General features: G+C 41.0%; 3 long non-coding RNA genes across 5 annotated transcripts; 1 reads left to right on the top strand and 2 right to left on the bottom strand.

Annotated features, from left to right (window-relative positions):
- Positions 1-25,087: 25,087 nt before the first annotated feature.
- On the bottom strand, positions 25,088-34,734 carry LOC139999751 (uncharacterized). 2 transcript variants are annotated; one of them, XR_011805261.1, is made up of 4 exons: positions 30,437-31,778; positions 29,467-29,536; positions 26,041-26,160; positions 25,088-25,332 (listed from the first exon to the last, which is right to left on the bottom strand). It is a non-coding gene; the product is annotated as an uncharacterized lncRNA (long non-coding RNA). The 2 variants fall into 2 exon arrangements; XR_011805260.1 differs by lacking the exons at positions 25,088-25,332; positions 26,041-26,160 and adding an exon at positions 31,786-34,734 and having other exon boundaries at positions 28,786-29,536; positions 30,437-30,652.
- LOC139999750 (uncharacterized) lies at positions 26,976-70,633 on the top strand. Of its 2 annotated transcripts, XR_011805259.1 has the most exons (6): positions 26,976-27,794; positions 28,705-28,792; positions 63,446-63,605; positions 64,150-64,231; positions 66,395-66,467; positions 68,004-70,633. It is a non-coding gene; the product is annotated as an uncharacterized lncRNA (long non-coding RNA). The 2 variants fall into 2 exon arrangements; XR_011805258.1 differs by having other exon boundaries at positions 27,789-28,792.
- LOC139999778 (uncharacterized) lies at positions 57,258-58,242 on the bottom strand. The gene is made up of 2 exons (XR_011805300.1): positions 58,131-58,242; positions 57,258-57,543 (listed from the first exon to the last, which is right to left on the bottom strand). It is a non-coding gene; the product is annotated as an uncharacterized lncRNA (long non-coding RNA).
- Positions 70,634-72,089: the final 1,456 nt, after the last annotated feature.

Raw genomic sequence — 72,089 nt, 5'->3', positions numbered from 1 at the left:
CGATTTGAAGTTACCCGAAAGAAAGAAGAGAGGAGAGAAGAAGACAAGAGGGGAGGGAAGGGGAGGGAATAAAAGGAAGGGAGGGGAGGGGAGGGGAGGGCAGGGGGAGGTTAGGATAGGATAGGATAGGATAGGATAGGATAGGATAGGATAGGATAGGGTAGGGTAGGGTAGGGTAGGGTAGGGTAGGGTAGGGTAGGGTAGGGTAGGGTAGGGTAGGGTAGGGTAGGGTAGGGTAGGGTAGGGTAGGGTAGGGTAGGGTAGGGTAGGGAAGGGTAGGGTAGGGAAGGGTAGGGTAGGGTAGGGTAGCATAGCGTAGTGTAGCGTGTTAGAGGGGAGGGGAGCATAGGAGAGTATAGGGTAGTGTAGGGGATCGGAGTTTAGGGGAGTGTAGGGTAGGATACGGGAGGGGAGTGTAGGAGAGTGTAGGGGAGGGGGGCATAGGGTAATGTAGGGTAGTGTAGCGAACAGGAGTTTAGGGTAGGATAGGGGAGGGGAGTGTAGGAGTGTGTAGGGTAGTATAGGGGAGGGGAGTGTAGCAGAGTATAGGGACAGGGAGCATAGGGGAGGGGGTGTAGGGGAGGGGAGGAGACGGGAGGGGAGGGGAGAGGATGGGGGGGAGGGGAGGGGAGGCAAAAGTGGGGAGAGGAGGCAAAAGAGGGGAGGGGAGGGGAGGGGAGGGGAGGGGAGGGGAGGGGAGGGGAGGGGAGGGGAGGGGAGGGGAGGGGAGGGGAGGAGAGGGGAGGGGAGGGGAGGGGAGGGGAGGGGAGGGGAGGGGAGGGGAGGGGAGGGGAGGGGAGGGGAGGGGAGGGGAGGGGAGGGGAGGGGAGGGGAGGGGAGGGGAGGGGAGGGGAGGGGAGGGGAAGGGAGGGGAGGGGAGGGGAGGGGAGTGCTACCATAAATAAAATTGCCAAATACATGACACCTCCGAGTTGACAAGGGCTGAACTACTGAAAAAGAAAAGAAAATCTATATTGTGTGCTTTACAACACAATTGTGTGCTTTACAACACAATATGTGTTATATATATATATTATATATGTTTTTTATATGTTTTATATATGTTTTAATAAAATAAGGAAATGATATTTTTTTTCTACGTTTGTGGTTTCCAAACTGTAGTTAATAAACATTAAACAAGATGCAATAGGATCTCGTTAACTCTTTTGTTTGAAAAAACAGTGGCCCTGATCGAGAGGTGCAAGTGAGAGGAGACAATATTCAGTATTTCTCTATGTTGTCATTTATTGGTGAAGATGAAAGTCTGCAGTTCATGTTCATTACACTAGCATGACAACATGACCACAAGGGGGACTGTCTGGTAGTGAAAAGGAACTTCAGCATGGATTAAAAATCTTTGCCTTTCTTTATTCTGAACTGTTTTTCTTATGGCTGCTAGAGAGAGATTCTCTGCCTTAGAAATAAAACTGCCCAGGCTGTTCTGATAAACCTGTAGGGTTAAGGCACTTCTACCAAAACAGATTTCAAAAGGCAAGAAGTCAAAAAGCAACAATTCAGTAATCTGTGTACGCTTCTATATTAAGTTTTAAGATAACCTGGTTTATATTTAGTTCACACAAATTAACCAAACATAGCAGCATACAACCTAAGAAAAGCTTAAGAAATTTATTAGATGCACAGATAAAGTGCTGTAACAGAGAAACTTGTGTAAATCTATTCTAAAATAAATAAGGTACAGTTAAACCACCTTTGACTCGTTTTAACTCGGAAAGAAATAACCTAAGTTTTAATCATTTGAATTTTAAGGTCAAGGTGAAATATACCATAACTATAACAGTGGTTGTGATCTGTATCAACTATTTGAGGCTCCTGTTCCTCTTGAGGTCTCCCAGAAACAGGAAGGCTATTGCAAAATGTATCCATTAGACATAGTTCCTTTTACAGAAACATTTTTGTAATAAAGTCTGGTTGCTCAAATACATGTTAAAATATTTAACAAGGAAACAATTTTCTCCTGATCCAGTCAATCTTTTAAACAAGACAATGTATTTTTCCTATGACGCAGCCCACAGGAGGGAACAGAAGTAAACATCCTCCTGAACTGAAGACTGTTTTGCTTGAAGAACTAAACTATTGCATTATTATATGAGAGCAAGAAATATCCATTTGGGTTATCCCTTTCTCCAAACATGGTGCCCAGTGATACATGTATTTTTGCCTTAATCTCAAAGGCCCGTTTGTCTCCAGGTAAGGTACGTTAAAAAGAGATTCCCTTTAAGCATCTTATCACAAGATCTCTTACTGCCTTTCCATCCGGGGAAGCTTGTGTGTTAAACTGCCCTTGGAGTTTTGGATGCTACTAGATTTCTGTGCTCTGTTATCCATAATTTCAGGCACTTCGGGGCTAACATGGCTGTTTAAGTCAATGCAATAATATTACCAATATATTCAACACTCAGAAGAGTCACCACAGTTTCCTTCACACACTCAGGATTTCAAATTCTTCTTCCAATTCAAATAGCTTGTCAGTAGATTCAATGAGTTCTGTAAAAAAAGATAAAGAAAAAAATGCTTCTAAAGACATGCCTGATTTTGTTCACTTAAAAAAAAACTTTGAAAGACGCATTCCAGAAAAGTACTTTGTAAGAGTGAAAAAAAAAATCTGTGCTAGCAATTGTATGGCTTGTTTGGATACATGCCTGCTATATATTGCTTGACACTCACAAAGGATAGTTATTCTACCTGTGATTATTCTTTTATTTGCTAACGAGGAACATAACATTGCACAATTAGGCTTTTAATCGGTGCCTTACCTGCTCCTGTGGTTGTCACTTCTGGTTTTGTTGGAGGTATGAAAGGAGGCCAGTGTGGCGGGTGCTTCTGGACCAGCTCAAACATCCGTAGACTCTGCTGCTTTAGAATCTCCTGAGGACAGAATGCTTTCATTTTAAAAGCTGGCTCGGGGGACGCTTCAAACACAAAATGTGTCTGCTTAATTGAAAGTGTTTTTTAATTACGCATGTCCATCAGGAAAAAAAAGTCTTTATACAGACATACTGTGAAATCCAAGCACCATGGTCTCTGTAATACATCCCTAGTTAAAACACATCTGGAAGACAGATCTCTTGAACTGTACTACAAATTATCAGTCTTATCATCTTTTGATATCAGCTTTGATATCTGCAAACCTGTAATTTTGTTTACATGTAGCAAGCACACTAGGAATGTACAATATTTTCTGCTTTTTAAAAGGAAGTTGCTTGCATAGAACTCTCCTCAAGTTTTCTGTTGATCAATAGCACAAAAGACAGATCTATCAGCTCCTCCAAAGGGGAAAAAAAAAAAAAAAAATGCATCAGATTTTGAAGGACAGGTTTTGGTCAGGAAAAAAGGTGTTCCTGAAGCCAAACGCTATTCCTCTTCAAAGAGAAGTTACCTTCTGTCCTGTATTTCAGTTATTTACAAACTGTTTTCCTTAGATGATTTTTTTTTTTTTAATAAATGCCCTTAGAGGTTGATGGTACTTTACATTCAGACGTCTGGTGCTTAGCTTAACAGCTGCATGCAGAAACATCCTCAAGTCTGTTTCCTGTGGCAGCCAGCACCTTCTGTTCTCCCTAGATCAGCAGGAGCTAGAGGCCTGCAGCACTTACAGAATCAGATCTTTAAGATAGCAGGGACTAACAGTCATAATTAGAACACGCAATCTATTATGTCAAACAATAAAAAAGGATCAGGAAGCAAATCATTGATACATCACTACAATATGGCAGTTAAACCTTAGTCATTTAGTGAGAATTAGAAGTTAAAAGCAAGTGTCACCCAGTAACACCTTCAAGTGTGGATGTTTACACCCATTTTCCAACTGGCAGGGTTTGTGGCTGGTAAAGTGCTGAACAATTTCCAATTAGCAATTCAGTAGTATTGCCTTACCCTGATGCTTTAATGCATTCTTCTCCATGGCTCATACAATTTGTATACAAAGGAAAATGCAAAGGAAAATTTTACAAAAAACAGACAATAAAAACCAGACTTTATAAAGAACAAATCGAGATGCTAAGTTCCCACTCTTACCTTTTGTACAAGACTACACCGGTTATCAAAATCACATTCTTCTTTGCAAAAGAAGCCCTTAGGGGAAAAAACAAACACACAGAGTTTTACCTTTGCAGATGGTAGGTATGTGGTACCAGCAGGTAAGGCGGTTTGACCTCTGATACAGTAATGCCCTGTACGATCAGTACATATAAGACTCCAAATATGTGGCAGCTCTAGGGAGAGAACCCACGGGGAGAACAAGGCCCTGCAAACCCCTAACGAAATAGTCAAGCAAAAAATAGCAGCAGCTCCTGTGTGCTCCTCCATGGAGCGCCACCCAGGTCCTACAGTTCAGGTATCAGCAGAAGCTGAAAACTTGTAGATGATGGACCACCTAAGGAACATTTCCATTCTGGTATCTATACTGAAAATATTTGCTCTTCATTATGATTTTGTCTGTCTCGTTGCATCATGCCACATTTTGCACAGTTACGTAGTTAAGTATTAAAACAAAACAAAACAAAAAAACTTTCTAAAAAGCAGCAGTATTAAAAAACAGGTATGTGAATGAATGACAGATACCGGTATCTTTACAGATTGTTTAAAGCTTTAGAAACACATCCCACTGGTGACAACTGCCAATCACCCAATCACAGGATACTGGCATGGGATCAGATCCAATTTTTCCAAATACCACAGTACCCCCATGACATTTTGGGTGAATTACAAATAATACATTTGTATTTGTAATTTGGGGTGAAATACAATAATTCCACTTAAACATTTTCAACTTACGATAGAAAGTAAGTTTAAGTAACTTGTCTAGAGGTGACCAAACATAAAGTAGTGATAGAATAAAACACATAAACCTGTTTCAGTTCCTTGCTCTGACCATTATAATGCCTCTTGAAAGAAGTAAAAGCTGCTCAGTAAAGAAAACAAAGCGAGCTCCTACAGTACAGACAGCTCCCCACTTGCCCTAAGATTCTTGATGTAGTTATGTACAAACTACTATGTGTTGATCACAGAAGACAGCTTTGTGATCTTGGTTCTGTTCAAGGAGATGCATTGCTGCCCTTACCAATGTAGAGAGACATTACTTTGAGATAAAGTACATGCATTCAAGATTTCCTGACATTTACTAAAGCTACTGAAGGGTCCAAATTCATGATCTTCATTCTATGTGGGGCTTCCTGGCAGTGGAAACTCTCATCGTCAACCGTGCCATTTTCTTCTGAATCTACAGAGCTTTGAGTGGTGTGAGGGTCCAGATAGATCAGCTCATTGCCTGGATGGGTAAAAGCCGTATGTTAAAAATAAGCAAGTGACATTAATAAGCACTTGGTCCAGAACTGTAAAATAGAAATTAGATTGCCATCGCAGTCAGTATAATCTAGACTTTCCAGCTAGGGATTCTTTAAGAGAATCGGAAGGTTTAGACACAGCGTTTCCCACAGGGTATTTAGTATAACTTCCTATTGTCACCTATTACTGTAATTTTTTGGTTGGTTATGTTCTATCTTTGTCACATACTTTTATTTTTCCATGTGAGATCCAGTACTTTTTTTTTTTTTTTTTTTTTTAAATCTCAAGTGTTGTAAACACTAACATTTGACAGATTAAAAGGTACAGGATGTTCACAGATGCAATCTGTAATCCCATTAGGCATTCATTCAGAAATTGGAACAAAAAAGCCTAACTAAAACAGGTTAGGTTTTACAAAAGGACAAAATAGGGTTGCAAAATTTTGGCCCAAAGTGGGGTGAAATCTGAAGGAATGCATTTTAAATTAATTAGAGCAATACTTAATAACAGAAGGTATGCAAAAGGTGAAAAAGATACTGCTATCAGAAAGTTTTGAAATACAAGAAAATAAAAGTGACATTTGACCAATACACTTGTCAAATGCTATCAGCTATTCTCAGTATGTTGCTCTTGTTGATGTCATCACTTATTTTTACACCTAGCTTTGCTGTTAACTTTCTGCTCCTGTTAAGGATCATCTCATACTGTTTCTAAACTCTTTTAGATATGCTTCTTCATTTATTTTATTCTATTCTCATCTTTCTTTACTTCTAGAGGTTCATGCTTAGACCCCTTACTATTTCCCCTTCAAAAAATGTTCTCTTTTGATCATCTGCATATTTGGAATAAGTTTCTTTTTTCCTTACCTAAAAATCCTATGAAATAATAGGCATTATTTGGTTTCCCTCCTAATGCTCCCAAAGACTGTGGCATCTTAAAGCATTCCTAGGAGTTCAAAAGAAATAAAGGAAATTGTAATTCATTTCTTTACTGACATCACACATACCCAAACTTATTTGACAGTAACGAGCAATGAATTGAAAGAAAACCTTACTTTAAATGCATCAATATATACGGGATTTATGTGATTTATCCCTAGTCGTAGAGGTATAATACGCAAGAGGGCTTTCCAGCCTGTGCAGAGTCCTCCTGCCTTCTTGCTTCGGCCAAGAGCACTTCTGTGCAAATGTGCACTGCTGTGGGACGCGCTGCTGCTCTGAGGAGGGGACCAGCACATTTTTTCTGCGGGAATAAAACTAGAAATCAGTCAACGCACAGAGGAACACAAAGCAGATCTTCTTCTCAGTAGTGAATTAAGCTAGTTTGCCAGGGATCTTTATAGGGCACCCAAGACAAAACGAGCCGGGCATGGCAATTACAGCTATTTAGTAGAAGTAATTCTAGCAGACAGTATGTGCTGGCACGTCCAAGTGAGACGTTAGATCAATGATTGGGGGATGACAATTTAAGACTGCAGTGACATGTCCTATTAATGTTATTAATAGTGTCAAGCTTTGCCTATAAAACGCCAGAGAAATGAAATGGCAGCAATGATGACAGTAGAAATTCTTCAAGGAGCTCTTCACATCCAGTGATGTGAGCACGAAGTTGGCATCAGGGATCAAAAAAACACAACTGAGTTTGTATGTCCTTCTTCCCTCTTCTTACCCTTGCAAGACAAACCCATGGCCCCCCAAGTATTTGTTCATGTTTAGATACATGCTGGCAAATGGAGTCAAATCAGAAACTGTTACCAAAAAACTGATGAGGTGTCACTTACTGATGTCTTCAATGACCACCGTATTGTCCATAGATACATAAACTGCTAATGAATTCCATTCATCAAATAAAGCAAGCTTCCTAGAAAACATTAAGGTACTAATTAATATAAACTAGTTGGATCAAAAGGGTAGCTTTACACTCAGAACCATTTATTTATTTTTTTTTTCTTAAGAAAAAACATCCTTTCTGCATTTTTTAAAGTCTCCACGTAAGAAAAAGAAAACTTTAAACATTAAATGTTTAATATCTTTAGAAAAATAGGTACTGAGTGGTACCAGGAAAAACATATGCGCTGCACCATGTGCAAACTGTTTTGTCTTACTGCTAAGTGCAGTGACAGTAACAGTTCAACTACATCAAGTTTATTACTTTTTATTGCACTCGACAGTCTCTGCAATGGGTTCTTGCCCAATTGTGTCTTTTCTCATCTGGAAAAGAAAAAAATTCCTATGCCAGTTTTGCAGATTACTTTTTGCTTAAGAAATTCCACTGAATTCAGTGGAATTACTTCTGCCTGAGCCTGCGTGCACAGCAGAAATGGGGCGTTAAAAGCTAAATCAGCTAAGGGTTTGGGGCACCAAAACTTCAGTGGGAGACAGCAGCACACAGTTTTATGTCCACTTCTGCAAAATCCAAACCTTTGGGGAAGGGAGCTACACTCTTAAGCTGCACTGGCAGAATTAGCTGTTTCAAATAAGCCAGAAAGAAATGGGGGTGAGCGTTTCACCATGAAAAACTTGGCCATGAAAGATCTGGAGTCCAGGGCATGCTTCAGCTCCCCTCCCTCTTCAGATCATGTGCCTGTTCCAGGGTGTCAAAGACTTGCTGCTGAGCTCGCAGGACCTGTAGCCTAGCCCCTGCCTGAGGTAAGACACCTCCACGTACCCCTGGAGAACTGAGCAGCCTCAGTTCCTTTCAGTGTGGCTCCCAGACTATGAGGAGCTGCCCATCTTTATCCAGTAGCCTTGCTGGCAGAACTGCTGCTCAGAAAGGGAGGAATTGCAGCTCAGTTCCCTCCTCAGCCGAGATGGCTTCTCTCTGATGTTTCACACCACCACTCCGACCTACACGGTGGCACTCTCGACCTGCCAGAGCTGTGCCACTGTGCAGAAAGGAATATACATCTGTGGTGTGACTGGTGAGGGCATGCAGATGGCATAGCAGGAGACTTTCCTGCAGTTTCTTCTCCTCAGGCTCTTCCTTTATTAAAATTTAGAGGTCACCCATTCCCAACTCAGTACCTGCACACAGAGCTGTGGCATGACATTCCATGCTGCACTTGTAAATAGATGGCAAGTACATTCCTGACTGTGGGACAGGGGGAGATGCAGCCTTCAAAACTCTGCCTGGGCCTTGTCTTGGCTGCCCCAGGGGAGTACGTTCTGAATGAGACTGGTATGATCTCACTTACTTTAGTACTTGAGCAACTGTATTTGGTCCAAACCATTCTCCAATTGACTTCCCCTCTCCAACACCCACCTGTGCTGTTTTCACAGTGAAAAAAAGACACACGTACACAAAATCAAAGAAAAATGAGACCATAAAGAATGTGGGAACAATATACAGTAAATACCGTCACTGTCAAACATTCTAGAGTAACTGCAATCTGTATTTAGCAATAACAATTATTTTCTCAATCTATGCTCTTTTCAAAACTTAGGGAGTGCCAGTTTCTTTAATAAACAAAAGGCTTCTAAACTATAACGAGAATTACAAGTTAACAAATGTTAGTGCCCTTTATTACAAATTACAGCAATAAGCTACAAGACTGTCTATTCTAACATTACTGACTCTGGTACCCAAGGCTTACAGAGTTTATCAAGAGCTACATTCTAGTACATGGCTTTATTTAGGTCTCAGGGAATGTTTCTGTACTACTAGTCTTTGCGCCCATCTGCATACCTTTTTATTTTTATATAAGCATACACATTGTCTTCACATCCACTTTTTAAAATTATGAATTAACATACTGCAAATTAGTGATTCAACACAGTAGAAATTTCAGTGGAAAAAACCTGAAAGTTTATGTTTGTTCTTACCCATCTGGTGGATTGAATAACAGCAAGCCTTCCTGTTGAGAAAGCATCGTAGGATTCTGTGATATTCTTCTGGTTGTTTTTTGTGTTTTTCCCATTGCCAATCTGAAAGGAAAAATTGATATAGAATAAAAAATGGTGACGTTTTCATTACACTGATCAAATGTCTAGACAGCAGAAAGCTTTATAATGAGATGTTAAAAGACATTTCAATTCATCTCGAATATTTACATTTTGTGTAGAGCTCCTAGAATTCCAAGCTTGTTATTTATCATCAAGCTGCCCTTTATCATCATAGGCTAGATTGTAAAAACAGGGAAAATAAAACAAAACAAAAACATCAACTGCAAACATATTCTGACGGATCATGCTGCGTGTTGATAGCCATTCCAGTATCTCTGAGCTTCCAAGATTATTTAAAAGTACAGGCTGTGTTTAGACCTTGTTGGATTTCTAAGCACCCATTAAATAACAACATAAGATCCATACAGAAAGTCCAAACACTCCACTGGCAGCATCCTGGGATGTGACATGCATGCTTAAGAGCTTGCACCAGGGGGGTTTGGACCTCGTGCTGCTGACAAGTGAGTAGTGAAGAGAAGGGTAAGAGCACTGTCCCACGGTGGCAGGTTTTCCCTTGGCCTCAACTTGGGTGTTACACTAAAAGGTTTATAAAATAATGGCGACAGGATTCCCCATTTGTTCTCCTTCTATGCCTATTTCTCTGCTTCAGGCTGGGATGATTTCACCCAGCTGAATATGAATTGATTCATTAGGAACTGTTACCAGGGCATCAAAGAAAGTCTCACTAATAAATTCAGGGTTTGTGCTTTTAATGGAGTACTTACGAAGAAGCGTCTACAGACAATACCGAAGTTCCCTCAGGACCAGCACTCACCTCTCCCTAAGTGTCTGCAGATCAGTGCTTGGGCCAGCATCATCTGCCCGCATCGCAGCATACATCCCCAGCCAGCGTCCGACGAAGGACCCGTGCCTCCTGTTAGGAAAGTTCAGCACAATCAGTGCAGGCTTTCAACTGGGTGCAGCACCACAGAGGACATTTCAGAGTGCTAGAAAACAGATAGGGCTGCTGAAGCCTCCATGAACTGTCCTACAGATAAAAGGCACACAGCAAGACTTTGGTTCCATGCTGTTGGTCTAATTCTAATCTCTGCATTGCACAAATAAACAAAATTCATTTATTCCTTGTGGAGCTGACTTACTCTTTTCATTCTTCAAGCAGCATTCACAAACCATTTACTGCATGCTATACAACATGATCACCTGTTTACATACAGACATAAATAAACACTGATTTTAATAATCTTCATGTTTGCATAAACAGTTAAAATGATGCTCAAAATGCGCTGATACTCTAGAAATATTTTCCCAGCCTACGATGCCATCACTTATCTTGCTATTTAATTTAGAACAATGCAGCAAATCTGCAGTATACTCACCACTAGGCAAAAACTTTCTTCTATACGTAAACCACGTTAAACCACAGCAAACCACACGTGAACACACCTTGGCTTATTGTCTGACTTTGGCTTATGGTGCGTCTGTTGCTGTGTCCAGCACAGTGCAGCCCCTAAATTGCTACCAAAACCTTGCCACAAACCTCAATCCCCCTCTTAAAAGAGACCCTCTTGTTTGTTGCCCTTCTTTCGACACTCTCTAACAGGTTTATGTCTTTTTCTTATACTGTGGAGCCCAAAACTGCACTCAGTACTCAGTACATGGAATACCAAGAGAGACTGCCTGGCATTTTCTCTTCTCTGCAGAAGCTCTGTTGCTAACACTGTCCAGAAATCACCACTGTCACAGACAGTAGTAGCATTCCCTCCTCCCACAGTTTGTTCTTCCCCCCCAAGACTTAGACACCATCCAGAAAAAGAAGGATAATAATACTAAAAGAAGGATAATAATAATAATAAAGTAAAATAAAATTAAAATAAAAATTAAAATAAAAAATAAATAAAATAAAATAAAATAAAATTATAATAAAATATTTTCATTATATATATATATAAATTATTCTAAATATTCTATTATTCTATATAAAAAATTCTATATAAAATATATAGAATTGCTGGGTTTCTGCTTTCTCCTACATCCTATCAGACCACAACATGACAGTTGTCTTTCTTTTACGTTCTTTTACACCTGGATCTTTCTCACTTTTATGAGTGTGGGGTTTTCCTTCTTTCTCCCTTTACCTTCCTCCCTCCCTTGTTGCCGACGGAAGGAAGACACAGACGCTCAATATGAGTGAACAGTGTACTTCAACTTTAATGGATAGCTCAGTCGCCTTTTATCTAGTTTGAACATAATCAACTCATACATATTGCAGAAACTAAGCTCAGGATTGGTTAACACTTCCCCGGGCTTTTCAGTCTGGTCCTCCTTCTTTTGGCTACCTGTCCCGCCTTAGGGACTTTCCCTGATCGCCCAAGGGCATCGTGTCCTTGAGCCTGATTGGCTCTCAGCCAGCTGCATACCTGCCAAGGCTCATGTGAGTTGAGTTCGGTGCTTCACTAGCCCATTGTCTCCAAACTGCTCAACATCCACATGTCCTACCTCACTTAACGATTCCTCCACACTCCCTCCCTTCCTTCCTTCCTTCCTTCCTTCCTTCCTTCCTTCCTTCCTTCCTTCCTTCCTTCCTTCCTTCCTTCCTTCCTTCCTTCCTTCCTTCCTTCCTTCCTTCCTTCCTTCCTTCCTTCCTTCCTTCCTTCCTTCCTTCCTTCCTTCCTTCCTTCCTTCCTTCCTTCCTTCCTTCCTTCCCTCCCTCCTTTCGTTCTGTCTGTCTCTCTTTCTCTCTTTCTGTCCAGCACTGATTTTATGGCTACGTGTGCATATCCACAGTGTACAGTTTTCTCCGTTCCGTTTCTTCCCTGAGTCTTGCCCCTCTTCCCTGCAACTGAACAGCATTGCCTTGATCAAGGAAGTGGCAACATGCGGCTTACACAGTAAACTGCTGAAATTACAGCTATAACCATGGAGCACAGCTGCCGATCAACACAAGACCACCAATCGCTCACATTTCTAAACTGCTCGTCACAATTCTTCCATATGTAGGCTGTGACGCTGCTCATTTCTTAAGCACCCATCCATTTCTTCTCTTCCCAGACCCTCAAGGTGTCCTGGTCAAACCACCTCCCTTCCTCTTGCCCCATCTGGCTCTCCCACCTTCCTTTTCCCTCAAGGCTCAACTTTTTTTTTTTTTTTTCCAGCATAGGTGCTCCATAGAAGCTGCTGCTGCCCACCTCCGAGTTGACTAGGGCCGAACTACTGAAAAAGAAAAGAAAATCTATAAATAAGAGTGAGAGATGGTGAATACCTAACCATCTCTTAAAAGCAGGATTTTAAGAGAGTAAGTAATTGATAAATGGAGTTAAGATCGGAGGGAAAATATCCACTGTTGCAATCAATAGAGTTAAGAAGTTTTTCAAGTACATTAGGAACAAAAATTAGAGTAATGACACAGATCTGATACGGGATGGGTATTGCTTCAGTGAGAAATGATGGAAAAAAACACAACACAACACGTGTATGTGTTGTTGGGTATTTGTAAAAAAACAAACAAACAAAAAAAAAACAAACAGGTTAATGAAAACTGCATGCTCAATTAGATGATTTTTTTGTTGTCATTGGTAGGGAATTGTGTGCTTTACAACACAATATGTGTTATATATAATTTTATATATAAAATTTAACAATATTTATATGTTATTATATTATAAATTATAAATATTGTTATTTATTATAATAATATTCAGGAATATTCAGCTGTCAGGAATATTCAGCTCTTCTGCCATGGATCCTGCACAGGTTTCAAAGAATATCTGCTCCACCATGGAGCATCTACTTCTCCTCCTCCTATCACCTTGATGTTCCCTCTATTGTTCCTCATTCTTTTTGTTCTCCCTAGCTCTCTCCATCCAATATTTTCTGTGCATTCTTAGAGGCAGCACACCTTGGCTTATTGTCTGACTTTGGCTTATGGTGCGTCTGTTGCTGTGTCCAGCACAGTGCAGCCCCTATATTGCTACCAAAACCTTGCCACAAACCTCAATCCCCCTGTTAAAAGAGACCCTCTTGTTTGTTGCCCTTCTTTCGACACTCTCTAACAGGTTTATGTCTTTTTCTTATACTGTGGAGCCCAAAACTGCACTCAGTACTCAGTACATGGAATACCAACAGAGACTGCCTGGCATTTTCTCTTCTCTGCAGAAGCTCTGTTGCTAACACTGTCCAGAAATCACCACTGTCACAGACAGTAGTAGCATTCCCTCCTCCCACAGTTTGTTCTTCCCCCCCAAGACTTAGACACCACCCAGAAAAAGAAGAATAATAATACTAATAAAATAATAAAATAAAATAAAATAAAATAAAATAAAATAAAATAAAATAAAATAAAATAAAATAAATAAAATAAAATAAAATAAAATAAAATAAAATAAAATAAAATAAAATAAAATAAAATAAAATAAAATAGTCAAAAGCCATCAGGAAGGCAGTGGTGCAGACTGTGGAGAGCCTGGGTTCAAATCCTTCTTCTGTGAGGCTCTGAACCTATATCCCACCACAATCTCTCTGCTAATGTATGGCAGGGAAAGGAGGAAGAAAGAACATACCTCCTGCACTTTCCATTTATTGTTGACTGACAATTCTGTAGAGTTATAAAGCCTCAATCAGTGAGATACAGGGTTCTTCTCACATTGTCTCACTGTGCCCTAAGCGGAACAGCTCTAATCTAATAGATGCTTCACCACAAAATCATGAGTCATCTGCAGTTTTGAACTTTTCTGGGATCAAGTCCCTTCAGATGGTTGAGGAATCTGCTCCAGCACCTATGTAAACTGGTGCTCTACTAAGCTAGTGAGTGAACAAGAGAGAAATCCTCTGCTAGATGACTTGACAAATTGGGTCTGAAAATAGTGTTGAGGCAGAATAGTCCACGATTTTTGCCTTGGGTGCACAGAGGGATTGGGTGTTGTAGACTTCTTTTATTCTTCATTAAGATAAACATTTTCAAAAATGTGCTTGTTCAACCTTGCTCCCACTGTGTGCATGGGAGGGAGATAACTGAAAGTGGGGAGCGTTGCTTGGATCCTGCAAGTGGCTGAGGTCCAGTGGGGTTGGAGGCTTTCTTCCTCCTTTTGGAAATGCAAAGCAACCCTGCACCTCCCCTGCACTTGCAGAAGGATCGTGACAGCCCAAAGCACAGCGGCTTTGTAATTGCTGCATACACTTCGATCGGATTTACGTGGCAAGGGTTTGGTAGCAGGGGCCTGCAGGGATGGCGTCTGTGAGAACAGTCCAGACAACAGCCAGCTCCAGATAGCTCCAAAAGGGCCCCGGCGCTTGCCAGAGCTGAGCCAATAAGCGATGTTGTTTGCACCTCTGGGAGAGCAGATGTAAGCAGGGGGAAATACTGCTGCACAACAGAAGCTGGAAGAGCAAGGAGTGAGAAGCAGCCCTGCAGCCCCCAAGGTGAGTGCAGCAGGAGGCAGGAGGTGCTCCAGGCTCACAGCAGCAGTTCCCCTGCGGGCTGTGCAGGGAGAGGCCCCTGGTGGAGCAGGCTGTCCCCCTGCACCCATGGGTCCCACATGGAGCAGATCTCCACGCTGCTGCCCCCCTGTGGGTGGAGGAGCCCCCGGTGGAGCAGGTGGCTGTGGCCTGGAGGAGGCTGCGGCCTGTGGAGAGCCCCCGCAGGAGCAGGCCCCGGGCCGCAGCTGCAGCCATGGAGAGGAGCCCCCGCAGGAGCAGGGGGGCTGGGGGGAGCTGCCGCCCAGCCGTGGGGGACCCGTGCTGGAGCAGTTTGCTCCTGGGGGATGGATGGATGGATGGAGCCCGTGGGACGGAGCCGTGTGGGAGCAGTGCTTGAGGAGCTGCTGCCTGTGGGCAGCCCGTGTGGGATCAGCTGGGGAAGGGCGGCATCCCATGGGAGGGACCCCACGGGGAGCAGAGGCAGGGAGGGACCCTGAGGGTCACTCTGCTGAGTCTGCTTTGCCCATCACGATACTTGTTGAGCCATCGCCCTGTCCTTATCTCAGCCCTAGAGCCCTTTGCATCGTATTTTCTCCCCCTTTCCCTTTGAGGAGGGGGAGTGAGAGAGCGGCCGTGGTGGAACTCGGCTGCCCACCCGCTTCGAACCACCGCAGTTGCAAAGTCCTGGGAAAGATTTCTTTCAAGAAATTAAACAAGGTGTTTAACAAAGAAATGCAGAGTTTCCTTTTGAAGGCTTCCTGGAGAATTGGGCTTCTTTCCTATTCCCAGCTCAGAGGAAGGGAATTGTTGATTTCACCTTCTTTTTTCTGACATGGAAATCAAAGGTGAACTGCTCTACAAGGACGGGCAACGTCTCAGAATCAAGCTCTTTTGCTCTGTAGTCCTTTCTCAAGGAAAAGATTGATCACCCACCTTCCACAGATGTAGGGGAGCAGAGAATAATTTGGGAACTACTCTAATTCAAGTCAGTTTGGGCATAGTGGTACTTCCCTAGCTGTTTCTGAGACAGACGCATTAGCAACAGAGAGTGTTGTGCCGTCACTGGGAGGTGCCTGCGGTGATGACTTCAGAAACAGAACTGAATTGTGTCACCACAGCACTTTGGCAACAGCTGCCTCTGTGCACGTTTAGCTGGGAGGCACAGAGAAGGGTGCTGGATGCGATGAAACCACGTGAGGATTTGTGGATCTCCCCTTGAGGTGCACAGAGAGGGACCATGCCCTTCTGTAAGTGTTCTGATGCTTGGCTGAGGAAAAAAATGTGGTTTTGTTGTGAATGCTTCATTGTAGTATTCTGTAGTTTGTGTCAAGTCCTTACAGAAGCCTCAAGGTTGGTACTTTGCTCAATGATGGAGCTGCACAGAGTGAGAACAGACCCAATGTACGGGTGAGGGCCTCTGCACGTTCTCTTCTTCCTACAGACGATCAACAAATAAGGGGAGACAGAGAAGAGTGTGCTGTGGTCCTCCCATAGACCGCAAGTACTAAAGCATAAACAAGAGGCTTAAGAGTCCCCCTGTCATGTTAAAATTCAGGCAGCAATGGACTTCCTCACACGGGCTGGCCTGTCGACTAGTGTCTCAGGCTGTGGCGTATGAAGATGCACTCCATCTGCTTTCAGGGTAGCAATGGCAGTGGGCAAGCTTCCTGACCTTAACATTTGTCATTTCATTTCTCACCTGAGTTTTGGTGGTTCTCCACGATTCATTCTTGGTCTAGAAAAAAAAAAAAAAAAAAAAAAAAAGTGAATTTGGATCAAAATAAAAGGATAAAAGGATTTCCTTTCCATTAATTACATGTTCTTACCTTTGTAACAGATTTGGTTATTGACTTAGAAGGCAAATATCTGGCCAGACTGCAAGACTTGTGCTCGCAGCGTGGGACAGCTCTCGTAAAGGTGATTCAGGGCAGTTTCTGGAAAACAAGACATCAGATGTCCAAAACACTTTCTTTGTGCTAATGTAGGAAGGGTGAGTAAGTGTAAAGGTAAGAGCCCAGATACCGTAAGAAGCAGAAAGTGTGAAGGAAACTTCCTTCTGGCTGATACAGCTCCATATCTAGTTGTCAAGTATGAAGAGAGCAGTGCTAAGTTTCTTGGGGAGAGGTAAAAAAGAAGAGACTGGGAGATTGTAAAAGGAAAAAGTGGGATTCCCTATTTCAGGAAATCCTAGGAACTGGAAATAGAGATTGGAAGAGTGCTTTAAGCCAAGACAGACATGTTTTAAAACTAAAACCTAGGAGTTGAATGAACCAAGAAATGAATCCCTTTTGATTATGCAGTTGTGTCCAGTGTTATCTTGGGAAATATGGTTTCCACATAAAACGTATCTGGGGCTTGAAGTTCTCCTAAGGCCCTTCTCTGTGTATTCCCTACTGTTTGGTAAGCGCTGAGGTCACACTGCAGACAGCAGCACGTCCTCTCCCCACTACTTAGCTGTCTGTTCTCACAACACGTCTAGGAACAGAATGGCTTGGACACAACTGCACCTAGGACCGAGCTCATTCAAGCTGCTGGACGAGGTAAAAGCTCTGGACAAGCGAAGGGGAGGGAGGGATGGGTGGACATACAATATGATCACTTTAATCTCATTTCTCTAAGAATCCTGGCTGAGAAAACAAAACAAAACAGAATCAAAAAGAACAGAACAGAACAAAACAGAACAAATGAAGCAAGCAGCTAGCTTGCTGGAGACATTGTCTGGGAAGCAGTGAAAACACTTGCAAACAAAAACACGTCAAAGGACTAACTCTTTGAGCTTAATTCTAATCCAACAGCATAACCTCAAAGTCCTGTTTCTGTTCGTAACAGGCTGGTCCAGTAACATGTCCCATTGGATGACTTTGCAGCATAGATGTCAGGAATGCAGCTTGGGATCCCCTCCTTCTACTCAGAGTTCACTTTGAAGGGATGAGCAAGTAATTCTTCCTGGGTTGACGGAAATCTAAAGTCTGTTTTCTAACACTCTTGCAGACGCTTCTCTGTCCATCGGCCTGTCCTGCCAACTCTGGTGTGAGTGTGAAGTTGTGGCAAGAGGGATTTCCCATTCCTATTTGACATGATGGACACCAGCTTTCCTCGGAAATGGCTGATGTTGCTGAGGAGGCAGCAGTATCAAAGCCCTTGCTGATGAAGGTACAACCAGCTGGGGAGGCTTTGGCATTTCTGCACAACGCTGCTCCCTGACTGTCACTCCAGACTCAGATTCGGAAAGAAGCAAAGCAAGCTAGAGGAAAACTGGATGTCCTGGTAATTTTCTTTTTCTTTTATTTCTTCATTCTTCACTTGTAAGAAAATCTAAATCTTAACCCTTTGTTTGAAAACACGGCTTTACGGAAATGCTTATGGGTGTGCTCCTTCACCTTGTGTGGAACCTGCTTCACCTCGCTTCAGCTATAGGACACCTATGCTCCAATTTATGCTTCCCATGATAAAGCGGTGTTCTTTCGGTGTTCTTTTCTGTGATGCTTGCAGGCGAGGTTGAAAAGAGTTGTCAGTAGGATTCTTCGTTTCCTTTGCAGTATCCAAAGCTCCGTATTACTGTGGATCTTCTCCTCTGATCTGGAAAGCTTCACAGGCCAAAAGAGAATTGAGATGATGAAGGAAATAGAGAATGCTAACCAATATTGCCAAGTACCACCCGTAAGTTTTGTGAAAGAATCCGGTGCATTTCTGTAGTGGTAGAAAGTTCATAAAATCATCGTCGTGCACTTGAAGGCAAGCAATGCTGTAAAAATGAAGAATGCAAGGCCCTGCTTAAGGACAATCTTCAGGCTGCTTCTAGATCAACAGCTTATTTGCTTCTTCCACAACCTCATCTCCGCTTGCTTAGAAGTTGTGAAGGTCGGAAGCACACTCCGTCTTTTTCATCCCCTCTGTGTATCTTTTCCCTGACAGCAACTTCTGTCTTGGCTCTTCACATCCAGCCAGAGCAGTTGCTTTGCCTCCGCAACCTGCAGGCTGACCTCTGAAGCGATTTGAAGTTACCTGAAAGAAAGAAGAGAGGAGAGAAGAAGACAAGAGGGGAGGGAAGGGGAGGGAATAAAAGGAAGGGAGGGGAGGGGAGGGGAGGGCAGGGGGAGGGTAGGATAGGATAGGATAGGATAGGATAGGATAGGATAGGATAGGATAGGATAGGATAGGATAGGATAGGATAGGATAGGGTAGGGTAGGGTAGGGTAGCATAGCGTAGTGTAGCGTGTTAGAGGGGAGGGGAGCATAGGAGAGTATAGGGTAGTGTAGGGGATCGGAGTTTAGGGGAGTGTAGGGTAGGATACGGGAGGGGAATGTAGGAGAGTGTAGGGTAGGGGGGCATAGGGTAATGTAGGGTAGTGTAGCCAACGGGAGTTTAGGGTAGGATAGGGGAGGGGAGTGTAGGAGTGTGTAGGGTAGGATAGGGGAGGGGAGTGTAGCAGAGTATAGGGACAGGGAGCATAGGGGAGGGGGTGTAGGGGAGGGGAGGAGACAGGAGGGGAGGGGAGGGGATGGGGGGGAGGGGAGGGGAGGGGAGGGGAGGGGAGGGGAGGGGAGGGGAGGGGAGGGGAGGGGAGGGGAGGGGAGGGGAGGGGAGGGGAGGGGAGGGGAGTGCTACCATAAATAAAATTGCCAAATACATGACATTTTGGATCTGGAGCCAAATCTTTGTGTACATGTCCTCTCCGTAGCCCCACGTGCTGACCACCCACCCGAATCTATCATACTGTTGGTCAGAAAGAACAGGGAGCATAGGGGAGGGCAGGGGAGTGGAGGGAAGGGAAAAGAGGGGATGGGAGGGGTGGGGAGCGCTCCCATCAATAAAATTGCCAAATACGATGAAGGAGCAGCAGAGCCTGCAACCTCCAGTCCCCAGCATCCTCCAACCACCCCCCACTGCTCCGTGGGAAATAGATAGAAGAATCAAGACTGAGGTTTAACCTGGGATGGAGGTAGTGTGGCGAGGTGGTTTTCTGTTTGGTTGGTTGGTTGGTTGGTTGGTTGGTTTTAAAGTTTTTAAATTCTCACTGTCCTACTTTGTGATCAGTTGGCAATAAATTCAATTACTCTTCCCCAAGCCAAGTCTGTTTTGTCCATGAAGCCATCTTCCAGTCCTGAAATAAGAAAGGAAACAGACCTGGAAGCAACTGTTACACACGTGCAGGAAGAGTGACAAAGGAGGGTTTTGAGGCATGAAGTTACTGCAAGGATGCTCTGCTCTTTCCTCACTTCAGTATGAAAAGCACGGCACTAGTGGGTGGTCTGTGGTGGTAGTTGTTTTTTTGTTGTTTGTTTGTTGTTTTGTCAGCTCCACCCCACAGTATTTTGCTTGTTCTACTTGTTTTGGTGTGCCCCCATTCCCTCCCTCAAGGTAAAACATCCCTAGGGGCCATAACTTGCTGTTAGCAAACAAGATCTTGCAAAAGAGTGAAGTTAACATGGCACCACCTGCACTGGTGTATAAATAGTTCAAATATTTTCCCTCACTTTCCTGTAACTTTCCTGTAAATTGCTGGTCAGGAGATAACAAGTGGAGAAATTTAGGATAAGAGAGAGAAAGTTGTGTTTCCTATTGCCCTGGAGTTTCTGTTGGTCTGGCCACGGAAATGGAGTACTCAAAATCCTCAGGACACTCAGTTTATACCAGATTTATCCTAAAACTGCAGTATTTCTAGGCCCTTGGGATTCTTATCAATTAAAACATACTTTTTCACGCACAGAAGATGCAAAAAAGTGCGTCTACTGCAGTATGCAGACAGAGCCAGTCCTGTCTCTTGATTCCTTCTGCCTTCTGCCTGAAGAGCAGCAGACAATCGAGTTCTTGTCTTCAGTAGCTACGGCCTTAACCAACTGTGCAGTCTGTCCATTCATACACAGAGGAGGAAAAATAGCGTGGAATAACTCCTCTCCTTTGTGCTAACAGAGGAGGGTACAGCTTCCTCACTCCAACCCCACCGAGGCAAACCAGTCAGCAGTGCACGCCAGAGCCTCTGTCTCTTCCCCGTCTCATGATGTGCAGCTGGATCACTCTCCCTTCTATCCCCAGGATCGCTTTCAGCACAGTCACAGAAGGGTCAGACTCACAGCTTTAGGAGCCATCAGAAGAGGCTTTCACTCTTCTGCCACCACACCCCCTATACACATGCAATTTCACACATGCAAAGAGACACCATGGATTGGGGAGTTGCACAGAGAGGAGACCACACCCGTTTGCCTGCCTGCAGTTTGACACCAGTAGGGAGGTAATTCCCGTCAGGAGTTTCCATAGAGATGACAGAATATGGCCCTAGGGTCCTGCTGCTTCTTTCAGCCCTAATTCTTCAAATCCATAGGAACGGAAGAAACCTTCCCAGCCAAGTGCTGCATATCTTGAAGGTTGGAGAACCCACAGCCTTCTGCTTCATTTCATTTTAAAGATCAATCCCAATGTCACTCCCATAGAAGTAGTGGAAGCCATCTGGCTGGCTTGGCTTTCTCTCCAAAGAAGACCAAGTGAGAGTTGGTCACGGGTGAGGATGAGCCCTGACAGTTCCTGCATTTTGGTTCTCCTGCAGCCCACAAAGCTCTCACTGCCTTGCCTGAATTTGAACCCCTTTGGAACCAAATCTACAGATTATCTCTGTAAATCCAAAACAGCACTTATTCACCATGTGAACAACAAATGCCTGGGATGGTTAACAGCACTTAGGTGCAAAAAAGAGCCCCCGCAGGAGCAGGCCCCGGGCCGCAGCTGCAGCCATGGAGAGGAGCCCACGGGGAGCAGGGGCAGAGAGGGACCTTGGAGGAGGGAACTGTATCCTCTTTTTTCATCGGTGCTGAGATTGAGGATCAGGATTTCGTGGTAGGAATTTGTTTAGATGAACCAATTTACCTCCATATGGGTTTTGTATGTTTGTTTCACCTTGTCTTGCAGGACCATCTTGGCTGGGTCTGCAGTGTTGTGCAAAAGTGAAGTTTTTCACAATAAAGAGCAGCTTTTTTTTCGGGGAAAAGGCTGAGGTGGCCTTCATCAGAGTCTTGTGACCTGAAAATGCAGAAAATGGGTGCATGGCTGGCTGGATGGGTGGGTGGGAGTTGGGAATTCAGCCTTGGGATCAGAACTGGGACGTTGTTGGGATAGGAAATGATCAGTGGGATGGGAAGTGATGATGGGGATAGGAACTCATTGGGATGGGAAAAATGGGTTTTATTTTTATTGCATTCAATCCACTTTCTTGACTGTGTTGTACAGTATGGCGTTGTTTTATTACTATAAAATTATGATGATTATTATTTAATCTTATTAATTAAACAATTTTTATACGTTATTATATTATAAATTATAAATATTAATATTTATTATATTGTTTTTATTCCTTTTCTACCCTATTAAACTCTCTTTATCCCAGTGCACTGCTTTGGACTTTAGTTTTCCTTCCGAGTCGTTGTGGATTCACTCCGGATGGGGGGACATTAGTGAACGCCTGTGTGCTTCAGATCCAAGGTCACCTTTGCCCTCAACTCAAGATACATGTTTGCATCTATTGTCGTGAAACAATGTTAACAACATCAACAAAAAAGTTCCCTACTTGCTAGCAGCATCCCTACGTTTGCTGGGGTCTGCTCTGTGCATTTTGAAGACCGTTCCATGCTATTCAGCCCCTTCAGGAGGAAATGGATGGTTCTAGGAAAATGCGTCTTGACCTGATGCAAAGCTGTGACTCAGCACCCTGCAGCCCCCGCAACCCCTGGCATTTTACCTGCAGCCCCTCCAACAACTCTGATGTTCCCTGCATCGACTTCAACCACTGCGCTGGGACCTGAGGCCCCTCAAACCCGTGTCACTCGCCCTGCAGCCCCTCCAGCCCCTGGCATGTTCCCTGCAGCACCTCGAGCCCCTGGCATGTTCCCTGCAGCCACTCCAAGCCTGGCACAGGCCCTACAGCTGGCTGCGGGGACTATCCAGAAATCTGCTCCAGAAATACAGTGATGGCAAGGAGCCCTCCACTTCATTCTTCCTTTTTTTTCTAGCTGGAAGCATTCAGAGTTGTCAACGGAATTGGTTTGGAGGAGTAGGAAAGACAGAATTGCCGGGTTTCTGCTTTCTCCCAGAAACTATCAGACCACAACATGACAGTTGTCTTTCTTTTACGTAATTTTACACCGCCAGGGTCCCTTTTTATATCTTGGTAATTCCGGGATTACGCAGCACATCCTGGTATATTCTGCGACTGCGCGCACTGTTGCTAGGGGGTCGTCTCTGTCCCTCTGGTGGTCGTGAAGATGAAGGCCGTAGTCTTCCTCAGCATTGTGGTTCAACTTCTTTCTTTATTTGGTCATGTTGGCCCAGCGTGAGACAGGAAGGCAAGATGTTGATACACTAGTTTAACAACTTATCAGGAGATGGTTACATGAACTTTGCAGCTGTGTTTTCTGAACAGAAGAGGCTACTGAGATGCAGAAGGAGGGAAGGGGAGAGGATTCTCTTTTTTGTTACATTAAGCAATGGAATTTTCATAGTGTCTAGCCAAGCATTATACAGCTCCTTACTTCAGCAGGGAGTTTTCACAACTCCCGTTCCTCAAACAGAACTCCTTGTTTTTACAAAAGACAATGAACAAACATTTATTGTGTATTACACACACTCCACTCTCTGCTTCCTCAAAATGGATGTTTGGACCCTAAAATTCAGGCCTCGGCTCCTAGAATGAGGATTTGGGGATTTGAAAGCAGGGCTTTCTCACTTACGACTTTGCCATCTAAGAAGGACGCATTGCATCTTATAATAAAATTGTGGACCCTAAAAATAGGGAATTGCCCCTTGGAAATGGCAACCTACTCTGTAGGATTGACGTGTAAGCAAAGGCGGCTTTGGATCCCAACTATAGGCTCTCTTGTCCTGAAAACGTCCTGAAAGCTGGGTGCTTAAGAACAAGGCTGTGGTCTATACAGAGGAGCCTTGGTGCCATGCCTGTATGCTTCTCAGCTGCAAAGGAAGGGTGAGAAAAAGGGTTTGGATCCGCAAAAGATGCTCTTAGCCCTGAAGAGAAGGGGTTATAGGGTGAAAATGAGGCATTTGGCCCTAATGAGGAAGGCCCCAAGAAGGCGGCTCTGAATTCAAGAGGTGGGTCTCTGGGCCCTAATATTAAGGCTTTGGTCACCAAAAAGTAGACTCTTGGCCCTACAAAGGAGTAGGTAGGCAATCAGGAGGGGGCTTAGGATCCCAAAGCAGCGTCTGGGCCCTGAAAATCAGGGTTTGGAGCCTGAGCATGAGACGTCAGCCATGAAGAATGAAGTTTTAGAGCCTAGCATGGGGGTCTCTGGACACTAAAATGGGGCTTTGAACCCAGAAAATGAGCCTTTGTACCCCAACCTGAGGCTTTGAGTCCCAAGGAGAAGGCTCCGGGTGCTAAAAAAGAGGCTTTGGGCTCTCAGGTTGAGCCTTTGGGATGTGACTGTCAGGCCTTGACTCAGCAAATGATGATCCTGGCACGGAAAAGGAGGGTTCGTTCTCTAAAAAGGGCTTTTGAGCCCAAGGAGGATGCTTTTTGCCCTAATATGTGATGCTGGGGCCTAAAAATCATGGACAGCGCAGCCCGCTTCCTCTGTCTGGATCCTGAAGTGATGCTTTGATCCCTCCAGATGGGTGTTTGGACCCAAAGAGGAGGCTTTGGACTCTAACATTCAGGCCTCATCTCCTAGCATGAGGATTTGGGAATTTGAAAGGAGGGCTGTTCCTCTCCAATAAGGCCTCGCCATCTAAGAAGTCCGCATTGCAGGGAACCAGGTCCGTTGTGTCCGTTGGGACAGGACCTGCCACAGAGGCCCTGCTCCCGGTTCCAGAGATGGTCCCTGGGCCCTGATGTGGCAATAATAAGGTTATAATAAAATTGTGACCCTAAAAATAGGGGTTTGTTCCTTGTAAGTGGCAGCCTGGTCTGTAAGATTAATGTGTAAGCAAGAAAAAGCCACTAAAAAGGAGGGGTTACCCTTTCAGACAAGGCTTTCAAGCCCAAGGAAGAGGCTTTCTGCCCTAATATGTGATGCTGTGGCCTAAAAATGGTGGACAGTGCGGCCCGCCCTCCACTCTCTGCTTCCTCGAAATGGATGTTTGGACCCCAAAATTCAGGCCTCGGCTCCTAGCATGAGGATTTGCGAATTTAAAAGGAGGGGTGCCCTTCTGATTGCCTTGGATAAGGCAATCAGAAGAAGAGTTCAGATACCAAGTGGAGGTTGTGGACCCTGAACATAGGGATTTGGGGTGAAATAAGGAAGCATGGGGCCCTAATAATGAGGTTTGAGATGGTTAAAATATCAGGAGGGGAGGAGGCAAGAGGCAGTGAGGAGGAGGAGAGGGCGTGTCTTGTATCTCCAAGTCAGGCTTTGGAGCTGAAAGCTGGGCCTTTGGACTCTGCAGCTCAGGGTCTGGGTTCAAAAGTGTTGTTTTGCACCCTCCATCTAGGTGTTTGGACCCAAAGAGGAGGGTAAAAAACAAGGGGTAAGCATCTTAATATCTTTATTATCTTTTTTATAATATCTTTTTTATAATATCTTTATTATAAATGGAAGGCACAAAGCAAGCCAGCAACAGTCTCTGTCCAAGAGAAATACTTGGTGCTTTATAAACAAACAAGGAAGTACCCTTAGGTGGGTGTGATAATCCTCCTCTAATGCGTTTTTGGAGTGCAAAAATAGATCTGTTCTTTTCTTGCTCTTCTCTCCAGGACAAAGGCAGAATAGGCAACTGCAAAGTTAGACCAGGGAGGTCAGTTTGTTCCATACTGAGAAAGACAAGCCTGTAAAACAAACTAGACAGATTTTCTTGGTACTATTTATCTTCCTTCAGCAAAGGCAAAGCTTATGACACTCGTTGGTGTGTGTATATATATTTATCCAGTGCTCTCACAACAAAATTTTGATTTGAAGAGGACACACAGATCTGATTTTTTTTTCTTTTCCAGTAACTAGTATAATAAGCACTGGTATTTTTGTATAAAAACAGAAAAATACAAAACAAAAGACTGAATATTATGTGGTATGCATGACATTAAAAAAAAATGGTGGTTTCAAAGCAATATGTACCCTGGTGTGTTTGCCATATCCTAGAGTCCAGCTTAAAGTGCACCTGATCTGTATTGCATTTTGATATTAATCTCTATGTACAATGTTTTGCATGTAATTTATATGGTTCTTGGGAGAAAAAAAAAATGAATGAATTGTCAGTTAGCTTCTTCTGAGAAAGCAGAGATATTACTCAAATCAGAAGTGGACGAGCAGTTGAGGGGTGGGAAAAGGGATACATATACTAAATAAATAAATAAATAAATAAATAAATAAATAAATAAAAACATGCTGGGGGTGGGGGAGAAGGGAAATGGTTTTGAATCAATAAAGCTTTGGCTGTTGAGCAGAAACAATGCGCGAGTGCATCCAGAGAATAAAATGTGCCCACATGTAACTGTGACGTCCTCAGTGTGTCCACCAGCTTGTGAAATCAATCCCACATCTTCTCGTGGTGCTGGATGAATGGCTGAGCTTCCCATCTGAGCAAGGCAGAGCGTGCAAGTAGGGCCTGCAGGGTGGAAAGAGGGATGGGGATCAAGAAGCAAGCCCACTGCTATGACAGAGTCCCTATAGGCAGTGTGGGTTTTCTCTCTATGCAAGCCTCATTATTCAGAGGCAGAGTATGGCTTCGTCCATTCAAGGTCCAGAATCAGTTGTCAAATGCTAGCCAAAGCCAGTGGCTCCTGGGCTATGTGACAAACTAACCCTAGAGCAAAAACCCTCCTTGTCCTCTTACCTGGTGCCCTTTCTGCGATGCCTTTAGGGTGAGTCAAGGCTATGATCTCCACCTTCTGGGGCTGGTGTTTGAGCTATGTCCTACCTCAGTGCTGAGACTCTTTTGCCTCTGTAGAGGCCCTTTGCCATGACACGAGTGACGATGAGAACTAAAATCAACTAGCCTCTGAAACGTTCTTGTTCCCAAGCACAGCTTTTTCACTGGATTGCTTGAACTCCTAGTTTTTGGCCGAGAAGCTATTGTTTCTCTGTGCCTTTAATAAGAGGCTTTCTCTGGAGCCAAGTCAGGATGGCAAGATTGAGCTGGGCAAGGCTATCGAGGAGGAAATTCAATCTTCCCAGCTGGGTGTCTGACCCTTGGAGCCCAGGCCAACTGATCTGAAGCGGCTGTAAAAGCTTTATTTCGCAGCATCGCTGTCTTCCCTGCTCGCATTCTAGGCACGGTGTTTCTGCTGACAGCATCTTCCACCTCCTCAGCAGAAGCTGCTTCTTTCTTTAAACGTAGTACAGGCTGGACGCAAAGAAAGAAACTGCTAGCGGTGCTTTTAGCTATTTAAATGGGGAGAAAAACAGCCACTGTTTCTTTCTTTGTCCAGGGCAGCCACGAATGCTTGCGTGACGTGGGCTCCTCTCCCACGTCCTTAATTGCCAAGCCGATAGCGGCTCTGGTGACGTGTCCCATGGGTGTCTGTGCAGTGACGGGGCTGCCTCACCCCTGTGTACCCCAGGACAGACATTTGGGGGGCTCTTTGCTGCTACCACAGGGCGCAACCTGCGGGTCCTGGGGCAGGCAGGATGAGTGCTGCTGGGCCCAGAGGGTAGGCCTGGCCTGAGAGGAGACAGTAAAGGAGGCAGGTTTGGGGCTTAAAGCAGGCTTGTCCTGCCCCAGCCTTCTCCAGAACCTGTGTGCCTGGCTCTGGAAAGCTGTGACAAGACATAAAATGACTCGCAGCTTGCCAAGAGAGCTGCGGTGGTGGAGGAATGGCCGCCTCAAGGGGCTGAGGCCAGGCACCATCACGGGCAGGACTCGAGAGACGAGGCACGATCTTGGCACAGACAGAGAAGGGAAGGGGACGCACTGCTCTGCTGGCCCTGAGCGGTGCAGCCCCAGGAGAAAAGAAAAATCTGTGTTTCCTTCCGCTGATCTCCACGCTGAAGGTGCAGAAGGGTTCCGTGCTGTTGCTTGGGTCAGCCTTGTTGCCAGGTTGGGAATGTTTAGCCTCCCGGTGCTTCGGTGCTGTTGGGCTGCACTCAGAGTGTGAGCTCTGGGCATTATTTCTCAACTACTGCATTATTGGAGCGTACGGAGCCGAGATATTCTGCGGATAGGTGATTTAAGCCACGTCAGAAACACCGCTGTGGCATGTGCCAGCGTCGGACGCCCGTTCGACTGATCGGGCGGAGCAGGTGAATTGAATTTGGTGCTGGATGGCAAGGTGGTGTTGGGAGAAGAGCTAGGCTAAGGAGAGCTTCCTCTTGCTCTACCCCTTCCCATCTCAAATGGCCACTTCCTGGGGAGATGGGTTCGTTGGGAGGTTAACTACAACGTTACAGTGAGGATGAGGAATCCTCTTTAGTCCCGTAGGTATTTGCTGCCAGGCGGCAGCGTTGATTTCAGAAATTGTATTTCAAAAGGGAAAAAGAAAGGAAATCTGTATTCTTTGACATACTCTCTTTTCTCGGAGAGTAGATGTAGGAGCTTCAGCAGTGCCCTTCCTCCAGAAACGATTCCCAGTGTCTGCTCAGACACTGAGGAGGAAAATGGAGGAGAGCCACCCGTTATAAATAAAGGAAAGAAGGGGTCATGGATTAAGGGAGAACCACTACTTCAAAAATTGGTGCTTTCTACAAACCGGTTAAGGGTTTGGGACCTGCAGGTGCTGCCTACACCTGTGTGCGTTGCAGTCGTGCCTGTTGCCACTGAGCAAAACGGGGAGAGCTGCTTTGTCGAACGCGGCGTGTTAAAGCACGTGACACTGCCTGGAAGAAAAGCACGGACTTCTTCCCTCGTGTGGGACTTCTTCCCTAGCGATCTGTGGTTTACCTGATGGTTTCCCATAAGCTGTGAATGTTTAAAAGAAAAAAAAAAAAAAACAAAACCAAAACCCAACCCCAGCGTTGAGAGTGGTGAGGCAGATCCTCACCTGGGGACTCAGAATCAGCGGTGACATCACCATGCGAAGCATTGTGTGCGCTTCGGGTCGGGGCTGCTGCGAGCCTCGCAGCGGGGAGGGAGAGCGGATCCGGGGTGCCTCTGTGTCAGGCCTGTGCCCTGGTGGCTTTGTGAGCACTGAGAGTTTGACTCCTGTGTTCCCAGCTCTCGCTTCCGCACCTGCGGTGTGGCAGAGCCAGCGAGCTGCTTCCTCAGCTGGAGGAGGAAGAGGAGTGACCTCAACATTGCCGAGGTAAAGCACAATTATTGAAAAGATTTGGCAAAGATGTGGGTTGTAGCAGCGCGGCTGCTGCAGCTGCAGCAGATCCTGGAGTATTGGAGAAGATAGAGAGGGGTTTCTTGGTGAAAAGAATGCTGTTAAAAGTGTTTTCATGCCAGAAATTAGGATAAACGCCTCTGTTGTTTGACATCCTCTATTGACCTGGCACATTGGCATTACAGCGTACCTGGCACGCTGTTTGTATGAAAAAAAAAGGTCTTTTAGTCAGGGCAGGCCAGAAACCTGCCTTGGCACTTCCACATCGCAGCAATGCTTACAGACCCTGCATCCTGGCTGCCAGGCCACGATCTAAATCCGATGGTGCTGTTGGTAAACTGAAGCTCAGGAAGCGCTTCTGGGTTTTTCTGTACTTCCATGTGAATTTTTACCCTCTGAAGATGGTGTATTAAGCTATTTTTGTAACAACAACTAGGTTTAAAAGCAGTTTCAGTTTAACATCTACATGCTTGGGTGTTATTAACAGAGCTTTGTATACTGAGCTGGTGCTTGGTAGGAGAAAAACCATAAATCTTCCCTGGGAAAGTTGGACCCCCTCAGCTACATACTGCTATGAGGAAACTCAGATGTAAGAACACACTTAAATAACACATCAGCAGAGCTGTTGTGCTCCTGACCACCAAAGGCACCTTTTTTACAACACCGTCGTACTGGAAGTTGATGCAGCTGGTTCCATCCTTAACGTGGGACTGTACAGTGCTGTAAAAGAAATATTTTTTCACAGCTTTGGAGAAAGTGAAGCAGAGAAAACCCCACCTAACCGCTGATACCTGGACCCCAAACTGCCACAGACTGACAGCGATGCCCACTGGATATCTCCTGCTGCCTTCTGACTGCTCCAGCAGAAGTCCCGTTTGAATTAGCCAGCAGGTCCCTCTGAGTGGCTTTGCTGAAACTCCTGCCGTAGGAAGTATCCTACGGGAGCCAAGTTGCTAAACTGATGTGTGGTTTTCCCTTAACCCCCACAGCCCTGACTTTGCAGCTCCTGACGACACTGCCAACGTGTGCAGTGTCACCGTGTACCAACTAGGTGCCAGCTGCCATGGTTTATAGATTGTAAAATGAGTGATTTGGGACTCGTGAGCACTGAGAACAGGTTAGCAATTGCTTAAGAGCTTTACTTGTGTCGCTCTGGGGCAGGGAGATGGGTGAAACATAGACCAAGAAGAACCAGCAAAAGTCGGGTGAAAAATGGAATGAAAAATGTTAAGGCCAGGCAGCTTGCTCACTGCAAGTGCTAATCTGAAAGCAGATGGAGTGCATCTTCATACACTCCATCCTGAGACACTCCACTCAACAGGCCAGACCAGCTGATGAAGTGCATTGCTGTCCTGAAGTTTCATGTGATGGGCTACTTTTAAGTCTCTTGTTTATGCTGTAGTACTTGAGGTCTATGGCAGGACCACAGCACACTCTTATTTGTCTACCCTTCTTTCTTGATCGTGTGTGGGAAAGAGAGAACGTGCAGAGGCCCTCAGCCACATGTTGCACCTGTCACTCTGTGCAGCTACATCCCTGAGCCAAAGTACCAAACTTCATGCTTGTGAAAGGACTTTACACAAACTACAGAAATCTAAAATGAAGCATCCAAACACTTACAGAAGGGTGGGCCCTCTCGATGCACCTCAACGTGGGATCCACAAGTCCTCACGTGGTTTCATCCAGCACACTTCTCTGTCCCTCCTCGCTAAACTTGCTCAGAGGCAGCTGTTACCAAGGTGTCACAGTGACATCATTCAATTCTGTTTCTGAAGTCATCACCGTAGGCCCCTGGCAGCGGCAACACAACACTCTCTCTTGCTAATGCGAATGTCTCTGAAACAAGTAGAGAAGTCCCACTCTCCCCAAGCTGACTTTAATTGGAGTAGTTCCAAAATTATTCTCTGCCCCCCTACATCTGGGGAAGGTGTGTGAGAAATCTTTGCCTTAAGAAAGGATTACAAGCCAAAAAAAGCTTGCTTCTGATATGTTCCCCTTCCTTTTAGAGCTGTTCACCTTTGATTTCCAAGGAAGAAAAAAGAAGGTGAAATCAACAATTCTCCTCCTCCGAGTTGGGAATATGAAATAAGCCCAATTATTTAGGAAGCGTGAAAAAGGAAACTATACATTTCCTTGTTAAACACCTTGTTGCTTCTGAAAACTTTTCCAGTACTTTGCAGCTGCAGTGCTTTTCGGTGGGTGGGCAGCCGAGCTCCATCACGGCCACTCTCTCCCTCCCCCTCCTCAAAGAGAAAGGGAGAGAAAATACGATGCAAAGGGCTCAAGGGTTGAGACAAGGACAGGGAGATCGCTCAACAAGGATCGTGATGGGCAAAGCAGATGCAGCATAGGGAGACAGTAAGATTTCCTGCCTAACTACTACTACTACCAGGCTAGACAAGTGAGAACCAAAGGAAAGAAACCAAAAACACCTTCCTTCCCCCCATCTGAGCTCTTCCAGCTCCTCCCCCCGTGCAGCGCAGGGGAACAGGGGGACTGGACTGGGGGTTGTGGTCAGTCTGTAGCACTTCATCTCCACCACTCCTTCTCGGTCCCTCTCTGCCCCTGCTCCACGTGGGCTCCTCTCCACGGGCTGCAGCTCCGGCCCGGGGCCTGCTCCTGCGGGGGCTCTCCACAGGCCGCAGCCTCCTCCAGGCCACAGCCACCTGCTCCACCGGGGGCTCCTCCACCCATGGGGGGGCTGCAGCGTGGAGATCTGCTCCATGTGGGACCCATGGGTGCAGGGGGACAGCCTGCTCCACCAGGGGCCTCTCCCTGCACAGCCCGCAGGGGAACTGCTGCTGCCTGCCTGCAGCACCTCCTGCCCTCCTGCGGCGCTCACCTGGGGGGCTGCAGGGCTGCTTCTCTCACGCTTTCACAATCCTCTCTCCCAGCTGCTGTTGCACAGCAGTATTTTCCCCCCTTCCTTAAATCTGCTCCCCTGAAGCCCACCCAGCAGCACTCCCTACCTTGGCTCTGGCCAGCAGCAGGTCCTTTTTGGAGCCATCTTCAGCTGGCTCTGCTGTGACATGGGCCAGCTGCTGGCCTCTGGTCACAGAAACCACCCCTGCAGCCTCTCCATTATCAAATCTTTTTCATGTGAACCCAATTAACCGACTTTCCACAGAACACTGAGAAGAGCTTAATATCAAAAAGTCCTTTACAGCCAAACGTTTACCACAAGCAGTTCAACCATGATCAAATATCTTTCAAGGATATTTCATTGCATGTTAGTTTCCAAGTCTCAAAAGAGTTTCAGAAACTGACAAATCAGTTTGCTATGGATAACAGGGGCAAAGAGAAGTAATGTGTCTTTATTGAACACTGAAAAAATATATATATGTTGGTACCTTTTTATAAGCAGCAGTGCACTTTTCTATTCCGTTACCTAGCATACAAAATGGATGTAGAAAATGAATGCCAGGACACAAATGAGGGTTGCCATGATGAGACTCACGCTAAGTCAGTTTCTCTCCACCTTTAAAGACACATCACAAAGCATTGCATTGCATTACCTCACTCTCTTTCTTTAAAGTGCATAAAAACTATCCCTCCTACTAGATTCAGAATATTCCATGCCATATTTTTTTCTGAACCTTTTTCTCTGAGCTGAGAGAATGACAACTTCAGCCAGTACTGCAGAGTTATAGAGATAGTCATTTACCTCTGCTGGAAATCTTCTACAAGACTTTTTATTGATGACTTTGGGCTCTTGCTACAGTTGGAGCAAGTTTGATCTGGGATTTCTGGACATTTTGTCTGAGCAGCATGGTCCATTACTTACTTACATGGTCTGTTACTTTCTTATGGGTACCAGAGAAGGAATGTTTTGATTTTGTTTTCCTTATATCTAGACTTTTGTTGCCCTCCACTGGACTCTTTCCAGGAGATCCCTGTCTTTTCTGTAGTGGGGAACCCAGACCTGGAGACTACTCCAGGTGAGGCCTGACCAGGGAAGAGTAGAGGGGGAGGATCACCTCCTTTGACCTGATGGCCACAGTCCTTGTAATGCAGACATTAAAAACTTCCTATAGTCAGCAGGTTAAAGATATTCAGAGAGTAAACACAGATCACATTGACGCATGGAAAGATCAATATCATCCAATTTTTGTAGTGGTGAAGAGTCTTAGAAAGATACTGATATTATGCAAAATGCTACCAAAGTGAGAGAAATACATGAGACATGGTTTTGAAAGCTCTAATAAAAAAGTGAAATATTGTTTATTTGTAAATGGCACACTGGCCTAGTTATCAGTGAAGCATCTCAGGCCTAGTTATCAGTGAAGCATCTCAGATCCATGCTTTAAAATGAGATTCTGCATGCTGAGTCATTAATATTTTTATTCTTCATACCTTTAATTTTTCTCATGAAGTACACATTGCATTTTGACTGTACTTTCTTCTGGATCACTAACATCAGAAATGCAGTGTACCGATAACAAAACTAAAGGGAATTTTGGGTAACACTGACAAATTCAAATTAAAAGTAGAAAGAGGAAAAAATAACAGCTTTTTATATACTAATCACCTACATATAATAGTTAAAAATATTGCAAAATCTCACAAACATTTCCCTCTGTTACTCCTTTCAGTGCAATATCAGAGAAACGGGACACTAATAATGAAGTTGACAGAGCATCATAAATTAAACTCTAATATGTTTTTTTTTGTTGTTTTTGTTTTTGTGGTGTAGTAAATTTTCATAATGAAATGGGACACCCATTCATAAGTTGTATTTCCTTCTCAAAAAGTACTTAAAGCAGCTTTTAAATATATGGTTAAAATAACTCAAATTCATAAACAAAGATCAGAAAATGAGTTTTAAAAATGAGGTATTCATACTATAAAAGCCTGGCAGCTTTCTAAGACAAAGAATGTCACCTCCCTGAATGTGGATAATGGCTGAAAGAAAATAATTTTACCTCTAATGGCTTTGATTTTGTTAGCAATATCTCATAACAGGGTGCCTGAAAAACAGCTTCCAGACACAGCCTCCATAGTAAAGCGGGAATGAATGTGATAAAGGGAGCACTCTGTCAATACCACTTTACAATAAAAGGCCAAAGCAAATTACTCTCAACAATGAATGCAGACAAAATGAAGATTCAAACAGGATTTTTTTTAAGTAGGGGACATGGAGTGAATTTCTATATAAGCAACCCATAAATTTTGCACCCTCATTTTAAATTCCAAGAGATGGGGAGAAAAAGAACATGATAGGCCTTCAATCCACAGGACAGAAAAATGCAGGGATTTCTTGTTTTCTTTCTCTTCTTTATATCCCATGTAGACAATCTAAAAGAAGCTTGGTGTTTAAACTCTAAAATAATTTTTGGCTGATTGTTTTGCCATGGCGTATATTGCTTTGTGCTTTCTCTGGGTCATTTTTTCCTTCCTGAATGTTGTGCAAATCTAATTTGCCATTCTGCTCTATTATCACTAAATGAGCTTGATCTAACAGTGTAGACGTACAGAGTTGCAAATCTAACTATAATGTAAATCTAACGAGAAAGGAAAGGAAACAAGAATACAGAATTAAATACAACCTTCACCATGTTACTTTCATGAAATAGAGTGAGATACCAGATGTGTAAGTACCTTTTGCTATGCTTGCTATACTGAGAGCTGCAGTGAGTGCAATTGGTCCTCTCTGGACTTTTTCACATATTGGTCCTCTTACCTTTTGTATGCCTTATGTAGAATAAACTACAGAAGAAGTTATAGAGAATTTCAGAATTTTCAGCCAGGGTACAGAGTAATGTAAACACTAACAACCCCTCTCTCTCTTCCCTTCATGATCCAAATAATTCCCTACATTTGTAAATTTAATTGGAATCAAAGCTGGCTATAAAATTTGAAGAGTGGTAAGGGAGTATGAATGGAAGGAAAGCAAGAGAAAAGATATAAAAAACTGCATGCAGAAAAGCATGATAAAAAGTGAACTTTGTGTCACATGAGTTCTGTGTATCAATTCTCCTCTTGTTTGTAAAAATGTTCACAAAGATCAAGGGATAGTTACACAGAAATGTTTGTGTTATTCAGAGTCCTGTCTTTGCAGATGACATGAGAAAAAAATCTTAATTACTTACTTAATTAAAAGCTGTTAAGAAGAAGCTACTTAGATTTCTATGCCAAGCACAAAAAGTAGGAATAGTTAAACATATGTTTCAGTGAAGCTAATCATACCTTGTTGGTGCATACACATCATAGTACAGATTTTATGAATTAAACAGCTTGCAAGATCATTTAGTTATTTTTGCGAAGGTCTGCTGGGCAGTTTTATAGAGATACGCTCAGCCCATCTGCTGATCTTTGTAAAGTAATTTGTGGGTCTGTGTGGTGATTTATTACTGAAACATTGTGAAGACGTACGAGGAACAGCTGAGGGTGCTGGGCCTGTTCAGCCTGGAGAAGAGGAGGCTGAGGGGAGACCTCATCACAGTCTACAACTTCCTCGTAAGGGGGTGTCGAGAGGCAGGAGACCTTTTCTCCATTAACACCAGTGACAGGACCCGCGGGAACGGGGTTAAGCTGAGGCAGGGGAAGTTTAGGCTTGACATCAGGAGGGGGTTCTTCACAGAGAGGGTGGTTGCACACTGGAACAGGCTCCCCAGGGAAGTGGTCACTGCACCGAGCCTGTCTGAATTTAAGAAGAGATTGGACTGTGCACTTAGTCACATGGTCTGAACTTTTGGGTAGACCTATGCGGTGTCAAGAGTTGGACTTGATGATCCTTAAGGGTCCCTTCCAACTCAGGATATTCTATGATTCTATGATTCTAAATACAAGACAGCATGTAAGACATAGGGGATCTCTTAAAGAAATGTCCTAAACCCTGTTGGATACCAAGAAAAAATTCCTCATGATCCAGAGTCACTAGAATTAGGTATATGAACTAAGACTTCCTAACACAACAGAAAAAATACATAAGATACAGTCACACAAATTTCTTCTCAGATCTCTACAAGTTTCATTGCCTAGACATTATCAGATTAAATAAAAAATTATCAACAAATAACCATTAAAAAAAAACAAACAACACATTAAAAATAAAATATTAAATAACGTGTAGGTACTAATACAGCAAGAATAATTCAAATACTTTAAAATCAACAATTAAATTGTGCAAAACTTCCACCATGTGCATATAAACACATACAAACTATCAGGAATAAGCAGACTGATAGCCTGTTAATTAAGCAATTATTGCAAGCATTATAAAATGCAAAGAAGTACCTAATGTGTCTCAGCAAATGTATTAGATTTCAAATAGATTCAATCTTTTAGCTCAGGAAGTTCTCTTGGAGTTTGCATCTCTTCTATTCTTGATTATAGCCCTCCTGTAGGTAATTTTTTTTTTGTTATCTTGGGTAAAAAATGGTCTTGCATATGAAAACTCACAGGTGTCAGGCTGTATTTATAGCTTACGTACTAGCCCTTACAAAGGCAATGCATATATTTAATGTGACAAATAAATTTTCCAGTTCCTTTCTCAATTTGCTTCTTTTTAATTGAGTAAGCAATCATTTTGTCTGTGTCCTGATTACATTTGGGATAATTTTCTTTCTAGTAGCTCATATGGTAGCTGTGCTTTGGATTTAGGTTGAAAATACTGGTCATAACATACCAATGATTTAGTTACTGCAGAGCAGTGCTTACACAGAGCCAAGGACTTTTCAGCTTCTGGTGCTGCCCTGCCAGTGAGGAGTGCACCAGGAGCTGAGAGGGAACAGAACCAGGACAGCCGGACAAGACTGGCGAAAGGGATGTTCCATACCCTGTGGTGTCATGTTGAACAATAAAAATAGGGGAGTTGTCTCAAGTGCAGTGGAGGGCTGTTGTTTGGGGTCTGGCTGAGCATGACCAGCAAGTAGTGAGCACTTGCATTGTGCATCACTTGCTTTTCTTATATTCTGTTGTTGTTGTTATTGTTTCCCTTCCTTTTCTGTCTTATTAAACTGACTTTATCTCAACCCACAAGTTTTTTTACTTTTTTTTTTTTTTTTTTTTTTTCATTTATTTATTCCTTCTCCCATCCCAATGGGGTCAGAGGCAAGGGGGTAGTGAACAAGCAGCTGTGTGGTGCACTCAGCTGCTTGCCAGGTTAAACCGCAGCAATCTCAAATACAGTTAAGTGAAGTTAAGACAACCAATGAAGTTATACTGGTAGAACAAGTGGAAATTCCTTGAAGTTATGCTATACATTGGACACAAGCAACTATACAAAGTCACAAGAAGTTTCAGGCATTTGGGCAAACTAACTTTTTCAACACAAGGTCCCTAACACCATATTCAGAACCTGGGAATTTCACATGTATGAATAAGAAGTTCATAGTGCTAACTACTCTGAAAATCATACCCCTTTTAACATGGATAAGTTTGGCTGTCAAGATTTAACTTGAGGGAAAGACATAGTGATATGTGAATGTCCTGTTGTGTACTATTCAACTACACAGTCCTGATATCTATAATGTATTTAACTACCAAAAGTATCAGGTGAACACTAAAAATTCATGGTACTTCTCTAAGCTAAACCTGGAAATTTATTAAGAATTGCTTTTCACTGGTAGAAAAGTCAAAATGTTAACTGTATTAAATTTAACAGTTAAATTTCAAAGCTTTTGCCATTAAAAAAGACACCAAATGCTACTCTACAATTTCTGTGAATAACAAGGTATATTTTTTCACCAATTGTCCATTTGCAATTATTTTAAGGAAAATGGCAAAAGTTGCGAAGAGAGTTTAAGGCATCACATAGCTCTGATAGAAGATTTAGTACAAGATATTAATTGGATAGTAAGCAAAATAATGAGAATATTGAAAGACAAAATAATGAGAATACTGAGAGACAAAAAAAAAAATAAAACAGCCCCAACCCCCCCCCCCAAAAAAAAAAAAAAAAAAATCTAAGCATTTAGAGCTCTCAGAGAAAAATGGGATGAAAAACAGCACTAACATTGCAAATCTATGCTATCTGGGAGGCATGATTTTTCGTCGGGAGCTAGGACTAATAGAAATGCTCTAAGGTATGAAATGAAATCATTAAATATTTAGACACAATATAAAGACTTTAAGTTCAGATTAATTAGCACTTATGTTATTTATTAGTTGGATTTGTTTTTACAACAGGAAGGATCTGTCAGGGCTTTGAGGGCACCAAAAGGTTTTTATGTCCCTGACCAGCCTCTCCTCAGGACCATACCCACACTTCCATAGACTTAAGTTCAGGCCTGGGCTTTCTGTCCTTGTCTGAATTATATTGTAGGTGTGCCTGTCTACAGTTCTGTCTCAACCTGGACAGTCTTTGGACCCATGCTTCAGGCAGCTTTTCTTCTTGGATGGTACACTTTGATGTATTCTATAGATTGCCTGTAGTCTCACCTTTGGCTCTGTCTCCTTTCACTCTTGACTGGATTCCTTGTGTACCACTGGATCTGGCTTATTGCTTGCTGTGTCTGAGGGTATTGATGTTACTGACGCAGTTACCAGCACCTATCTCCTGACTTACCTGGCTTTAGGGAGCAGCTAGCTTTCACTGCTTTCTGACAGGATTCTTTCTTTTATGAGATGAGCTCACTCAAAATAGAGACAGATAAGGCCTAAGAAGGAGTCCTTGCTTGGCTGCAACACTTAACAACACAAGAATGCAGATGTTATACATCTACATGTAGATAACTGATATATGAAGGCATTCAGAGGGACATTTGTTGTTGTTGTTCCCTGGCCCTAGTCTTTTAATGTTGATTTGGGGAGAAGTTTTCAATATCTTTCAGAATTTTTGTTGTTGTGGTAGTCATTATAATTTTTTTTATTATTTTTTTTTTTAATGATGAACTTTATCTTTCACCTCCCTTGCCAGGTAATTCCTTACTTGAGGTACCACTGAAGTAGGGTTGGTATATGTTCAGATAGCTAGACAGTTCAGCAATGTCAGTGTGTGGATGCCACACAGGTGTATATGGAGGCCACACACAGTTTTCAGCTAGTAGCCGTATTAGTCAATAGCCAACAGCTTCCTAAATTTACTCATTGTTAACTGTTTATAGTTTAAATGAAAATTGAAACCATGAGTTGAAGCCCCACAACAAGACACCCTGTGGGGCTTAAACAAGTAGACCTCAGGTATCTACTCACAATTCTGTCCAGTGCCTTACATACATGCTGCCAAAGTGGTGAAACATGAGATCACTGGTGAGCTTCAAATATTTGGCACTCATAGGATGTTAAGGTAGAAACTAAGGTAGAAACTCTGGAAAGTGTGAAGATTCTAACAAGCTTCCTTTTTTTTTTCTATGTGAACTCTAAAGATGTTACATATAGGGATCATAAATTTATTTCATTTTATATCTGCTGAGACAAGACATTTTATATCTGCAAGACAGCTTGTATTAATCTCATAGTCTATTATTATTATTATTATTTGTGTGTGACTATAAACTGGTGTTGATTTGCTCTCCTCACCTCCCTCATATATTTAAGAGAAAGCTTTGCAAAACAAGGGTTATTTGTGTTAATGTGTCAAGCTCATAAACACTTACCAGCTTATGAGTTCAGCCTAAATAAGAGTATTTATGTGTGGGGGGTGAACCATGAACCTAAGGCTTATTTCCTAAGAAAGAAAAATAAAAAATGTGCTAATTCATTACATCACATAACCTCCTCTAATTCTGAGCTCTTAAAAAAAAAAAAAAAAAAAAAAAAAAAAAGTGAACTTACTCAATACAAAATTTCCCAGAGTTTACTGTTGGATTCACACTTGCAAACTTTATGAAGCAGGCATTATTCATAGAAGCAGTAGACGATATTAAAAGTAAATACTAATTTTGAAAAATAATTATCCCATTTGGTATCTACTAATGCAAGAACTCTTTTCAGATGATACAGTCTTTATGCTTTTCCATACAGACAACCTTCTTCTTCAGAACAAAGTCACACGGCTACCACAGCACAGATGTGAGAGGGTAGAAAAACTAGCCACCTGTGTAGATTAGAAAACATTTTGCTTTACACTTTAGATCACATGGTGTTTGAACAGTCTTTGTTGAGCTTATTAGCAGGCCATAAAATAACAAAGACTGAAAATTAAATTGATTGTACAGAAACAAATTGCAGTTGCATTGTGATACAAGCACCATCTTGTGATACAAGTTCACCATCTAGATGCCCTCCAGCAGAAGCAATATGGAGCACTACAACATACATATTTCTAGATATCAAAGAATCACAGAATTGAAGGAGTTGGAAGGGACCTCTAAAGATCATTGAGTCCAACCCCCCTGCCAAAGCAGGTTCCTCAGAGCAGGCTGCCCAGGTAGGCGTCCAGATGGGCCTTGAATATCTCCAGAGAAGGAGACTCCACAATCTCCCTGGGCAGCCTGTTCCAGTGCTCTGTCACCCTCACCGTGAAGAAGTTCTTTTGCGTGTTGGTGCAGAACTTCCTGCGCTTCATCTTGTGGCCATTACCCCTTGTCCCGTCCCCACAAACCACTGAAAAGAGGTTGGCCAAATCCCTCTGTCTCCCACACGTCAGGTATTTATTTACGTTGATGAGATCCCCTCTCGGCCATCTTTTCTCCAGGCCAAGCAAACCCAGGTCTGTCAGCCTTTCTTCATAGGGAAGATGCTCCAGGCCCCGTACTATCTTTGTGGCCCTCCACTGGACTCTTTCCAGGAGATCCCCGTCTTTTTTGTACCGGGGAACCCAGAACTGGACACAGTACTCCAGGTGAGGTCTGACCAGGGCAGAGAAGAGGGGGAGGATCACCTCCCTTGACCTGCTGGCCACGCTCCTTTTAATGCACGCCAGGATCCTACTGGCCCTCTTGGCCACAAGGGCACACTGCTGGCTCATGGTCAACCTGTCATCCACCAGGACCCCCAGGTCCTTCTCCTCAGAGCTCCTCTCCAGCAGGTCATCCCCCAGCCTGTACCGATATATGCAGTTGTTCCTTCTCAGGTGCAGGACTCTACACTTGTTCTTATTAAACCTCATTTGGTTTCTTTCTGCCCATCTCTCCAGCTGGTCCAGGTCTCACTGAATGGCAGCACAGCCTTCTGGCATGTCAGCCATTCCTCCCAGCTTTGTGTCAGCAGCATACTTTCTGAGGGCAGACACTATTCCCTCATCAAGGTCATCGATAAAGATGTTGAACAAGACCGGACCCAGCACTGACCCCTGGGGAACACTGCTAGTCACAGGTCTCCAGCCAGACTCTGTGCCACTGATCACCACCCTCTGAGCTCGGCCAGTCAGCCAGTTCTCAGCCCACCTTACTGTCCACTCATCTATCCCACACTTTCTCAGCTTTGCTATCAGGATGTCATGGGAGACAGTATCAAAAGCCTTGCTAAAGTCAATGTAGATGACATCCACTGCTCTCCCCCCATCTACCCAGCTGGTGATGCCATCATAGAAGGCAATGAGGTTGGTCGAGCACAAATTCCCTGTGGTTTTCAAAGGAAGAGCCTTCTGCCTTTAAATATTTCCCCTTTGTTGATGGTACTTCCTCTGAACAGTTTTCTGATAGTTTAAGGCCACTCTGCAGACCAGAAAACCCAGTCAATAATTTTCTTGCATAACCTACTTACTGACTATTCATGATTATAAATTAATATGGTAGGATATGGAATGTTTCAGGTGAGTAAACACTGTATAAAATAAAATGAATTTGAAGAAATCCAGGACTTGTAAGCAGATGAGTCAGATTCATTCCATCATGAAACAAATGTGTCTTATTGGCGGAATCACTAAGAAGACCTGCGGAGCTAAATATTGCCTTATAATGTTCTATCGGTCCTGACCTGTTGAGTTTGAAGGTAGAGAATATGGCACAGATAACCACCACTTGCGGTATTTGCCATAGTTGATTCCTTTGATAGGAAACTACTAGTCAAGTAAGATCAGAGAGAGCTTTCCTGGACATCCTGAATTTGGAACAGGCCATTGTCACCTGGAACAGTGATAGTAAGCTACTGTGCCCTCCATTTTGTAGACTAAGGATTTTAATGTTAGTGAGGGTGCCATAGCTGGCCCCTCTCTCGCATGAACATCTTTGTGGACTAGTAGGTGTACTGTAGTTTCTTTGATTTGGAAATTCTTCAGACACAAAGCAATCCTTTGTGTGTGAAAAAGATAGTAAAAGTCTGATAAATTTTTATTTATATTGCCCCTTTCTTCTTGCTAAGATCTACCTTAAATTATTGATTCTTGCTGTTCTTAATCAAACTTACACCAAGAGTCTAGATCTCCTCCTGTAAGGGAAGAATATTGATCTCTTCAGTTTCTGTGTTGACCGTGTAATCTTGACCTTCTTCCCCACCCTCTTTCCATTCTCGTGAGAACAACACTAATGTTCACTTTGATTGCAGTTGCTTTAAACTGTACATCTGGAATATAATCTTGAGTTACCATAGTCCCAACCCTTCTTAATACCAGATGTTGCTCGTCTGCCAAATGCTCAAGCAGCAATTGTTCAGACCATTTGCAGTTCTGTGCTTCAGCCCACATCTGAAGTCAGTCTATGCACTGCAGAAAATCAATATTTCAGGAAGGTTTGCCTGTATTAAAGTCCTCAGACCTTCTCTGTTAGCAGCTCCATGAAGCTTCTGGCCTTTCTCTGAGATGTCATTAACAGCTGTCCCGTGCCTTATGCACACATCCAGAATAAGATCAATTCCATAAAGAGATTTTAATAAGGCTACTAGAAAGCAACCAATACTTAGCCCCTTAGCTATACCGTAAAACTGCCTGCCCTGCCTTTGCTCAGACCCCCCATAGGCAGTTGCAGCTAACAGTATGGTTCACCCTGCTCTCATCTTACAGGAGAGATATGTGGCACAGATGCACCTGCCTCTGGCCTCTAGCATGGAACTTGTTTAGGGGTCTTTCTGCTCTTTTTGAACGCCATCACTATTCATGGTATCTAAGTTGGAGATAAGTTATTCCATTCTTGATTAAAAAGAATACTGACTTGCACATTAGAGCATCTTTCTTCACAATTTATTGTCTTCCACTGAATCCTCTACTTAGTCAAAATTGTACAATATGGATCAATTCAGATGGCATCAGTTCTGTATCTTAAAACTGAGGCTTACAAAGATTTTTCTCTCTCTTTGAATGTCCCATGACCTTGTCTGCCATTTTTAATGCAGCTAAACATTGTCCAGATGGTTTTAGTGCTAATGATCTTCCCAATGATACCACATAATGACCTGCTCTTTGCAATATGTGAGAAACATGCTGGCTATCTCATCTGATCAAATTACTAATTTGCTAAATTATTAGCTTCCTAAGCATCACATTTTCCTATACCTAAATAACCTTCATAAGTGTAGTCATGAAATAAATTAACTTTGAGGCCAAAATTATACAATAAATTCAGAGAAAGGGGAATAAAAAATCATTTTCTTGGCAAATTTCAAATTTCAAAATATGTACATGCAAAAAATGCCAAAAAAAAAAAAAAAAAAAAAAGGAGTCAATGAATAATTTCAAAAATATTTAACATTTAACATTATACACATTTTTTACATGACTGCATTCTTTTCTTCTGAACATGAACATGCAAATAAAACTAACTCTTTACCCCCAGAGAAGTTTTGCAGAACCATAGTTACAGTTCAGACTGAATTATAACAACTAAATGGTTTTAAATGATACCCCATGTTCCAAACTAACAATAATCTCGGTGATGGCAAATTAGAGTTTCTATTGCTCAAAGCACTATTTAATTAAAGTAACTGCTCAAACTAAATCACCATAATTCAAATAGATAAATAAATAGATAAATTGGTTAGACTTTCTGGTGATTAAAAATTGGAACCACAAGTTGGAATTTTATTTTTTGCCTAAAATAATTCTATTTATCTTTTTCCAAAGCACAGGAAATTAGGAATTGGTTTAAAGCTTTACTGCTAAAATAGGACATGGTTGTGGACATTAGGAAAAAATAATAGAAAAAAAAAAAAAAAGAAAAAAAGAAAAATCTAGAGAAAGTATCTTGGAAAGCAAGGAACAAACACCTTATTAAATCTATCTCTCTATATATACATATAAACTGTTTGCACTTTCTCTCTTTCTCCCACCCCCACCTCCCAATATATTTTCTTAGAAATACCAGCATCGATTAATTTTTTGCTGTTATTGCATACTAGCATTATATTCAATCTTCTTATTCACATTAAGTTTTTCTCTACTTATGGGCATCTGCTTAATTCTATTATGGGGCGATTGCCTATGGCTAAGGCATCTGGATGCTGATGAGCATTTATTTCACAAGAAAGCATCAAGCAGCCCTTGCCACTCAAGATAACACTCAAAAACATATTTTCAGGATTATTAGGGTGAAATAATAAGGTGGAGCTATCAGAGGACATGTGAGAAAAAAAAAAGTCAGCAGAAGTAGCAGGTAAAACAGCAACAACAGCAAACAACAATAACAACAACAACAAAACACATTCTTTCTGTTTTGGTATATCCAAGTATAATAAAATCTAAAGTTTAAGATAAACAAACTTGCTGCAGAGAGGCGGTTCTACTTTCAAAGTTTAAGTAAGGGACCTTTAGCAAACAAAACATGATTTGAAGGTTTTCCTTTTATATATCTCCCATGTAGTTATAAGATGCTTCTTTAAGTATGCTTGTCTGTGCTCTTGAATAACCATGGAGATACTGAACCACCACTGTTGCATCTGTTATCAACATAAGCATATGAAAATTAAGTCTGTTTAAGTTAACACTTCCCACCTCCCCCCCAAATCATGTTGGGTTTTAAAGAAAATACTTTTAATATTCAACAAGTACACGATAAAGTCCTAGTTCAAGGATAGACTTACAGCATAGGGAATTTCCTTTTTTTAAAAAACAAACAAACAAACAAACAAACTATTGTGTTGTCAGCTATGAGTTGAATACACATACACACAAAAGCTACAGTTTGTTGGGTGTTTCTAAAGCAAGTAAAAATGTTAAAAAGCTCAGTTTTTGTGGAACTAGAATGACTTTCTATCTGGGAAATTTCTGAAGTCATTTATATATATATGGTATTGATGCAGAGGTACTGCTCATCTGGTATTCTGTTCTTCTACCTTGGCAGTTACAAATTGGCACCTTTTCCCCGAGTCACCCCAAGCTCTCCAAATATAATAGTGAATAAATAAAAAGTGAATAAATGTACAATGTTCTTTATTTGCAGACAAAAGGTCTCGCACATGTTACATGTATATCTATCAGATCACCTATCACATGAGAAAACATGCTTCCCTTCTGAAAACACATGTGTGGGAAAAGACTGGCTTCTGTTCCTACACAATCTTCTATGAACACCAGAGGAGCACTTCTGGACTAAGAATAAAATCCGCTCTCCCATATGGTCTTGCAAAGTAGGTGGCAGATGAGGAAGAGACAGAAAGAGCCATGTTCTCTCATGTTTAATTACCACCAAAAAGCTGGTGCCCAAATGCCCTCAGCTTCAATTCAAATGTTTTCTTTACTTTTTTTTATTGGAACAGTGACCCAGAAGCTGGGATTTGACTAAGACAAAGGGTAGAAAGCCAGAGAATGAAGAAGGTTATAGAAAAACCCTTGTTTTCTATAACCCTGTTATAGAAAAAAACTTTTACCAATCGTAGACTCTGCCAAATGTAAAATCAATAAAATTATTCTATCTGCATTCCTACAGAACTTTATTCCTAATCAAAGGTCACCACTGTGAGAGTGGTGAACAGACAATAAACTATTATAAACTAAATAAGTTTCAGGGGAACCAAAATAATGACATGTCAAAAGGGTATTGACTACACTACCCTTCTGCTGATTCTGTCTTTAATGATAGGAAGCAACAGCTAATTATGCTTTTAGCATATTGCTTTTTACTATGTAAGGTTTTCAAGGAATTTATGCATAGAAAAGGTCAAAGCATTTTCTCTAAAGACAGGACTGAAGAAGGTCACAGTCCAGTAAAGAAATCTTGCTGCAGTGAATGATGCTTCCAGGATGAAAGCAAAGCCAAGTTTTCTTTCCAATATATTAAAAACACACTTCCAAAGGAAACATCTTCCTTTTTGTCTACGTATGGGTGAATTCCTACTAATAGTGTTGTAGTGTGTTCATTCTGCAAACTGTATTAAGAGCTAGAGACAATGACAAGTGTTCATAAACACGGGAACGCGATTTAACAATCCATGCTTTTGTATTATGCTTTTGTGCATGGAAAGGTAAATGGATTTGTAGGCTCCTATTGAATCTGACCCCCTCCTCCCCCCCCCCCCCCTTTTTTTTGTACCTGCAAAAAACAATGATTATGCAATAAAGGCAGTAGAAAGGCATTCTGTAAACTGAGTCACGCTCTCGCAAAAGGTCATCTTAGAAATTCCCACACTTACCAGGAACCTTCTACAAAAACAAATGTACTTGCCTAACAGCCACTGAATCCCCAAAACATCACATTATTTCTCATATCCATATTTTCCAGTGTTATGAATGCACATTCAATGAGCTTTGTTTGGGTTTTAAAACAGCCTACTGCAAATATCCCAGGGTTTCTGAGCAGTTGAATTCACTTGAAAGCGAATTCACAGATGCTTATATTCTTATTCAAAACTAAGTACATACTGATGATGCAGTATGGCCAGACAGCCACGCAGAGGTACAGAATCTTCTGGTCTGATAGAGATTTTCATATGTAATTTGTTCATGCTGGGTTTCAACATTGAAGGGCCGTGTAAAGTTGTGATGCCTTACCCCTCCTTTCCATCTCTCCCTCTTTCCCCCAGCCTCCCCTCCACTAGTACCAGGAACAGAAAGCCAGGCATTAACAAAAGTCTTTGAAAATGAAGTAGAAGATCCGGGATCGATAAGCAATTAATTGAAGGTGTAAACGGAAAGTGTTAGCTACAGGTTTAACACAAAGAACTGATGGGAGAGTTGTGATACTGTAGGATATTGGACAGTAATTGGAGAATATAAGAAAGCATGCTGGGGAGCTGAAATATTATAACAGGTTTTAAGTAGAAAATGGATAGGGCCTAATTTGTATACCATTGTTAGAAAGGCCTAAAAGTAAACCTCAGACAGGAATCAAACCCCAAACAGGAACAATAGGGAAGGGAAATGTTCCTGGGAAACAGGGGCAAATTGATTTTTTCAAACTCTCAAGAAAAGGAGGCTTTAGATGCCTATTGGTGCTAACAGACACCTTTTCCAGATGGCCAGGAGCATTCCCACATAGAACTAACAAAGCCAGAGAAGTGTCCAAAGTATTGTTGAATGAAATTATACTGAGATTTGGTGTACCCTCAGTAAGGTCTACTGACAGGGGACCACATTTCACTGCAGAACTGACCCAACAAGTCAGCAAAGTGCTGGGGATTGACTGGCAACAACACACTCCATATAGGCCGCAGGCAAGTGGCCACGGGAAAAAACATGAACCTTTTGATAAAACAACAGATTGGTAAAATCTGTCAAGAGACCAATATGTATTGGTAAAGATAAGTCTCTGTTGAGATATTGTATGGAAGGCCTTACCAAATGCCATACGAAGGAGAAGATCTAATGCAAGGAGGAAACCAATCTTTGCAACAACATCTTATAGTTTGGGGCAAGCAACTAGAACAAATCAAAAAGAATGTTTAAGCACTAGACCTTTTAGTTGCCTTCCAAGGGGAAGTATGCACTTTAATAAAGCTGAGTTGCTGTATGTATGCAAATGAGACAGGACGAATTGAGACTGATCTCTCTCTATATATATGTATTTGGAAAAGACCAAGATCCTACATAAGGTAGCTCAAGATGACACCTCATAGGGTTTTGGAGAATAAATTTACCTGCTTTATAACCATCCCAAGGTTGTAGACAGAGTCTGATTTCCGCAAGTCATTTGCTGAACAACACAGTAGAGCTCAGAACAGGTGTCGTCAACAGACTTCAAGTGACTGATCGGCTAATTTGATGAGCTAATATGACTAATTATCTATAGCTACCAGGACTAACAGTTGGGTCCTTGTGGAGAAATGAAGGAGTGTTCAAATGATGATGTACTAGTTTTGAAGTCTACGAGGATATTCCACCAAACTTTTGAAGGATAAATTCCATGCTAGGCCAATTGTAATGAAATTTTTCTATTATTTCTACAAAGCTGTCTCAGTTTGAAAACGTGAGACAGTTCAGTGTTGGGTAGTCATCTGTCTTAAAATGCTGAGAAGATGGGGCTGCATTCATTTCCAAACTGGCTGTGATAAAGGCCTTAAACTTTGCATTACGTTGAGGCAGTGGTGATCTCAGCCTTATTATATTTCCCTGCGTAATGTAGCTCCCAAAAGAGATCCCAAGGTCCAGAAAAGACATGGAAATAACTGGTGGGTTGTAAGGAAAAATCATATTCCATTCTACAGCAACACCAGAGCTGTCTGGAGAGTTTAGGAGTCATCTGAAGTTATTTATGTTTGATTTGAACTGAGTAAGATCTTACTGAGTAAGTATTTATTAATAATTAATTATTTAATATTGCAGAACTTACTAGCACAGGTATTATGGTTGAGTTTGGGCCAGTGATCTTAATGTTGCCATGAAGATTTAAAAGGCAGTCCAGGGAAATGTCTTCCAAATATAGAATCATTAAGGTTGGGCCTTCAGAATCATCTGGTCCAACCATCTACCAACGTCACCCACTAAACCATGTCCATAAGCAACACATCCAACCTTTCCTTAAACACCCCCAGGGACGGTGACTCCACCACTTCCCTGGGCAAACTGTTCCAAAGCCTGACTACTCTTTCTGAGGAGAAATGTCTCCTAATTTTCAATTTAAACCTCCCCTGGCAAAACTTGAGGTCATTCTCTCTAGTCCTATCACCTGTGAGAAAAGGCCGACCCCCTAGATCCCCATAGATTCCTTTCAGGTAGTTGTATATGCATTACTACTATCTGTTTAAAACATCTGTTACTTTCACTCCTTATCAAGATGCAAGAGAGATTTCAGACAATGCAACTCTTCCACATCTGATTTTCTCCATAATTTTCATTTTTCATCTGAGACATCTCCAAAGAGGGCACAAGTTCATAAGAACTTCCTTCATTCTGCTATAGATAGAGTCTACTTACTGGAGATGATTATGCTATTAACATAGCAGCAATTTAAATTACCAGAAATATGTGCACCAACACTGGGGAAAAAGGCCACAGTATTAATGTAATTAATAATAATAATCATCATCATCATCATCTAGGTAGGAAATTAGTATTTGCCTAAACTGTCTGAGAGTTGTATGAGTCAGCTGAATTTCTGCTGATATTCAACTTACTGTTACACCAGCCAGGATGGACTATTTTATAAACAGACTTAAATAAACTCCATAGTGCAGTGATTACAAAAGTATAAAAGACTTATTAAAAACACAGATTAAATATATTGTTATTTAAATCTATTTCTGGAAGATGATGTTAATGTTCCCTTTTTAAGTACCAAACATAGCATTCACATTATTACAGAGCAGTCTTGGTCAGCCTTTGTAATTTTAATGAATCAACAACTGCAATAGTCTGAGTGCATGTGTATAAAAGGGGTTTGTAAGTATAAGTAAGCTCATGTTTCTTTTTCAGACTATGTTTTGCATGATTTCACACAAAACTGTGCTGCCATTGCCCATCAGACAGAATCCTGCCACAGAAAACAAAACAGGATTTAACTCTGCAAGGTATTGGATGACCAAGAAAATTATGTTTGAAATCATAAATGATTAAATTTTACTCAAAACATATTTTTTACTGATTCCACTACTAACACAGGAAGTCTCTGGAGCCAAAATGAAGAACGTGAAACACATGGATTTCACAATGGAGGAAATAATGTGGTGCCATGTTTGTATTTGGCTATCTTATTGCACTAAGGCACATATTTTCCTGACGGTGCAATGGAACGATTACAATGCAGTTATATACACTCCCAAAGTAATTACACAGCCCAGCATGACTGCATCTGTTCCCTCAAGAGACCTTTCTTGTTTTACTATGATGTTATCCTCTATAAACAGTTTGGGGTGAGACATTGAGCTAAATGAGGCTCATGAAATTGAAAAAACTTTGTACATAAGGAGAGGCTGGCCTTGTAGAAAAAAAATCTGCTTAAAATAAATAAATAAATAAATAAATAAATTATATCACTGTGATTTCCTCATCTGGATGGGAGAATGGAAGCCAGACTTTGTTGTAGACACAATGGCTCCCACTGGGATAGATATAAAGTCATCCAGCCACAAATGTGTCTCCAAAAGAGATGAAGTGATTGCTTCTCCAAAGAAGAATCCTTCCTATTTGCCTGCAAGTAAGAAATATGTGTGTTTTGTGCCATCCCTTTGGATATCTGCAGCCTTCTGTCCAAGATGAATCCTGAGGCCCTTAGAAGAGAGAACAGAACAACATTTTGCATCCTTAGTTTTCTATAAGCCCTTAAATTATTCACATTCCCTACTAGCATTAGGAAGAACCCATTTCTGTTCCATAATTTCAGGGCTTTCCTCTACAGTTGTAGTAAGTCTTCAAAGGGCTAATTTCTTTCACTTCCTCTAACCCATTGTTTCTCAATGGACAAGACCAAACAAAGGGCAGGTAAAATAACTGGTGTGATGCTGCTCGTGTGCTGTCTATGGTAATTCCATAATAAAAGTACAAGAAGAAAAGAAAGTTCAGGTCAGTTTCCAGAGCATAAATATTTGGTGTTAACATCCCTCCTTTCACTTTTATTCTTAAACTCCTACTTTAGCCCCTACTTAAAATGGCTTTCACTTGCTTGACAAAAGTCCTGTGAATTCTCCAGTGAAATTAGTTTATTCTTTCTTCAAACTGAACTGAAGTTTCTGGAAAACCTGAAGTGATACTAAAGCCAAGAACTCCCTACAAAATGCCTTTGCATTTAGATGGAATCAGTGATTCTCTAGCATAAAGTGACACCTTCTTCTAAGAGTTAAATATTCAAAACTGAGATGTTTTGCATTTTTAACTTCCTTCCATAATAAGTATTACCATATTGATATTTATATTCATGTATTTTTTCACTCTATTTGTTCCATGTCTGATGAGTTGAAGCAAACATCAGTCTCCATTCCATACTTGCCTACACTAGCTGTTAATGTAGAAATATTCACTTGCTCCACACTTTGAAAAATCTTGAGAATGTAAGTCAGTTAATCCTCTTGATCAATTTGGTGTTTAAAATCTGTTCAAAGTCATATCTGCAAAAGCTAGCACTTGAGATCACAGAGCCACATTAATGGTTAGTGAATCTACCAGGGGAGGTGCCCCGCTGGACATGCTGTTCACAAATAGAGAAGGACTGGTGGGAGATGTGGTGGTCGGGAGCTATCCTGGGCAGAGTGACCATGAAATGGTGGAGTTTTCTGTTCTTGGCGAAGTAAGGTGGGGGACCAGTAAAACCACTGTCTTGGACTTCCAGAGGGCTGACTTTGAGCTGTTCGGGACACTGGTTGGTAGAGTCCCTTGCAAGGCAGTTCTGAGGGGCAGAGGAGTCCAGGAAGTCTGGGCACTCCTCAAGAAGGAAATCTTAATGGCTCAGGAGCGGTCTGTCCCCATGTGCCCAAAGATGAGCCAGTGTGGAAGAAGACTGGCCTGGCTGAACAGAGTTGTGGCTAGAGCTTAGGAAAAAAAAAAGAGTTTTTGAGCTTTGGAAAAGAGGGCAGGCCACTCAGAAGTATTATAAGGATGTTGTAAGGATGTGTAGGGACTGTGTAAGGATGTGTAAGGAGGACTAAGGAGAATCTTCATCCTTTACTGGATGCGGGGGGAAACTTAGTGAGGAGAGATGAGGAAAAGGCTAAGATGCTTAATGCCTTCTTCGCCTCAGTCTTCAGCGGCAAGAACAGTTGTTCTCTGGATACCCGGTACCTTGAGCTGGTGGAAAGGCATGGGGAACAGAATGTGGCCCTCATAATCCAGCAGGAAATGGTTGGCGACCTGCTACAGCACTTAGATGTACGCAAGTTGATGGGGCCAGATGGGATCCATCCGAAGGTACTGAGAGAAGTGGCAGAGGAGCTGGCCAAGCCACCTTCCATCATTTATCGGCAGTCCTGGCTATCAGGGGAGGTCCCAGTTGACTGGCAGCTAGCAAACATGACGCCCATCTACAAGAAAGGCAGGAGGGCAGACCTGGGGAACTATAGGCCTGTCAGTTTGACCTCAGTGCCAGGGAAGCTCATGGAGCAGATTATCAGAGTGTCATCACGCAGCGCTTGTAGGGCAACCAGGTGATCTGGCCCAGTCATCATGGGTTTATGGAAGGCAGGTCCTGCTTGATGAACCTGATCAAGTGACATGCTGGGTGGATGAAGGAAAGGCTGTGGATGTGGTCTACCTTGACTTCAGCAAGGCTTTTGACACAGTTCCCCACAGCATTCTCCTCAAGAAACTGGCTGCTCATAGCTTGGACTGGTGTATGCTTCGTAGCATATTCGTTTATTATAAGACATTGCACCTTTGAAACTGATGGCTTTAGTATTGTATTGCTACAAGGTGTTTCTCTGCCAACATTGGCCAGTAATATCATATAAGCTTGATAGTTCAGATTTTATAAGGCCACTTACGAGTTTCTGTAGCATGAAGTTCTAGTCCCAGAAGTGGAACAGCTCTTACTCATATGGCAAATTCAGAGGACCACCAAGCAAGCCAGACTGCTAATGTGGATGTGCTTAGGCAATAATGAGTATCTTGTTTTATATCTTTATATCTTGTTTAATATTGATGTATCAGGCATCATAATTTTGCAGACCCCTATTATCTGACACTCTTATAGAAAGTCTCTATTTTAGTTTTGCATACTGCTAGTAACACTTATGTGACACTAACCAAGAGCATGGAAGTGCATTTTGATGTTTGCCATTGAGCAGTATACAAAACAACACTTATGTAGTAGTAATACCTTATATCACTGTATTGCAGGACAGATCACAAACAGAATCAGCTTATCTAATAGAGAGGCACAACAAATATAAATTCTTTTAGATTTAAAGATTCAGTGGCTCAGTGCCTGGATGACAAGAAGGATAAAGATCTCTTGATGTGACATGTGTGTGACATGTGACAGGCAACTTTTTACATTTTTTATGGAAAAAAAAAAAAAAGCTAATCAACCAAAGATGGAAAATTTGAAAAATTACTATACCTTTATGGAAAACAATTAGCTGCCATTAATACAAATAGCAGATGTATTGTGTGTACTTGGTGCTCAATTCAAAGACACTCTGCGATGTCACTGGGCTTTAAAAGGAAAATCAAGACCAGTTACTGTTTGCATATTTCGTATGTAATCAAAGGTTGAATACAATCCAGAGATTCACATTCGCTGATATCTCTACTCAGACGAATGCTACTTGGTGATTGGCTGCAGTTGGCCTTCAAAAATTTAGTAAAATGATGTGTTTTTGAATGTACCAAACACAAAGCAGTATAGTCAGTGATGACTATACACTAAACAATTTTGCAACTATAAGCCTGCAGTTATAAGTGTGTTATTCATTTCTTGCTTTCAATAGGCTGTTTCACAGTATGTACCTATCTGTCTCAAATATTTGTCATATATGTTTAAGAACCTGGGTTAAATAATGCTAGTTTTCAAAACACTGAATGCACACAAAGTTATCCCGAGAAAGAGGTATGAAGAGGTAACGAGGAGTGAAGACTCCAAGCAGGGATTTTGGACTGGGCAAGGAATAGATGAAACAGAAGAAATTTATGACTGAAACAGGGCAAAAACTGTTCCTTTTAGGAGTGGCGTTATTACAGAGCAGTTTGTGTCATGTATAAGTAGTTTATATTTTTAAAACATAGTACCCTTGCACTTCTGAAACAGGCCCCAAGCCAATCTTATCTGGTTTCAGATAACCATTATTAATTATCTCCTCTACTTCCAATGCTTCAGGAAAGAATAGGGGTCCATTATAATAGGTTTTATACAAATGGCTATTACAAAAATTCTCCAACTGTAAATAGCTCACACACGGAAATGGTGGGGAAAGAAAAATAATATTCTTTGTTTACTCATAACCATCCTCAACATAATTAGTTTAGTAATTTAAAGAAAACCTTGAGCTGGAGGAATTAATAACTTCATGGTTATTCAAGTCATATGGCATGTGATATATTTCTTGATTACAGCAGGACTTGCTCCTAATATCTAAAACTTATTATGCCTCTGTGGCAATTAGGTATAAAACAGCTTCTGAGAAGTCTTTCATAAGCTACTCTACTTGTCATTAGTTCTTTAATTTTATGGTCTACACTACTCAAATACGTGCATCATGATCATTGGCAAGAAAAATTCATAGACAGCACAAAGTCAAAGAACTGCATGTGAACAGTAGAGAATGAGCAACTGTCACACTGTCTCGGAAAAGATAAAAGTTATTGGGATCCTTAAACTCAGCTTTTATGTTTTTTTTGTTTGTTTGTTTTTTCTGTTATTTATTATTATTATTATTATTATTACTATTATAAAGATAGCTTGAGGCATTACTATAATTATATGAACAGCAAATGAAAATCTTTGTAATCTCTTAGGACAACTACAAATACAATTTTATAAAGAGATGAATAGAACTTGCCAAATTCAATTTGTATAGACAACAAACAAGCAGCTGCTGCAAACAGCTTGCTGTCTGTTCATTTTCCATTTGCCATTTTCATTTAAAATGTTGTATGTCAGCTACTTTCTAGACAAATAACAGGTGCTTCTACAAAACAAATGGATGGAGCACCTGAGTAATTGCATACACTATGGAATTACACACAGCACAATAAATAAATAAATAAATAAATAAATAAATAAATAAACAAAGGCCCCCCAGTGTGATCATTTTAAATTCTACCTGAGTAAGTAGGTCCTTTTGTTCATATTTATTTACAGGAATTTGTATTTATTAAATTTGAGAAGTTACCTTATTATCCTAGATCACATTTAAAAAGACACTCTCTGTCTGTCTCTACATTACTGACTGTGACAATAAATCAAATAACAAAAGAATTAAAAATACATCTTCCAATTTAAAACTGTACATATTCACTCTCAAAGCCTAAATTTACCAGCCCAGTTTTATTGATAGCTTTACTGTAAAAAAAAAAAAAAAAAAAAAAAAAAAAAGAAGTAGGGAGAGGAGAGAGCGAAGCAGTACTAAAATGGTCTAAAACAAATCTCTCTAAACTTCTCACATTACTGAAGAGAAACAATAAAACACTACCTATTTTCTGTTCACAGAAATTCACAACAAAACCCTGAACAGATACCTGAGGATCAGGGAATTGGCCCACAAGGCAGACATCCTGGTGGGCGTCTGTTGTAGACAGCCAAACCAGGATGAAGAGGTGGATGTGGTCTTCTATAAGCAGCTGGCAGAAGTCACTCAATCAACAGCACTTGTTCATAGAGGACTTTAAATTCCTGGAAAAATGCTAGCAATACTATACAGCTCAAAGGAAGCAGGCTAGGGGATTTCTAAAGTGCATGAAGACAGCTTCCCAACTCAGCTGGTTAGTCAGCCGGCCAGAGGGGGTGCCCTGCTAGACCTGCTGTTCACAAACAGAGAAGGACTCATAAGGTGGACTGGCAGGGAAGAAGAACAGCATGACTGAACAGGGAACTTTTGCTGAGTGTCGGTGAGAAAAAGAGAGTTTATGTCCAGTGGAAGAAGGGGCAGGCAACATGGGGAGAGTACAGGGAAGTTGCCAACATATACAGAGAAAAAAACAGGAAGGTCAAAGCCCAGCACGAGCTCAACCTGGCCACTATGGTTAAGGATAACAAAAAATGTTTTTACAAATACAATTACAGCAAGAGGAGGAACAAGGAGAATCTTCATTATTTACTGGATGCAGGGGGGAACTGAAGATAAGGAAAAGGCTGAGGTTCTTAATGCCTTCTTTGCATCTGTCTTTACAGACAGATGTCTTTACTAGCCAGACCACTTATCCTTGGCATACTCAGCCTCCCAACCTGGAAGTCTGGGATGAGGAATAGAAGAAACCCCCCACAGTTCAGGTGGGAACAGAGACCTGCTGCTCCACCTGGACCGTCACAAGTCCATGGGACCAGAAGGGATCCACCCGAGCTTGCTGAGGGATTTAGTGGGTGTGATTGTTGGGCCACTTTCCATCATCTATCAGCAGTCAAGGTCAACCTGAGAGGTGGACCATGATGACTGAGATGACTGGAGACTTGCTAATGTGATGCCCATACATAAGAAAGGTCGTAAGGAACACCCAGGGAACCACAGACCTGTCAGTCGGACCTTGGTGCCAGGAAAGGTGATGAAACCAGTGATCTTGAATGTAATCACACAGTATATGCTAGACAACCAGGGGATCAGGCCCAGTCAACGTGGGTTCATGAAAGGTAAGTCCTGCCTGACCAACCTTGTCTTCTTCTACGACCAGGTGACCCATGTGGTGGATGAGGTGTTGATGTAGTTTGCCTAGACTTCAGCAAGGCCTTTGACATGGTCTCCCATAGTATTTTCCTGGAGAAGCTGGCAGCCCATCGGTTGGACAGATACACTCTTTGCTGGGTTAAACACTGGCTGGATGGCCAAGCCCAGTGAGTGGTGGTGAATGGAGTGACACCCAGTTGACTACTGGTCACCAGTGGTGTTTTTCCACTGGGGGCTGGGGCCCATCTTCTTTAATATCTTTATTAAAGATATTAAAATAAAGATATTAAAGATATTAAAGATTATTAAAATATTATTAAAATTAAATTAAATTAATTAAAATTAAATTAAATTAAAGATTATTAAAATTAAAGATATTAAAGTGCACAGCTACATGGCTAGTGTAGCTGTGCACTGCATCAACAAGGTTCAAGTAATTCAGGTCAGTCCCTTTCTGCTTTTACTCCCCAGGTTTGGCTTGCAGGATCTTTTATCTGTCTTACAACATGCACTAACTTGCATAAAAGAAACTTGATCTTTCTCTGAACTGTATTTTTGGAATCTTTTTATATTAAAGACTTTAAAAATGAAAATATAAATATTTTTTCATTTTTTCTGCTTCTTCCTCTTCCATACTCTATTAGTATCCATTTTATAAGAGAATAATCTCAAGAAGTCAGTCTCTGAAAACACAAAAAGCTGCAAGTTTCAGATCTATGTTTGATCTGTGAGAGTGTGTGGGTAAGTTAGTTACACTTCTCACTTGTCAAAAGGAGAAAAATTTTAACCTCTCCCTATTTTTCCTAGTACTTGAACCTATTAGAATGATTATCACAACTAGAATGATTATCACAACTTTAACCCAGATTCATGAAGCTTTGTACTCCCTTACACTTTTCAGTGGAAAAACTTTGCTGATTTAAATGAGCCTTCAGTGAGCTGAAGTCTCACTCTTTCAAACTTCAAAACTTCAAAAGCAAAGAACAATCAAGGAAAGAAGTTGGCACTCCTCTGCAATTGTGCATCTGTTGTATTGAATAGTCTTCACATTAATCTGAATAATAATCCTTTCCAATTTGCTGATAAAGTGACATTAAAGGCAGTGACACATTCAGCTTGGCCCCACAATTAATTTTTTGGCACTTTAGAGTTAATGCATCATCTCTGCAGAGCCTCTTCCAATAAAGTTTTTGCTGGCAGCAGTGTCTGTCCTTGTGAGGCATTAAGATGGTGAGAGGAGTCTCATGATGTAAAGGACAGCAGTGAAATTGCTAGACTGTCAGCCTGATGAGATCTTTCTGAAAAGAGCAAACAGTTCTGATTTAAATCCAGCTGGAATGTCATAGAGTTTAACTCACAACACATTGTTTATCTCACTCACAACACATAATGTTAATTAGATGGTGACAGCATCAGAAAAAAAATCAAAACAAACAAACAAAATCTTTTCTACAGGGGATGGTTTAGGATAGGATAAGACAGTGACACATGAAAACCTCTGAACAAAAGTACATCTGTTATTTGGCAGATTAAAATATTAAGGATTTGTCCATATATTTGTTGTTGTTGTTGCTTGTTTGTTTAGTTTGTTTTTATCTCATATACATACTGTCTGCATAACCATTTATTGCTGACAAGTTTTCACAAAACAAAAGCCAGCATAGACAGTACCGGGCAAGGAAGAGCAGAACTTTCCTGTCTCCTTCTGTGCCTAATGGCAAACAAAGAACTGTCTCACTGAGTCAACAGAGTCACACTGGTGTAAAATTAGGGAAAGCAAGGGGAAATATAGGCTTTGTGAACTATAAAATCTGGAGTCTAAAAGCTGTCCATTTGGCTCAGTGAACTAATACTGTAATCTCTCTGACTGCTAGTGAATACTCACCAAGTCAATGAAGAGCTCACATTGTCACCTGTGGATCAGCTAACAGCTCTTGATGTATGCTACAGAGAAATCATCAGATGTTACTGGAAAGAGTACTTGAGCACTTTACAATAATATTTAATTGTTTTTTAAATAATTTAAGATGTAAAGACAATAATTTAAGATGTAGAGACAACTACAGAATGCTGTAGAAGCCAGCAGGGGATGGGAAGGACTGAATTTGCTGGTGACCATGCAGAACATAAAACAAATGGAAATGTATCGTGTTAACAGGGAAGTAGGTGAAGTAGAGAATGCCTCTTAAGGATTACAAGCCACATGCCAGTAAGGGAACACAGTCAAAAGCAAGAAGGAAATGTACTGTTTTTTGAATCTGAAATGTCTCACTGCATGGTAGCCTGTTAGTTCAGCATCACCAACAGGCATCAGCTGCTTTGTCAGATTCTGTTTTCCATCTTCCTGAGCATGTGGTGTGCTCCCTATGAATATTTTCAACATGTTGATTCCAGACCAGCTGGCACAGTACTTGCTGCGTATTGAATGTGGCAGACATACAAAATTGTTTCCAACATAGTGAAAGGGCCCTCAGTAAAAAAAGTGGATGCTTTAAAAGAGGATTGTTTTGTCCTTCAATCCTTTTTGATAGTCAAGCAAGCTGTAAGTAGGAGCTCTATGGTTACCAATGGTTACTCAATGAATAGTGCACTGGCTCTAGAAAGTTTGCTGAGATTCTCCAAATGCTCTACCAGAGCATGTGCACCAATTTATTTATCACCCAGTTTCAATAAATAACTTATCTCATGAAGCAGAAAGAATAAAGTAGACTTAGGAAAATCTTATATATATATATACATGTATATATGGAATAAATAGAAAATTTTAAAAACACATACAAGCTCATTGTAATTTGTGCCATATACACATTAAGCACAGACTCTCTCAAGAGAGGTTTGCTGCCTGCCTGTGGCCCGTATTCTTGACATCACAAGGAGGCTACCGAGACTGGTCAAGCCAGGTGGTTACAGCTGAGGCCATGACAAAGAGACTCGGAAACATCAAAAGGGACTTTATGTCCTTTGGAATGATGCTGAAGAGATCAGGAACACAAGCAGTGTTCTCATCAATCCTTCCAGCTGGAGACTGGGATCAGAGGAGGAGGCAGTGTACGGATCAGGTGAATGATTGGCTGCATAGCTCATGCCACAATCAAGGTTTCAGGTTCTATGATCTTGGCATGCTTTTGAGAGACGGAGCATTCTGACACAGGAGGGGCACACCTGACCACATGAGGCAAGAGCAGTTCGGGTAGCATGCTGGCTGGATTCACTAGCAGGGCTTTAAACTAGATTCGGAGGGGAGCAAGTAATATTGGGGGAATTCACATCAAATTGTAATTATGAATACTGTAATTCTGGTTATGGCCATACTACTTGTTTGCAGAAGACAGGAAAGAGTCATGACAGTTTTATAGAAACATGTTCTGTTGTATTTAGGAAATTTACTGATTTTGTAAACACAAACCACTAAAAAATCTTAGTTAAATGGCTTATAAATGTGAAAGTAACTGTCAAAATTAATTGATTTTGTGTCTAAGGATAAACCATATGCCCTCCTGCACAGCAATGAAATTAGATTAGTTTCTGCAGAAGTACAGGAGTAAAATTCTCTGAAAAAAACCTGTCCTCTATGCAGAGTTGATTTAGTGGGACAGTTTCTACCTTTTCTGACTACTTTATTGTCTATTCTTCTGTACAGTAAGACAGAAACCAAATATCAGGGTGCAAAGACGATCCATACTCTAATGAACAAAAATTCCTTTCCATTTCCTCATATAGTCAAAATTTCAGTGACAGAACTGTAGAGCTGCAGAGAACATTAACCTTCCAGGAATGACCCTGTCAGACATACAACCACTAGGTCAGGTAGGACCTGATTCCCAGCACCTTTATGTGGCAGCATTAGACTGCAGTCATGAGGTCTTCATGCAGAACCAAATTCTCCATTATTTGTCTTTTCCTACACTCTAAATCCTGTCTTTCCTCATGTTTTTCCTTATAATGAATAAAGACAACAGGAATAGACAGAGAATTTGGAAATTTTCTCTTGCTCAGCCAAGACTTCAGCACTTATGTGAGAAAGAAGAGGAAATGAGAGGCAGATAGTAAACAGGCTGGGGAAGCTGCAGTGGAACACATTCAGAAGAAAGAATGATGGATTAAGTCTTAGCATGGTACTCTACAAGTCATTCTTATAGTGTCACAAGTCTATCCGTTGATAGTTACATAGCAGATCCTAACAGGATTTATAATACGTGGAAATTCCAAATTCAAATACATCATTTGTCCAATAAATTGAATTATAGTCTATTGGTGCTGCAGAATGATAGCTAGCAGAACAACTCATATTTTTTTAAGCTTCTTAATGCAAGGGCAGAATGTTTGCCTACCCAGATTTTTAATATTTTCTGTATATGTTAAAAAAATGGAAAAAAAAAAAAGACAAATTTATGTGTACCTTGGTTCCTTTTATTTACTGCTTCAATTTTCAGCTCCTTAACTGGGCTTTTGCTGTCACTGTCGCTCTACAGGTTTAAATCAACTGTCCCAGGTATGTGTAGTGGCAAGGCTTTTGTAGTGGGGGGCATAGGGGTGGCTTCTGTGAGAAGAATCCTGAAGCTGCCCCATGTTAGATAAGGGGCCGACCGCTGGCCAGAGCCAAGACAATAAGCGATGTCATTTGCATTTCTGTGAGAACAGATTTAAGAAATCAAAAAGAAGAAGTGATGAAAAACAAAAAGAGGTGATGGGCACATCACCAGAAAAAGAGGTAATGGGCACAAACGGGAACACAGGAACACAGGGGCTTCTCTCTGAGCATCAGGAAGCACTTCTCTACTGTGAGGGTGATAAAGCACTGGCATAGGTTCTCCACAGAGGTTGGGGGGTCTCTTTCCTTCGAGACCTTCAAAAGCCTTCTGGATGTGGTCCTAAGCAACCATCTTGAGCAGGGGTTTGGACCAGATCACCTCTAGAGGTCCCTTCCAACCTCAACCATTCAGTGATTTTGTGAGATAAAAATGAGACACTTTGCCCAGTGATTTTGTGCCTTCATTGGTGAAAACATGTAATTTTGAGAGAAATATAAGTTCTGTTCCAGGCTCTGGGAATAATACAATTAGAATCTAATTAGAGACAAGAATCTAATTAGAAAAATAAAATGGAAATAAATGGAAATTTAAAATATTATTCTATATTGTTTTTCAACATTAATCTCTTTCTTGAGACGAGCCACACATGACAAAGAACTTGTCACAATTAGTGGCTTAAAACTCATCTGATTTGACTTAAGTTGTTCTGCATCACTCACACTAGCTCAGAACCTAAGAAGAAGAAATTTATGAATCTGAAGCTTTCCTGTTGTAAGACACTTTCTTACAGTTGAGATGCAACAACTAACAGTATGATGCTCTTGCCTCCTTTTTATCAGACCACAGCCCCAGTTCACACCCAGCACAGTTGGGTAATCAGTTAAAGAAGTGATTTCTGGTTCTTTATTGGACTACATTACTGTGTTACCTGATATACAGATGAATTTGAATTAACCACGTGCTATATTGTATAGGACAGTTTAAAATCTTTAGTGTCTCTAGGCAATGGAGTAAGACAAAAATGAGAAAACCCCTCACAGTTCTGATTCAGGTTTCCAGTAAAAGTTCCAGTCCCCTTTTCCGAAACTCCTCTTTGAATGTCATCACATTTCAATTCAATTCTTAATATTATCCCAGTGTCATGGGTGCACTTGGTTTCCTGCTGACCTTGTATCTGACTCCTAGTCTTACTGTAAGTTTATATTGCAGGAGTACATTTTTTTTTCTTTAGAACTTTTTTTAAATCCTTTACTATTTTCGCTGCAATACTTCAGATCTCCAAGTCAGATCTACAGCATGAAAAACTTTAGTCTAAAAAAGATAAAAGCTCCTAACTGTCACAAATAGGATTTTATTGCAGAAACTCTTGGGCAACTTAAATAGACAATACGACGAGACCAGGATGAAATACTGTAAAGTATTTATTGTAAAGTATTGTAGATGCACTTAGAAAGAGTAATCTTTTATTTTTTTAAGGTGACAGCAGTTTCTCTTCTGAGGGCTAAATGTTTCTTTGACATCTTAAAGCATTATACTTTCTAAAAATATTTTTTAATTAGTCCTCTTGCCTACTGTCTGTAGGATCTCAGAGAATAGAATGTATATATATTAGAAGGAGGAAAATAAATCATTGTCTCCTGTGATTTTGATATCACTTTTATTAACGTGTAGTCTTAATCTCTCTCTCACGAAAGCCTTTGAATCACAGTTTGTAATGATGGCCTGATGACTCTTGTGATGAATGATTCTCACTGAGTTCCTCTATTCTAACAATCATGTAGTGTGCTTCAAGACATGTTCTTTGTTTTAATATACTTCCTAAATGTACTTGATTTCATAGAGCTATCTAGAATGAGTGCTTGGTTTAAAACAAACCACCCAGTACATCATGAAGTACAGACAAAAATCAGAACAGTCGCACACATGATAGAGACCTTCAGTCATCATGAGGTTTTGGTCTGCAGTGTGTTCCATGAGTGGTAGCACATTTTCAACGAAGCATTGTGGCTTTTCTCCAGTTCCCTAAAATGTGAATATACTGACTAGTAGAGAACTTCCATGTGGAACTAAAAAATCTGGATGATATCACCAGCAGTAAAAGGTAAGGAGTTATGAGAAGATTAAAATATCTTTATGAGTTTATGGTATTTAACCTCAGTCAGTGTTTTATGGGTATCCAACCTTTTTGGTTTTTGCTTTTATCTAAGGTAGTTGGCTCAGAAATTGCAGAGTCCAAGAAATAGTTTAGCAATAAATAAATCCTGTTAAAATTCTTAGACCTCATTTACTTCATTAACTGACAACCATTCTTTATTTCCTCTTCATCCAAAGCAGCCTGAATGCAATAAAATTCCATGCATTCTACAACTAAAAACAAATTTAAAGATAACAAAAATAAAAACAAACAAACAAAAAATGAAACCAAACCAACAACAACAACAAAAAATACAAACAAAAGGCAATGAAAAAACAACCCCCATTTTTTCCATTTTTCAGAGATTTTTGAAGAGGATAAGGAACTTTCATGAAAGGACAGAAAACCCTGAAAAGACTCTCTGGGAGTCCTTTCAATTATTATCTTTTTTTCATTGATGATTTCATTAATGGAAGAATTAGCTGTGTTTGAAGGTATGCAACATTTGTTCTTTTTTTTTCCTTTTTTTTCCAGATCTGTAGAGAATGGTTTACCAAGCTCTGCTGCAAGTGACAAGTTGATCGAGCTAGGAAAAAGAACATTTCATCAAGTCTTGGCAAAATAATTTTACAGTCATTTCTACAGTACTAAATTTCTTCCAGTACGAGAGAACAACAGTTTTCCCTGCACTGAGGTAACTTATGTTTGTGTATGAGTTTCAGCATTGGTTCATTTTGATTTATACAATAATTTAATTTCCCTGTTATGAGAATAAACAAGGAGAAATATTAGATCATGGCAATGGACCTTTTGGTAGGAATGAATATAATACTTATATAGAACAAAATCACTTTTTACAAGTTCTCAAAAGAGAACTGTTTTTGTGGTTGGTTTTCTGCTTGGGTCTTTTTCCTTAGGCAAGTATCAAAAAATCAGTTAGTCTGATTATATAGAAGTCAGAATGTGTGCTTCTGAGGAATGGAAGGAATACTTATAACTACAGCACCCCTACCATCATGGTAGAAAAATCTGCTTACTTAATCAGTGTGCAAATTCTGCTGACAACTATGCTGACAGCTTTTTAAGTTGTTAACATACTTCCCAGAAGCGCATCCTGTGGTCCCAAACTGAAAGGAACTGGTCTTGAAAAAGAACATAATGAAACTGCATTATTGTTTCAAATATTACACTTAAAGTCATTTTTCCTTCTTTCCTTCATCTTTTTTCTTTCTTCTCAGATTCAACCTGTTGACCTCAGAGTCCCTCCAATCACATCTATTCTAGTCACACTGACATGGAAGAATTTGAAGAAACAGAAAGGTAAGAAAAACAGTCACTTGGGCATGTCTTTTTGCTGAAATCCTGGGGATATACCAAACTAAGTGACATCATGCACCAACATTTCTGAGAGGCGAAACTAAAGGTGAATGACCTGTTGATAAACTCAATCACAAGCAGTTGACAGATTTAATTATCTTGTCACAAGTTCAAGTGCTGCCTTATTGTACGTTTCACTGAAGCACAGGCTGACAGTAGCCAGAGGAACTGTGTCCCCACTTCTCCCATTCATCCATCATTAGTATTCATTCTGAGTTAAAAAAAAAATAAAAAAATGCTTCTGGCACATTTATCCAAGTTGTCAGCAGAATTCCTAACATCTCTGTTACCTTCCAGGTGTCATGACTGCTCATTTCAAGTCAAGAAGCACTCATCTCCCTTAGTCATTTTTAAAAGCAGAGCAGATTACATGCCCTGACTTTAATTTTTTCCCTCATGGCACACAAAGTAATTTCTCTTAGGCTCACAGTAGTTCTTCTTGTCTTCAATACTTATTACTAAGAGATCAGACTAAGAAGAGGAGAATATCAGAATATCCTGAGCTTCATCCTTTTGAACTAGTTTTCAGAGCCAAATGAACAGGTCTTGGAAAACACTATAGAAGCTGATTGTGCCCATTAAGTTTTTCATGGACAATGCTGCATATTCCTGAGCACAATGAACTGTTACTTTATCTATGGAGATGTTCCTCCAGAAGAGTATTCCTGTATTCTCATGTCTGAATAGAAACATGAGGACAGCATTGTGGTGCTTTCAGGGGCTGTATGACAGAAGGATAGCTGTTCTTCAGCTGTACATGCTGTACCTCTGGAGCTGCAAAATCCATTCTGAATACTTTTTTTTTTTTTAATAGAGTTTGTCCCATTCGAAATACATTTTTTAAAATAGTGTTTGCTTAGTCTTCATTCTTAAAATCTTGTGTTACCATTTTGCATATGTATACTAGCTATATCCAGTAACCTCATGAAACCCGTATGTATGTCATAGAAATTAAATTAAATCAAACAGAATACCTGGGCTTAAATTTCATTATTACCACAATGAAATAGAACATTGCCAGAGTTAACCCTCTGCTTAGAATACTTAGAGACATGACACAGCTCTAAAGAAAGGGAGACAGTGGTTAGGATACTTTGGAAGCCAGTCAGAGACAGTTGATGATAATCCAACCACAAAGCAATCTGTTGGGTCCGACATTAACTACCCCAACATCTAATAAATCCCAGTACCATTAAAGTACCCAACAGAAATCATGCAATAAGACTACATTTATGCTACATCTCCAGGGAGTGAACCAATGTCTGAGTGGTAGGGTGATATATAGGCCCAATTTCATTTCTCTGTATGGAGACTTGGCATTTTTTCTAGAGTTATTTGCTTGTGGTTTGGGTTTGATACCTACTCTGTAGTCTCTATGTGGACATTCCCATGTAGTTCTTAGTTTCACAATCTCTAAGTCCACACTGGCCTGTTCACAAGTTTATCTGATACCCAAAGTAAGCTGCAATGATCTGCTTCAGTAACTTGCCCAGTATGTTTTCTATGTAGATATCTCATCGCTCTTCTTCCATAAATACAACAACAGTAATATGTGACCATAGAGTCTTGATACAGCAAAGAAGGAAGCAAATATTTAATCATTACTGTTGCCAAAGTCTTTGGTAATGGTGGTTTTTTGTTTGTTTGTTTTAATAATAAAAAGAAAAAATTCAAGTGTTGAGGCACTTTCGAATGTAATCTCTCTCTTTTTATTAGAGACCACAGTGTTAACTAGCTCTAATGATTGAGATCACATGACAAAAAATTTTGCCATTTGACCCATTTTAGAAAAACTTTCTATTGAGATCCATTACATCATTTTATGCAAGAGTAGCATTTAATAAACAAATAAAATTACTAGAATGGTCTTTTTTTTTTCTTCTTCTAAAACAACAGTATTTAAGCTAATTCAGTATTGATAAGCTTACATCATGCCATATCACAAGTGAAAGCAGATACACACGTGTAGATTCCCTTCTCTGACACCCAATATAAAGTGGCATTACATTGAGAAAAGCAAATGCAACATTAAAACTGTAGAATCTTTTCTTTGTCAAGGATTCTGGAGAATTTCAGGGAAAGTAATATGATTTTCTTGATTCTCAGCTGACAACTGGGGTTACGAAAGAAGACAGACCTTAGTCATGCAGTAAAGATGAACAGAATTACACTAACAAAGGTGAGTTCTAATGCTGCCCACTAGTAGAAATGAATGGATTTCTATTTCACTTGACTATATTTTTATACTTCCTTGGACTGTGAAGTAGCTTATTGTCAAGAAGCATGTTCACTGAAAACTATCCAGGGAAAGCACAAATAATACTAAAAGCAAACAACAAAGCAAAAACAACCCTAACAATAAAAAGGAGCTCTGTCCTGTTACATCTCCAGCTTAGTTCTCTTGAAAAGCAAAATTCTCATTCTTTTAGTGAAAACCACACCCTGGTTTCTGAAAGGTTGATTGCAGTCTAACTGCTTTCTGGTATATATGGTCAGCATCTGCCTTAGTAAACAATGACTAAAGAACTTTTTTTCTGTTAATCTTTAAATAAGTCTGTCCTCTTAATCTCAGTTAGCCAAATGGAGAATAACCTTACCTAACCTTATGGATATGAGAACAGTTGTAGTGCCAGGTGTTACTCTGTAAACTTCAAATGTAATCACTCTTTGAACAAAACTACAAAAATTTCAACTATGGTCTTAAAAAAAAAAAAAAAAAGATGTTATACGTGCCCTAGCATACCAAAAAGGTGGTCAGTTCTATTGAAATTAATAAAATATTGATTCCTCAATAAATTGCAGAGTTACACTGTAGGAAGCTTTTAAATAAATATATAAATAGTTTTCAATATGCCAACTCATTAAGCTTAATTTGAACAAATCTCTTTGTGTCATAGCAGTGCATCAGTGATACAGCAGCACTTATCAATTAAATTACTTCTCATTAAATTTTTAAAAAGAAATGAAAACACAAGAGTTAAAAACTTCAGTACACCTAAATAACTAAACTTAATAGATACAACTTTAAGACAGTGCATAATTTATATATATAGGGAGAAAAACAACAGGAGAATACTTCCCATTTTTAATCAAATGGTATTGAAAGAGGAGGTGAGGCTGAGTACATCCATGACAGATGAGAGGAGAGGGGGCAGATCCTCCTTTGGCATTGTATCTGAAAACAGTTTCTGCTCTAGTTTAGTTTCTAGACAGCCCTCTGTCTCCACTGACCACACAAGGATCCTGGGGAGAATTGAAGTGCTGTATAACCTTTATGGCGTTGTCCCATTATCAGACCATGGGCAATCATAGGTGAATTTCTGATTAAAGGAAAGGGAAATTCTATGTTCCCCTAAGTGGTATCAAGTGCTCAGTACTGAAGTCCAAACCCATAAAGTCCATTCTTCCTCCAGATGATAACAACATCATTTGTTTTTTATAAGCAGGTTCTTGCTGATATTTGATTTAAACAAAGAATAGAAAAGCACAGGATAAAAGTGTGTCACTTCCTTGCAAACCTAATTCTATTACTCTGCTTTGTCACTGTTGTTTTGACCAACATGTTTATTATTTCATAGAAGAGGAGTACTCATAGTAAAAATCTGAAGGAAAATGACATTTTTTCATTGTTTTTGTAATTGAAGTTATTGTTTTGCTACAAACTTGCAGTCTTCCTTATTCTTATTTTTTGTCCTTGTGTGTTTACATCCCTCAGGTTTGGGGTGGAATAAATCATCAGGTGGAATAGCAGGTGAGGAGGAGAATATTGGCAGACAGATGATAATGCTGCTTAGCTTTCTGCACAGGAGATGCTTTTCTGGGCAGCACATTGCCACCTACCAGCAGCTTGGCTGAGCAGCACATTCCCCTTTATGGCTGAAGCATTTCCAACTGCACTGAAATGCAACATGAACGGTGGAAATAACATGCAACACTGCAAGCTGCACTTAGCAAGTGCAGATGGAGATCTCCCTGGGCTCATGCAAAATAAGAAACTAAGGGCATGAGACTACCACATGAACTAGAGAAAGCCCAAATTTCAGCATCAACACTAAAAGGAAATTCAGTCTACCTTCATGGTGCTTTTGTAGCTTTACTTTTAACACCTTTCCATGCACAATCACTGAGTCCATTTGAGAGACCAGTAGCATTAGGGTTTTTAAGTAGTTGACCATGTTGCAAGGAGTAGTCTGATGCTTAGCAATTGTTTAGAAATTCAGACATAATTAGGCAGTTCCTCCAAATATACTGTTGTGCAGCAAATTGTTTAGGAGAATGCAGCTACAACAAAGAAGCTTCCAGAAAAATCTGAAAAATCTACCTGGCCATGTGATGAGAAATTCTAAACTGCGTGAGTCTTTAAAACGTGATCAACTTTTATTCCTTTCTTGCAGGGAAATAAGAAACTTTTTCAGTGTGCTCAGTGACCAAGGTGTATCTAGTTAAGCACATGGTTTCATAAATCCAAGCTCTTGAGGTGCTAGCTATTCTGAGAAAATAAGTCTTCGGAAATTTCTTTATGAAGTCTTCAATCTGAAAATATTTTATCTAAAAAATGCTACTTTTTAAAGTCTTCTGTGCATGAGCAGATTGACTATGAATCTCTTTTGTCACACCTGTAGAACTCTATTTACCATATATAAGCTAACAGTGACAAGCACTCCTTTGCTCTGCTCTGGGCTAAGAGCCAGCTGAAGTCAGCTGCAAGCAGCTGGCTTGGCTCCAGTGCACCTTACACTCTTTCCCACCATTGAATTATTACCAAATTCATCTTCTTAACAAGTCATCAATCCTTTATTCTGCTGCCCTGTGCTGCCCTGAGAAGCTGTCATCAGCCCAAGCTTTTCCTGTTGGTCTCTGCACATTCCCTAGTCTTTCCATTTTTTTTCCCAGCTGTGGATAACATATTGAAGAAGGATCCTGTAAACATCTGTGTCAGGTTTATCATTCATTTTAAATGAAGATACTGTTTTAGTATAATATCCAAGCTGGTAAACTCCTGACAGACTCTCTGAGATGCAGTTTCAGCACTAAAGCAAATAGGGAAACCAGAAGCTTCCTTATCAGTTGCATTCTATAACAAAGAGAAAGACGGGAAAAAAAAATATGTTTTAACAGAGGGGAGCTTGCAGAATGACAGGCAAGTGGAAGAGAATCTACTAGGAAATGCTACTACGGGAGTGTCTAAAAATAAGTATTTCTATTTTAAGATTGAAAGAAAGCACAAAGTACTGCACGACTACGTCCTTTTGTGCAACAAACGTGCCAAAGGTCTATTTTTTGATGTGTTTGTTTTTTAAAGCAATTATTTATACAAATAAGAAAAATTGAAATATTGAAGTGAAATCTGCAGCTTAGGGGTTGAACAAGAGCAATTCAGTCCCTTATCCATAAGGACTGATTCACTGTCCTGGAACCGCCTCAAAATCCCAGTACATCCTACGCCTTCTTCCTCTTAATCGAGTAGCAGCAATAGTTCAGACCCATGGGCCATCTAGGTCGCAGCCAGAGAAAGGGATATCCAGTGCTATCCAACAGTCATTTGCAATATTCCACAAAGGAAAGGGCAGCCAGCCAACAGACAGTAGCCTGGATTTGGTCTGTAATTCACACTGATTAAGGGTACAACAATGATGACCTCTGTCTGATATCAACTACAGAACACTGACATCACTGTTCTATGCCTTAGCTTTCAGTTTGAGATGGCTAGACAATAGCTGTTGAGAAATACTATCAGCTAAGATAGTATATCTTAACATACAAAATAACTTTAACTAAGAAGCAGAAAGATTTCTTGGATTTTGGCAGTCCTGGCTACCAACTTGAAAGGAAATTGTAAATATAACAAACACTCAGGATAAGACCTGAGTTTCGTAAGAGGACTGTAGATTCCAGCCAGATAATTTGATTGAAACAAGGAGCATCCTTCTATCACTAAGTTTCGTTAGCTAATAAATTTTCAAACTCCTATCGAGCTGATGAAAGTCACAAACAAAACACTGTTTTTGGTGGCCTTCCTTAAGCACAACGGCGGTTTCCCAGATAATATTCCTCACAGCCTCCTCATCGTCTAGCACTTATCTTCTGTTTGACTTTGACTATGCTATTATTATAAAATGCATTGCAGAGCACTTTACCATTAAGCTTTAAGTCTGTGAAGCATATTGCAATGATCTTTTTTGCTTCTGTTAAAGGACCATGCCAGATTTAAGAACATGACATCTCATGGCATACAACTTGTCATTTGGAACACAAATGCATGTTGCAGTATGTCTGGTCCAGAAGACAGAAGTTTCACATGGTGAAACTAGTAAATTAACCGATATTGCAAGATGACCTCAGATAGCTTCACTGCAAAACACTCCCTTTCAGTAGACTGATTTAAGTAGTCAGAAACAACTTTCGGAGAATGAACCACCAAAATAAATAAAAGCCTTTTGTGTCCCATATAACTTTAAAGAACCAAGAGCCATATCAAACAGGTTGCACATTTTTTATCTCAGGTGTTCCTTGGTAAAGAAAATATACCAAGTTTATATTATTTCCATAAAAGGTCAGCTTCAGTGAAATTTCATTTCTCCAAGGCTAAAGAAAAGAAAAAAAAAAAAAAAAAAAGAAAAAGAAAAATTAATCCAGGCAAAGTTTAGCTACAGTTGCATATTGTACACAAAAACTACTCTCCGCCTCCCACCCCTACATCCACCTTTTAAAAATCAGCTTGCCAGTTGCTATCTCCAACACATTCCTTGAGAGTTGAGGCATATCTTCTAATTTTTGCTATTTTCTGAAGCACCGGACATGTGCCATTTGCAAGCACCTTTTAAAATAGAGTTCTCCAAGGACAGCTTATACAGCATGCATCCAAAGTTTTAATAGAAGTAAAGGCAAAGACAGCTATTTGAGAACAAGATACGGGTATTGATCCATTAATAGAGTTTTAATCTTCACATAGATTATGATTAGACATTTTTCCTGTTTTAATAATATATTACATGAAGGATGGAATAACATTATACTGAAAAAGTACATTTGCTTCCAATTTGATTAAACGTAGTCTGTCAAAAATACTTTATCTCCTCCAGTATTCTTCCCCTTAAATTTTTGTTTCTTTTGTTCTTAATAAGCACAAAGCCAAACGTTAGTGCCCTGAAATCCTTTAAGAAATGGAAATTCAATCCTCAGCACACATGCTTTTGTCACACGTTTCTGGTTTTATTTTATTACAAGCCACAGCACCAACACAAAGCTTGAGTACAAGCACAATATTTCATGACTGCTGCAAAGTAAGCAACAAAATATAAAAATCTGTTTAGTAAAAAACTCGAGCAGTGTCTGCCTAGCTATAGTGGTGCTTCAAATATCTTCGGATTAGTGCCAAAGTAGTGCAGTATATGATTTAACAAGCACTTCAAATGAAGTGTTTATTTCATTGGTTATTTTATTTCATACACCATTCCCCCTAGATCTGCTAAAACATTTGAGAAACAGTAAAATGTAGAGGCAGACACACTAAGCCATACAACAATCTACTGAGGACTTTCTCAGACAGAAAGCTACACAAGGAACAATAATGAATAGCAAAGAAAAAAAAAAAAAGAATATTGTAGTATGTTCAAGGAGCCAAGGATGTAGGCAGAAGAGGAGTGATCTTTTGGCATAAGGAATAAATTTAAGAAGCAACAGCTTTAGCTTTTAGATCCTGCCTCATCTGAACCAAGGCTTGTTGGACACTGTAGAAAAAATTCTTTTGATGTCCACAGGTTAGCAGTACTTTGCCTGAAGCCATCCAGGGGTGAAGCCT

Source organism: Anas platyrhynchos, chromosome 29 (genome assembly GCF_047663525.1).
Source record: "Anas platyrhynchos isolate ZD024472 breed Pekin duck chromosome 29, IASCAAS_PekinDuck_T2T, whole genome shotgun sequence".
Lineage (NCBI taxonomy): Eukaryota > Metazoa > Chordata > Aves > Anseriformes > Anatidae > Anas > Anas platyrhynchos.
This window is presented reverse-complemented; position numbering and strand designations above follow the sequence as displayed.